Source organism: Megalops cyprinoides, chromosome 11, assembly GCF_013368585.1.
Source record: "Megalops cyprinoides isolate fMegCyp1 chromosome 11, fMegCyp1.pri, whole genome shotgun sequence".
NCBI classification, from domain to species: Eukaryota; Metazoa; Chordata; class Actinopteri; order Elopiformes; family Megalopidae; genus Megalops; species Megalops cyprinoides.
This window is the reverse complement of record NC_050593.1, coordinates 30,538,562-30,610,650: the sequence shown is the minus strand read 5'-3', so window position 1 is coordinate 30,610,650 and position 72,089 is coordinate 30,538,562. Positions and strand designations below refer to the sequence as shown.

General features: G+C 41.8%; 2 protein-coding genes across 2 annotated transcripts in view; both read left to right on the top strand.

The window, feature by feature from the left end:
* The window catches only part of galnt13 (UDP-N-acetyl-alpha-D-galactosamine:polypeptide N-acetylgalactosaminyltransferase 13), a 39,027-nt gene extending 23,663 nt beyond the window's left edge, over window positions 1-15,364 (top strand). The window contains exons 8-12 of the mRNA XM_036540267.1: window positions 1-48; window positions 4,802-4,941; window positions 6,121-6,219; window positions 6,339-6,473; window positions 14,078-15,364. The exon at window positions 1-48 is cut by the window's left edge and continues 133 nt beyond it. Coding sequence (XP_036396160.1) covers window positions 1-48; window positions 4,802-4,941; window positions 6,121-6,219; window positions 6,339-6,473; window positions 14,078-14,218 — 563 coding nt within the window. The 3' untranslated portion in view covers window positions 14,219-15,364. The remainder of the gene's footprint in view (window positions 49-4,801; window positions 4,942-6,120; window positions 6,220-6,338; window positions 6,474-14,077) is intronic.
* A 15,130-nt stretch (window positions 15,365-30,494) lies between these two features.
* kcnj3a (potassium inwardly rectifying channel subfamily J member 3a) lies at window positions 30,495-55,317 on the top strand. The gene is made up of 3 exons (XM_036541053.1): window positions 30,495-32,079; window positions 32,960-33,176; window positions 54,649-55,317. The coding sequence occupies exons 1-3, from the start codon at window positions 31,402-31,404 to the stop codon at window positions 55,248-55,250; spliced, it is 1,497 nt and encodes a 498-aa protein (XP_036396946.1). The 5' UTR covers window positions 30,495-31,401; the 3' UTR covers window positions 55,251-55,317.
* Window positions 55,318-72,089: the final 16,772 nt, after the last annotated feature.

Here is a 72,089-nt window from a genome sequence, read left to right as displayed (position 1 = left end):
AGGTCTGGATGGATGACTTCAAAGACTTCTTCTACATCATATCGCCAGGTACCGCTGAGCTACATATTACTGTGCACCGTGTTGCCACAGCACGCTCTGTGCACTGAGGCTGGCACACCAACCCTTGGAATGAGTAGGAGGCATGCTTGTATATAACGAAATATCAAGCTCAAACTGCCTATTTTTGTGTGTATGTGTGTGTGTGTGTGTGTGTGTGTGTGTGTGTGTGTGTGTGTGTACATACATACAAACATATATATACACATAGTATGTTATTTATGTATTTAAATGTTTTAAAAAGTTAAATTCAATATAAGCTGAATATATAAAGTTATATTCAAAATAAATTCTTAAATATTCATTCAATTTTTAACAATCACTGCCCAAAATACATGTATTTTTATGTATGTATTTCACAGTGTAGGTACTATTACAATTTTTCAGTATTCAAACATGTATGCATAAAATAACATCTATCACAGTGACAGTAGGTGAGTAGTTTAGTTGTATATGCAGTATATTTTGATATATTAAAATATCTATTCTGTATGTTTGAGAGTATAGTATGTACTCCTCATAAAGGCTTCCTTTTCTTCGAGTGACCTGGATCTTTTAGCTTTGAATGTTAAGTGCCCTTACTATAACCTGAATAAGGAGTGTGTCAGATGTCTTCCAGGCTGTGCCCTGACCAGCTCTGGAGAACACCTGCTGGGCAGCTTCTGTTGTCTGAAGCACGGACACATTTTTGCTTTATTTGTCACAGGGATCAGTATGCACGTTTTTGCCGTAAATAACAAGGCACTCGTGATGGCATTTTAACAAATATGCCGGTTACAGAAATTTTCTGCCAGTGTTATTATTTATTTTTTATCTTGCTTGAAATTGCTAATTTTGTACTCTGTAAGTTTTCTCTTAATTAGTATTTATTGCCTTGTATGCACCAACTGAATTAGACTTATAAATTGGTTCCTTTACGTAATCTGCTGTGATTTATGTCATATAAATTATTATTCTCGACATGGAGTAGTCATTCTGCCCGCTACAGAATTCTACAGAGCGGTAAAAAATTGGTTTTGCCTTGCAAGTCAAGTAAGCCGCATCAAAATAAAGCTGTATGTAGAGGAAAAAAATTCAGCAAGTGTGAAGTGCAGAAGGCCTCACTGGTTAAAGGGTGCTATGATGTTTCGGCAGTGCCTTTCTGACAGGCGGGACATTTTCCCTCACCATTGAAATATGCAAATGCAACATTATAAGCATGTGTGATGTGAACATCTGGTTATCAGGGTGGATAAGTTGTGCATTTGAGCGTAATGCTGGTGTTCTGTAAGAATAGCCCAGTTGGTTAAATTGCCTTCCCTTGCACACGTGAGGCATACAAATTCAAGTGTTTTAGGACATTTAACCAAGGGGACTCGCATATGGCAGTCATTTACCCTGTGAGTGGTAATGTTCAGTGTCTCAGGATGGTGCATAGAGGTCATAATTGTAAAGCGTGATTTATTCAAATAAGCCAGGGGACATTAATCTGAAGCCAGATTCTTTCTCCTTACACACACGCTGAACCAGGTACAATTCCTCAGCAGTAAATATCGTGATACCTCTAGATTTAAGCTTTGTGAATACGTTGCTTGTTCATTCACTCATTAATGCGTAAAGTGTCATTCATTGTTCATGAGAAATAGCCTCTTCTGTCCCTCTGATTATTTGCACATGTCTGAAGCAGAGGTGCACTAAGGAGGCAAACTGCCCCTGTGTTACTCTGAGCGTTTCTGCGCTTGTGATGTTTTATTCATGAAAATCATTGTACTGAGTGTATCTCAGGATGTTGGGATAATGCAGTGTCGCATGGCAGTTAAAGTATTCATGCAGGATATGACATGCATTTCAGATCAGGGAATCTCGGTTTTTACATTTTCCTCAACTTGTCAGCACTAGGACTAGGACTGATGATACTCCTGCCACCTACAGGCCAAACACTGTCATGACACCCACCAACATTTCTGCCTTATAAACATGGTGTGTTCAGCGCTGGAAGCATCTGATTGAGCCTCCACTTTAATTCACCCAGCGTGTTGTTAGTTGCACAAGTTCTTCCTGGAACCGTTGCAGCATCTCTCAAATCTACAGTGTTCTGTGTAGAAGGTGATCAGCAGTCCCCTACATGGGATGTTAAAACGTCTGTTTCCTTGGAGGGAGCGGGACAGTCCCACACCCATCTGGCCTGGTCCAGCACCACAAGTCACCCGAGTGACAGTAATGTGCTTTAAGTGGCTGGCCTGTGTGTGTTTTGGGGGGACTTGGGGGTTCCACTGTAGCCCCACCTCCTAAAATAAAGGCACCTCAACTTTTTGACTGTAATTTATGTCCCATCACTGGGCTGCTGGGGGACCTCATTACCTTACTGGCATTTAGCAGATGGTCTTATCCAGAGTCACTTACACAGGTTACAATTTTTGCATGTTATCCATTTATGCAGCTGGATATTTACTGAGGCAATTCTTGGATAAGTACCTTGCCCAAGAGTACAGCAGCAGTGCCCCAGTGGGGAATCAAACCAGCAACCTTTTGGTTATGAGTCCTGCTCCTTGCCACTATGCTACACTTCAGCCCCTAACCATCCTATGCAGGGAGAATCTCTTTACTCTCTCAAACTCTGGACCATTGTCCCACTGTTACCTCAAAGTCATAGAAGGTAGACTCACAGATTGCACTTTGTGTAGCTGGAGTTAAACATCAGACCGCAGACAGAAATCTCTGAAGGGCAAAGCATGTGACATTCAGATCTGACATTATGCGCGGCATCTTACTGAAAGCGCCAACCTCTGTCACACTGCCGAAGATGAATCGCTAACAAGCACATTTTTGTACAGTTCCTGGTGTTTTCAAAAGGTAACATGGATATTTTAAATATTGATGATGTTTTCTGCTATGAATAATTTGTGTCGAAGTATTCTGCAGAAGAAAGTGTTGTAGTGCTGCCACTTGACGACGAGCAAATCCGCAGAGCATGACAGATTTTCAGGCGGTTCCTTTGTCTCTAGGTGCCTGTGCCGGCAGTCAATAACGCTGCTCAGATGAGAACAGACAGCGACTGTAATCAAGCAAATAAGGCAAGAGGCAGTGTGCAACGCCAGGCCGCTGTCTTTGAGGAATTAACACAATCTGATTGCAATTAAACAAGCAGAATTGACCTTCTGTAACCTGCCACAGTTTCTGCTGGCGTTAGTGTCGAACAAAATTTACCCTAATGTCACTTACTCTAAGCTTGAATGGCGCACTTAGGTAAGTACATTACATTCATTTAACAGAAGCGCTTATCCAGAGCAACTTCCAGCACAGCACTCTTAAATTTAAAAAAAAAATGTTTCCATAATATTTTCCATAATACTTTCCATACAATGTTAACATTGTAGTAATTGCATTTCTTAGAGTTCGGACGGTTTAGATCTAACACCCCTTTGCAGGAATTTATGGTGGCTGCTGGTCATACTTTCTGACGTTTTAAAAATTACATCTGGCAATGGCATATGAAATATTTAATTTTCAGTTTTTTTAGATGTACAACACAAAGGGTTTTTTGTGGGGGTTGGGGGATTATTTGAAAAAAGTGAGCATAGACAATGGTATCTCCATTAAGAAACATCAAATGCAGAGTACTGTATGTGTTCATACAACTTAAGTCAGCAATCATAGGGTCTGGTCAGTAACAACGTGAATTGTAGTCTTGTGCGGTAGAGGGTCCCTCTGGTGTGCACTTATGGTACTGCGGTCTAGAACATGCAATATTTTTCAGTGCTTCTTCAGAGAATTCTGAATGCAATCTTTGAGCTGTTTGTGTTCGGTCTGCAGGGAGCACTGTAGTCAGACCCTCTGCAGTAGCAGCGCTGGTATCTATATCAATTACGAGAGAAGAGTCAAGGCGACGTGTGAGATGTGGGGCCAGCCATTCACTGTACGCTTTGGGTGTTTCACCCCCCACCCCACCCCGATTTCCTGTGCAGGCGGGTGGCTCTTGCGTGGCTCTTTAATAGCCTTTTTTGAAGTTTAGATGGGAGGCGGCACAATCCATTATTCATCTCCCAGCGCTGACTGTATATTTCCATTTTCTGCTTTCTCAGCATCCGCTGTGGTGTCAGGGAAGTGCCTGTGGGCTCACGCGCGTTTCTGTGCGACCCAGGCTACACCCTCTGCTCCTGCCTCCCGACACTCGGGCGCACACTCACAGTATGTGTAGCTCATTGGCTCTTCAAAAGCACATCCTCAGGCCTACGACACCTGACCTGCTTTGTGAAGCTGTTTGCATAAAGATTTGCAAAACATATCACCAAAAGTGGGTGGTTTTTGGATTGAGTGACTGTTTAACCCTTAGAAGCAGCTAACGCATTAAACATGAAATGATAAAATGATGACAAATAATGTATGTGCATTATGTGCATATGGTTAAAGGCACTGGACTTGTGAACCACGTTTGTACCACAGATTTAACCAGATTTTCCTAGTCCATTTCATTATATTACATTATTATCATTTAGTAGACGCTCTTATCCAGAGTGACTTACTTAGGTTACAGTTTTTACATGTTTTTCCATTTATACAGCTGGATTTTTACCGAGGCAATTATGGTTTAAGTACCTTGCCAAAGGATGTGCCAGCTGTGCCCACAGGGGAATCAAGCCAGCGACCTTTTGGTTATAAGCCCTGCTCCTTACCACTGCATCCATTTCATAGTCACTCCTGCCAAGCAAGCTACTGTTGTCAGGGACCATGGTGTTAAAAGGTCAGGATTCTCTCACCCCCGCAGGTGTGGTCAAGGTGGACTACGGAGACGTGTCGTCTCGGAAGGCCCTGCGAGAGGCGCTGCAGTGCAAACCCTTCTCCTGGTACCTGGAGAACATCTACCCCGACTCGCAGATCCCCCGGAGATACTACTCGCTTGGTGAAGTATGACGTCTTTTGCCTGCTTCTGTTCTGGAGTCCCGTGTCACACACAGGAATGTGTCTCACTCAGATTTATAGGGTAATCATGGAAGCATATTGAAAATTCTCAGGGACCCAGAAACGTCAACACCCTCATTCTACCCAGATAAAAGCGGTCATTTCACCCCTCAGATAGTTGTTGGTTTAACCTTAAAACCACCTCTTTGTGGCTGGTTGGGCTGAAAATTAGTGACTAACAGCTGGGGTGCATTTTTAATTATACCACTGTAAAGGTGCGAAGGTATTAGGTAGGTAAGCGCTGGAGTAAGTGAAGCAGGAGGCAGAAGCAGTGATGTGAGCCCGTACAGCGAAAAAAAAAGCCTGGGTAGCGAGTTGTGAGAAATGAGGTTGTAATCTCAGCCTTCATTCTGCTGAGCGGCCCGGATTTGCCCACCTCGAATGTACTGCGGTACAACCTGTCCATCACGCCGCGGCGCCTGTCGTCTCCTGCTCGGCCCGCTCTCCGAATGAGAGACTCGGCGGCGCGCTCCCGCTCGTTGCGGGACTCCATGCGTCCATGGAGACCGAGCGCCGCGTCCCGGCTTCGTCCGCCGCCTTTAAAAAACGCGCAGAGCCGAGCCCAAGCTCCCAGACGCATATTAGCTGGATATTAGATGACTCATTAATTTCAAAAATCAATAGGAATTTGCAAAACTCGCAGGAATCCTTCACAGAGCCGGAGTTCCTGATTTATGCAGTCATTTGCATTGCTAAACAATGTTTCCAATTAAGCGCGTTCCATCATTGGAACATCGCTGGAGAAACATTCGTCGTTAATTGCAGGAGCCGGTTCCATTGAATGGAGGATGCTGTTCTGTTATAATTTTACATCTTTGTTTATCGCTGTTTTTGTTGTAGGGGCTGAATGGTAAATGTTGAGGTTGTGTAGATGCTCTATGGATCGATGTAATGTTTTTCAGGCTGGTTTGCAAATACAGCAGACAAAAGACATCCCACCAGTTTCAATACCTAGAGTGCCTGTGGAAATATGAAGGAGGAGAGAAAGGGGATCGTGGGTTGTGCACTTGGTTACTTATGATCTGCACAGTACCATTTGCCATACTGCTAATTTTTACCGTCAGATAATCGTGTGCGTTCAGTTTGAATCCTCTGGTGTTCAGCTGTCTTCTCCGTTATCTGTAGATCAGAAATGTCGAAACCAACCAGTGCGTGGACAACATGGGGCGGAAGGAGAACGAGAAGGTCGGCTTCTTCAACTGTCACGGAATGGGCGGGAATCAGGTAGGGAGAGCGTCTCTGCGGAGCCGAGTGCTGCGTTGTCATTGTGACTGCGGCCGTTCATCGGCCGGTGTGAGATCATCAGTAAGACGCCCCTCGCTTCCTGCTTCCTGTGCACGCAGGTGTTTTCCTACACGGCGGATAAGGAGATCCGCACGGACGACCTCTGCCTGGACGTGTCTCGGCTCAATGGTCCCGTGGTCATGCTGAAGTGCCACCACATGAAGGGAAACCAGATGTTCGAGTACGATGCCGAGGTGTGAGGATCGCCGTTTCTTTCTCTTCCTGTCTGTGAACGTCGTGCAGTCTCAACATCTTCAGTCGGTAGATGATCTCTGTACAGGATACGACCAAGCTCTGTTCACCGACTCTTTAGGGACCGTGAGATGACTTTCGTCCACCAGAGGGAGCTGCAGAACATATATAGATTTTTAATCAGCAGCACAGTACACCAGGATTGCAAGAGGGGACCATGTGAAATGAGAAAACATTACCATCAAAATCAAATTGAAATGGCCTTGATAATTGTGTGAAGCCTGGATGTGAAGTCATGAAGCCTTTTGCACATTTATGCCACCAGGGCAGCACCAAATGGAGAGTAGTATGATAAAGTGAACATTAAGAAAGCAATAGATTGTTAAAATAAACAAGTATAAAATGGGAAATCCTCAGCTTAGGCGTGTGTATATCTGATTGTGTATGTTGCACGGAAAAAAAAACTTAATATTCAAATGTTTTCTTTATGTTTAGTATGTAGGAAAATGGGAATATGATTTTAAGGTAAGTTTCCTTCAGTACGTTAAGTGACTGAATATAGTTTCCTTTCTGATGTAGCCAGTGATTCCTGTGTTGGGAGTGTAGTCCGTAACACCCTATGTGTAGGTAGTGGTCCACAGAGTCCTCCTTTACATGATCAGTCTGTAAATTCCGTACCACGTGATTGATCAGTAGGTCTCGAGTCGTGTGGTGAACGGTCCACGGGTGATCTATTTATGTTCTGACCTAGTTTTCACCATCACGTCTTGTACCTTTTTTCATTCATGTAACATGAACAGTTTAATAATGGATAAAAAGTGGCTTTGACATGCAGCAATGGGCTGTCACAGCTGCCGACCGACGCAGCTATTTTTAGCAGTAACATTCCCTATGGGACTGGCATTATCCAAGTTTTTTTTTTCTTCTTCAAATCCTGCTCACATTTTCTATTGTCACCATTTAACATTATCTGGACATCATCTGAGATCTATCTGTGGCAGAGTTTTCCATACTCTTCTCTACATAGACACAGACATCCAAGTCACCCAGCCCCTTTGAAGTCTGTTCCTTTAGCAGATCGCACTCCCACCCGCTCCCCATGTCTTATAGTGGTTAGGGAGATGGCCTTGTGACCATAAGGTTGCAGGTTCAAATCCCACACAGGGCGCTGCCCATGAACATTTAAGTGAGGTAACCTGAATTGCTTCAGTAAATTATTCTGCCATCAAAATGAATAATAGGTACATTATAGGCTATTTAAAATTCCATGGAGAAGGTCATCCGCTAAGCAGACTAATTTAATCATTATCTCTGAAGATTACTCACAAAGCTCTCTGAAGAAACACTGAAATTCATACATGGCTGTTAGATAAGTCGTGCAAGGGGGTGGGAAAATTGCTGAGAATTTTGGAGAAGACAAGTTTTCAGAACTGAAAATGGCGAGGTCATTTTGTTGGATTCAGTTGGATTCAATTAAAGACTTTTTAACAGGTGAAACACATTTTTCAGTCACATTACTTAATAAGGTGAGGAATGTGGCCATTAAGGTCTTTCTCCTTGGCTGTGCTGTTCAACATGTTGCCTAAAATCAGCAATGCATTTGAATGCATCTTTACATATATTTGTCCATGGCATAAAGGTGAATGTATAGACGTGGGACATGCCGATAACGTTTTGCAACAGTTAGTTATCCGGGCAGTCACTTCAGAACAGTACTACATGTAAAAATACGTTTAACTGAGAGTGCATTTTTTGCATCTTCACTGTAGCACACTAATAAATGTACTGCCAGTTAATTATTGCTAAATTATCCGTGAGGACACTTTGATTTTTGTGGTTTGTTGCGTGCACATGAGGTGTTATTCCACTTCAGTCAGCTAGTGTCTGTGCAGCTGACTCACTGAGGCTGTCTGCCCTGATTTCCCAGTAAGCAGCAAGCATTTTCTGTTTAGCTGCGGTCAATGAATCATGTTTGCATAGTAAATAGTTATTAGTATCTAAAATTATAGGTGGTGGAATAACAAGCAAATATTTGGAAATGGAGATTCTCCGTTTGAATAGTACGCAAGTAATGTGTGGTTTAAAACTTACAGCTTAGTTATTCAGAAGTAGTGCCGAAAATGGTGGTGTTTGATTGAAAAATGATAAAAGGTCAATATTCACTATTTGAAGTTAAACTTCAATCAACATAAATAGCCGTGATACACACACATAAAGAGACAGGTACATAGATGACAAACAAATTGACTATGAAGATGATAACATATAACAGCAAATAAACATAACATACTTAATCAGTCACACACCTTACATCATATGATGCAATTATCAAAATCTGATTTAGTGCTTAATGAGTAACATTGCAAGTGGTAAATTTTCTTAAACATAAAAAAATCAAAAAATGGAAATGTATAAGACTTTGAAAATGGCATTATATTTACAACCTCAGCTATGAAGTAATTGGGCCCTACTTTGCAGAGAATCAGTATTTCACCCTTGTGTGTGGATACAGGAAGTATACATGACCAGCGCCCATGTGTTTGAGCAGCACCTTGTCTGTAGAATAGAGAGAACAGCTGTGTTGGAGTCACATCCCTCCCCTCCCTTACCAAACCCTCCCCCCTGTGGTCGTGAGGTCACTTTGTGGTCATTTTCTCACAGTTCTGTCCCCTCGTGTCCTCCGCACAGAAGCACACGTTCCTCCACATCATCACCCAGTCCTGTCTGACCATCAGCAGGCTGGAGGATGGTACCTACGGGCCCACCGTGGAGTACTGTGACAATAGCCCCCTCCAGACCTGGATCCTGAGGAACTACACCAGACAGGAGGTCTTTAGGAAGATCTTTTACAGCCCTACCGATTACTTTCTCTAGTGTCTCCTGCCCTCACAGGTCAGTACCCCTGGGGCAGCTGTGGCTATGCCGCGTAGCGACCTAGACATTAGCGGTTTCAGTGGTTAGCCTCCTAGTCAATGAGCTGAGTGGTGTGCAGTGTAGATGTGCAGTTTCAAAGGTTTGGGAGTTTTGTGTTTGTGTGTGTGAGTTTGAATTAAAAGAGGCATGTTTGGTGTGGAGATGGTGGGCCGGGGCTAAATCCGTCCAAACCCTGTGTTGTTGTGAGGGTCCGTGTTTTTCGGCTGTGGAGGAAAGCTCGGAGGCAGCGCTGTTTTTGACACCCTCAGCTGCTTACAGGTGACCTTTGGAAATGCGTTCGGCGGAGACAGGAGACACGCATATGCAGAGCAATAACAGACATCCCCGACAGTCCTACACGACGCCGTGTTCGTCACATCTGCGGGATCTTTACGCGGCCCCGCGCTTCAAATTAAATCTCCCCTGACATTTATTTTCTAACATAAATATTTTATTCTGATATGAAGTTGCAGAAAGCTCATCCCACGTATGGCGGTCTTAAGTGGAATGAGCCCTAGAGAGGTGGGTTTTATTTTTAGTAGGTTATTTATGCGGCCGGACTGAAATGTGTTTGCCTTTGTTTACAAGTCCTTTTGAAGTGTACCGTCATTGTGGGAAAAAAAAAAACAGGCTTTGATGGTCCTGGAGCCATGCAGAGCGAGAGCTGCTTTAGAAAATGTCCTCATGACCTTGGACAGCTGTGTTCCACTTCGGCAGGCTTTTTTATTCTCTGAGCTCTGAATTTCAATGACTGAGTTCCCTTTGTATTCGGACCGGCCTGCCTGTCCGTCAGCACCCGCCCACTTGTCTTGCATATGTATGTGTGTCTTTCTGCCTGTCAGTCCAACTGTCATTGTTTATCTTCCGCTCTGTGCCATCCCGTCTGTCTGTCTGTCTGTCTGTCTGTCTGTCTGCCCGCCTCGCCTCGTGTCTGCTTGTCTTTATCGCGTCGTCTGCCTGTCGCCTGCCTTGTTTTTCTGTCGCTTTGTCGGGCCGCCTCTCAATCTTTTTTCCCCCTCCGCCCCACGCTTGTCTACATTCTGCTCACAATGTGTGTGTCAGGGCTTCATGTTGCGCGTCGTAGCCTTGGGTCTGGGCATAGTAACACAGAAAGGCTCAGAGGTAATGTCGCCCCCTGCTGGAGAAGGTGAGTTGGGGCACAGCCGGCAGCCAAGTGTCCGCCACGGCCTCGCGCCGAGCCAGGGGCAGCCGAGATGCAGCAACGCCCGGCCAACAGGTTAACTGTCAGACTTGATCCTCCGGTTATACAGAGCATGGATACGCTGACACTGAAATACGCCGCTGATGTTTTAACAAGCAGATGTAGTGCCTGTCATAACTTTTACTTTTCTCCCAGTGTCTGTTGACGTTCAGTACACGGAAGGCAGGTTTCTGGACTGGTGCAGAAGTCAATGGAGATACTCCGTGCTGGGCCGCGTTGTCAATCTCTAAGCCACAGTGGGTGTTTAAATACACTGCATCCACCAAAAAAAAAAAGAAACGTAGTCATTAAAATGGAAAATTCCCTGTCAGCAGTTCTTCTGTGCTGCGTTGTGGAGAAATGGATGGATTTCCTTGCTGAGGGCCGACTGTTAGAAGTCATCTTCATTTAATTAGCAGGTCTCAGCTGTGCACACACACAGCGAATACCTCATAAGCCACTGGCTGTGACCGTGAGGCTGTAATGGGAGTTTTCACTGCCATTCAGGAGCCATGAAATAATAATGAACGAGGGAACGTGTTCCCGCATTTTTAACATTTTCATTAAATATGAATTGATTTTTCTTGTACTGCTGTATATGCATTGCTTGTACCCCTCCACTGAAGTGAAGTGAGATATCATGTCATGGTTTTTTTTTAAATTAGTTTTGAGTTTACAGCGCTCATATCATGGATTTTGTGCAGCTGGTGGATGTTTTCTTGTTCTGCCTACAAGTTCAAACTGGGCATTCCTTTATAGTTTGAATATGTTACAATAAGAAAGACTCAAAATTGTCTTATAAGGCATCACGGTGACTGCCTGTAATTTTCCGAAGAACCGGAAAATGTTGAATTGCTGAAGACATAATGTGACAACATTTCGTTTATTCATCAGTTTAAGAGTGATGCGCTCCCAAGCGGCTCAGTTGGCAAGGCACTCATCTCGAGTGCGTGCTGAGCCCAACGGTCCAAGCTCGAGTCCGGCTGTGTCATCTGCTGCCGTTGACTGGGAGCCCACAGTGGCGAAGCTGGCTGTGTTCCATTAGGGCAGGAGTGAATTTGTCACCGCTCCCACGCATCCTGTGAGCTGCTCAGATGACATCAGGGGAGCTGTACCTATCCCCTATCAGGGGCTCACTGCGCTCCAGTGCACTGTGGGATTTGTAGTGTGGAAAATAGCCCTTATAGCTGTTGGCTGCTGAAATTACCCATTGGCGTGTCTGGGGGCAAGGTGGACACAGGAGGCAGTTTATATCAAATTTTTTTTTTGTTGTTGTTCTTGTTGTTTTTTTTTTTAATTGACTCAGAGCGCAATGCATGAATGACTTGCAAGCTTAAGCAAAATCAGCACAGTGGGGTTTTGCATGCCATATGCAGCAACATCAGAACTGTGTTCTTTGTTAAAACCAAACAATGCAAGTCAGCATTCAAAGCTATTACTATGCTAGTAAGGCAAAGCTACAAAGATAAAACACAATATAAAGGTAGTATAAAAGGTTGAAAATTTGTGCCTTGTACTAATGTTGGTGGAATAGAAATCTTTTGTTAGTAAAAGTCAGGTGATCTAATGGCTCTGGAGCAGTGCACGGTATCTCTCCTGTCCCTATGAAACAGTAAGCTGTCATTGCATAGATTCCTTCATCACCTGTTAGCACTGGGCTAGTGTTTAGCACAAACTCAAATATGTTCCCTGCTTCTTGGTGGGCTCATTAAAGCTCACAATCCTCTGTAAACAAGTACAATACAATGATGTTTTAATTGAGGATTATATTACAGCCTGATATCAAACAGAACATATACATTACTTTTTTTGGCTCTCTCATAGTTTGTCTTCCAAACTAGTGTAAGGTTTCCGGGGAAGTCAACTTCGGTAGCCCCCGGATTGTCATTACGGCAAAATAAATATATTCTACAGTTCTTCATCTGAGCCATTTTGCATTTTTTTATTCCCTCTGCTCCTTCCTCGAGCATAAAATGTCTCACATACTCTGTTAATTACTACAAAAAAACTAATACAATTAATAATGATCCTTTCTCTTGAGGGTAATTGTACATATTATGTAATAGTGCCTGCGAAAGTTACATGCTAGGACTGCAAATGGAATGAGCTCTGAATACTGCGTTTTACCATTTTCTGGAGATGTGGAGGTATTATTGTCTGATGTATTTATTTCAAGCTTAAACAAGAAAACAGCCAGTTTTGTGTCAGGTAACTCATAATCTCACTTTCCTCACTGATAAGGCAGTTTTGTTTGCAGTACATTTAGCATCTGTGAGGGTTTGTATAGATCGGTAAACCCTCTCCTTGTTTTGTCTGACTAAGGTCATGCCGGGGTATTCCTAGACTCACAATTACTTTTGAGCTAAGTAAATAAGGAAGGCGCTAAGCAGCTAGCCATCACTGTGCCGGCATTCAAGCTCGGACAAAGCGTGTACCTGCAGCTTCCCACAAAAAACTCTGAAGAGAAAAATATCCCACAAGTCAAAGTAGGAACTTCAGTAATTTCACAAATCATTTCAAATGTGGCGCTACTTTGGCAAGAGCTGGCTCCCTCCCCCAGAGAATCTCATTTTCCTTCCTGTTTCTGATCAGCATGTTATGTCGCACACAGTCAGAGTGGCTTCACTGCCTAATTCATGCCGGCGAAGTGCCATGCTTGCGCGTTAAACTTTTCTCCAGCCCCATTACACTTAGACTGTCACACCTGCTGGACCGATTTGTTTGATGCTGGGCGCATATATCTCGGGGACTAGGTAATAAGTTTCATCAGATCCCCCTCTGGTAGAAAACATTACGCTTCCCGCTCATTTTAAAAAGCTTTTTTTGTGGCCTCTCCGTCCCGCCGCGGCTTCGTTACGGCGCTCCATCCTGTCTCAGACTCACTGTAACGAGGAGCAGAGCGAATCCTGATGCAGAAATGACTCAGGACACAAAAGGCTCGGCTCAAGGAAAATAATGTTTCCTTTACTGAAGACTTGAGAGAAAGCAAAACAGGCTTGGCGTAAGACTTTATACACAACAAACATGGCAACTCGAGACTGAGCAGATACATGTACAAAGGGCAGGGCTTAAATAACAGACAACACAGGTGAAACCAATAACTATTTAACATGGGCGGCAGTGTAGCGTAGTGGTACGGAGCAGGACTCATATCTGAAAGGTTGCCAGTTTGATTCCCTGTTGGGGCACTGCTGCTGTATCCTTGGGCATGGTACTTAACCCACAGTCGCCTCAGTAAATATCCAACTGTGTAAATGGATAGCATTGTAAAAAAAAAAACTGTAACTGATGTAAGTCGCTCTGGATAAGAGCATCTGCTAAATGCCAGTAATGTAATGTAACACAGGTGGAAGACATTAACAAAGTGAGACACATAATGCAGGAAGTTACGAGGCCATCTGGTGTCCGTCTCAGGGAAACGGCAGCCGAATCCCTGACACTGGCGGCAGGAAGTGTGACGAACCCCTTTGTGTTCCTGTCGCCCTCCCGCAGCGCCTGACCCTCCTGCACGTCAACAGCAACCAGTGCCTGGACATGCCGTCGGAGGAGGACAAGATGGTGCCCACACTGCGGGACTGCACGGGCAGCCGCTCCCAGCAGTGGCTGCTGAGGAACATGACCGTCAGCGTCTGAGAGGACCCGACCCGGTCCCCCCCCCCCCCGCCAGAGACCGTAGCCCAACCGCCGCCGCAGCCGTTTCGTTTTTAGCATGCAGCGCCCCGCCTCCTCCACCACCTTCCCCCGCCGGACCGCCGGGGGCCCCGCGGCCGTGTTCCTGTCCTTGGCCGCCTCGTCACGGACGCGGCGCGCCCGCTCTTCAAGGACGGTTGAGTGGTGCCACCACAGATGTTCCTCATAACCAGACGACACCTCTAGCGGCAGCCGCCAAGCCAGGCTCTCTGTGAGAGTTAGCTTCAGGTCTGAATGGGGGGTGGGGGGGATTTGGGGGGGTGGTGTTGCGCTCGGGATGAGTGTTAGCCCAGCAGCGTGCAGAGGGCACCGCAACGGTATCATGGGTGCGGGGATTTTGGCGGACTTCCCCAGCGCGCGCGGCCCCCCCCATGGGGGAGGTTAGAACAGTGCCGTTCCCCTGGTGTTGGGGGGTGTTTACCCAGGCTAGAGTCTGCGGCAGCATGAGGTTGTGAGGTCTGATTTAATAGCTGTAGGTCTCCAGGGACTCGCCAGGCTTGGCTCTGCACTGAGCACGCTCTGTTGTACAAGTGCAGTAACACTCTGATGTGGTAGCTTGAGTGAATTTAGAATGTTTTTGTGTTTGACCCATTGATTAATCTTTTTTCTTTTCAGAAGGGGGTGTCTTCAGAAGTAAAACAGCATATTTTAACTTTGCATAACAATAACTAAGTTGTGATACTGTTCATGGTGTGTATACTTGAAAAAGCTAAAAAAAATCTATGTACATACAGAATGTATATTATCAATTGCCAGTGCATACTCGTTGTCATTACACATTCTGATATAGGACTGTTATTACATATTGACAGTAACTCATTGGATTCATGTTTATATACACTGTCATCACTATCTGTCATGTTTGTCACGGAAGCAAACAATGTGAAAAACATATTTGCCTCAGAGAGAACAAGAAGAACATTAAAATTGTGAAATCAAAGGAATCAAAGGAAACAATGGCTACTGTTTAGCTGCTTTTTACATTAGTTTCATAAGTGTAATAACACAGAGGATTCAAATATCTGAATTTATAACATGCGTATTTTTCAAAAGATTTTTAGTGGCAAAAATAATGATGTGTTTACGTAGTACAGCATAAAATTGTTAGGGTTCCAAAGTGCATTTCTTCCCTTTTGTAGAATGCTACTGGATATAAATTATTAATAATTTTATTGTCATTTCATTTTAGAATTTAAAACATCCACATATTCATCCTCTCAAATGTGCATAAAATTTCATACATATTTTTTTCATTGTGCATGTTCATGTTTACCTTTGATTTAAAGTTGTTTCTTCTTACAGTTGTTTGAATAGTCAAGGTGAAATAATTATACAGATTAACTGAGCAAAAGTGTAATAATTGATTTATTTTCTTTCAAGCCAATTTAATTCATTCATTATCCTAGGAATGGAAGGTTAAATATCATATACTGCTCGTCTTTGCACTGCTTATATGTATGAATTTCTTTCATTGTAGTATACTATTAAAACTTTGATTCAAGGAAGCATGTAAACTGTGGTACATAACAAAATAATTTATACTGTATGTTCAGTGGATTGTAATTGCATCAAGGAGGTGAAGTCAAGATGTAATTATGGTCCACGAAACACAACAATTTTTGTCTGTAACAATGTAAATAATTACAGTGCTGTCTGACATGATCTAACGCTGCACATTTCTGTTAAATTCACTCACCTCACTGTAGTAATCAGACCAGCATTTCTTGTCAAAAACATTTTAGCCTTCGACACTTTCCAGAATCATTAACGCTATTGTGCTTCATTTTTTTCTACACATTATGGAACAGCTTACATATTGTAAATATTATTTACGGTAACATTTTGAACACCCTTGTATATACAAAGATATTTTTGTAAGAAATAGTAAAAATGAAAGCCCTATTAAAATTCTGCTTTTAAGTGAATTCTTCTGGTGTGTTCCACAGTTCTAGTGATCTACAGTATATAACGGAAGTTCCAAAGCATTTGGCATTTGTTGTCTGTGGTTTGCACAGGCTGACCCAGAGCCGTGAAGACAGAAAGGGCAAAACAGACTCATGTACTGCTCTGAACTACCTGTGGTTTGAAAAAAAAAAAAGCTTGAAAAAATGATTGCAATATCGTAGCAAATGCACTATCGTGGGTGCCATTATTTAAAAGCCTATCGCATCGGAAATTGTGGCATTTTGTTTTATCTCTAGCCAGCAACTTGCACGCTCATCATTGATGTGTACATATCGAATATTGACCTTGAAGATGGGCTAGAATGGGGCTTTTTTCCCAGCTGCTGCTAATGTCTGTGCATGGAGTTAGCAATGTAGTTTTACGTTTGTACTGGTCTCCAAGTGATGTTACCTGTTTGTACAATATTTTTTGTGAAGAATTAAGATGAATCTGGATTTGTGACAATGCTCTTGTTGATAATGAATGAAGCTGTGAACTACAATAAATCAGCCTGACACAGAATGTAAGAATCTCCTCAGGTGCTTTGGAATTCTCTTTTTCTCTTGACAGGTTATCCACAGCGCTGTGAAATACTCGCCATTATTTCCGTCACTGACATCCCTTGGCTGTGTGATCACGACTATGTGTGTAAAGCAGATCAAAACCAATTTTCAGCCAGGCTTGGAATGATGGAAGTAGATTAAAAAAGCCATTGATACATTTTGTATGTCATTTAAATGCTTCTGGCTTGTGAAATGTGTCTGTAAGTATAGTATTATCCACTCATTAGCTTTTTCTTACCTTATGCCATCCTTTCCTTGTGAAGAAACAGGACCTGAGGTGAGGTTGAAAGCTAAAGGTCAAAGCTCAGTAAATGGGTTAAAATATGTTCAATGTTTTAGACTTACAATTACACCTTAGAAGGTCACTGGAATGCTTTTTATGGGTTCATAAGTCAGGTTTGCAGTAACTGCAAGCACTTTTGAACATAGAATAAGACCATTTCTTGCCTACAGGGGGAAACATCACCCATTCACACAGTCATCTAGATCAAAGAGGATACAGATCAAGAGTCCCAGCTGAGGAATACTCATCTGGCCTCATGCAGAGAAAATCAGAGCAGGGTCAAGCAGAGAAAACACGGCTCTCTAGTATTGTGGTCAATATCAGCTAATATGAGATCTGTTCACGGTATGGCTATGGTCTATGATGTATGAGGGGTACGAGGCAGAAGGTATCCCAGTCATAACTGAGTGTGTTAAACTTGACAGTTGGTTAACTCTGCAAATAATTACATTTTTTTTAATCTAAGAAGACCTTATCTGCATGTACAGATATTAGCAACTGTCTGCAGTTTATTCATGAAAACAGCCTCACAGCTTGTGTCATAGGTCCATCTACACAAGCTTGGACAACTATTTCCATTGAAAACATGGTTACCTGGGGATCTTGTTGCCATAGAATCTTTGTCTAGACCCTTTTTTCATTCTCCAGCCAATCAGAACTGCAGTACACAGCCCACGATAATTATGAACAATTTCTCTACTCAAAAACAACTCAATGTTAGAGTGTTTATATGACATCAAAGCAGTATCAAATCCTTATACATCCTATTATCTTAGCCCTTGTTGAAAATGGGGTTTGTTCCACATTAATATGTACCTAACACACATGATAGCCAATAACGCTTATACTTTTGACCAGCTGCATCTGTTTTTAACAGGATATTGGAATAGGGTATGTTTCACAAAGTCACTAAGAGAAATCGTTTATTATACTTGATGGATGAACTAATAACTGAACAGGACCTTATTAATGTATAATAACTGGAAAGATAGGTTGTGGGGAAGTTCATCAATCACCCAAAGGTCACATTTCTTTGTTTTTTTTAAGATAAATGTCATTCCTTTTCTATACCTCAACATCATCATTCATATTTACACATCCTATCAACATCAAAATTTTTCTTTCCAAAGATTTCATCATTAATCGATACTCCCTTGAATGTGACTGTTTTGGTCATATAGCTCAAACTGACATCCGTAACATGAATGTAAAATAAACTATGAACACTGCATGAACTAGACTGTTACAACTACTACATGAAAATGATTATTATGGCCAAATTCGATTTTTGAATCATAAAAGTCTATCCACTAATCTCAGAGCACAGATATTCTTGTAAAAATTTGGTGTCAATGGCTGTTTTTGTCTCCATATTCAGTGTCAATGTCACATGTCTAAACTGCCCCAAAATGATCTAGCAACTAACCAGTCAGAAACTCTTAGATCGTCTGCCAAGTCAAACATTTGCAGCACACGGGTGAGTACAGTGAAAATGATCCTCATTTTGTAAATTCAAATGAATTCTGTGTACTCTGCAAATGCAGTACCTCCCAACCTAATCCTCTTCCTCAGCTGACCCCAGATCTCAAAGTGCCCTACAGTGAAGTGTGTGTGTGTGTGTGTGTGCGTGTGTGTGTGTGTGTGTGTGTGTGTGTGTGTGTGTGTGTGTGTTGGAGGTGGGGGTGACTCACCTCAGCCATCACTAATGCATAGCACTCACCTGGGTCAGGCACAGTGGCCATTTTGCATTTTTCATATCAGCCGAAGAGAGAGAGAGACTTATTTAGCCAATTACACTGGAGGATTTATAGAGGGTCAGACTGGAGGAGCCTGGTTTAAAATTTAGCTCGGTCACAGGGGAGCCAGTGCCAGGGGATCTTTAATGACTTGAGTCAGGACCTCAGTTTAATGTCTTTTCTGAATCACTATCTCCTACAGCACAGTGTCCCCATCAGTACACTGGGGTATTGGTCTCCTGTTGGGTCCAGAAGGAAGACTGCCCCCTATTAACTCAACAAAGCCACTTCCAGCAGCAACATGATTTTCCCTGGAGTCTGACAAGTAGTAACCAAGCCCAGCCCTGCTTGTTTTCAGTCATCAGGCAGCAGAGAGTTGCGAGTTGCGGATGGTATAGTGGCTAGCCTGAGGCATGACCTAGGGGGTTCAGACAGACAGAGCTGCCCCTTGCTAGCGTGTGTTTGACAAGAGGCAACTACTTGTACACACAGACACACACACACACACACACACACACACACACACACCAGGCTGTGCTTTTCCAGTCCTGTCATCATCATAACTCCAAAGCTCTATATGCTTTTGGAGAGGCAGTTCTAACTAACACTGTTAAATAACAGCTTTTTACACCTTTTTTCATCAGCCTATTTGTGTTTGGGAAGAGGAAACAGGCCCTGGCTTGACTTTTATTGTCTAGGGTGCCAATGAGCCAATGTTTCTGCTGTCCCATCCTCTTTCATCTATTGCTGTACCCCAGAGCCCTCTACAAGCTGTGTGCTTTCCTTGATTTTTTTCCTCCCGGTTCTACTAATAATACCCTAAGTATTTTTTTGGAATGAATTTTGGCTGTACACTGTCCAGCTGTACACAGTTTATCCCTGTACTTTATTAGAGATACACTGCACACAATGAAAAAAAAATATTTTAAAACTAAAAGAAACTCTGCGCTGCAACCCTGCACGCCCACAATGTTGAAATTTTAATAAGGCACATATTTGGTCCGCCGAAAAAAAAGTGTCCTGTCGGGACGTTTAGCCGGCAAGTCGTCGTTATCGCTCCCCGGAGTGCGATATACGGTGTGTGTGTCTCTTTTAATGAGACAAGATGAAATCTCGCCAGGTTGAATGAGCTCTCCAGTTCACGTTACGCCATACAGTAATTTGTGCTCGCATTGTGCGTGTGGCCTTCGACAAACGAGGAAGACGTGCTCTCGGTAAATATTTGTAAACCTCTCCTAGGCAACCACTCCAGGGTAATTAATAAGCCCTCGCAGGGCACGATCTCGCTCTGGCTGTGCTGCGTCTCCGTGGAGCAGGGGGGGACAGGGCCGGAGCAATGGGCCGGGTTTACACCTGCAATCGGCAAGCATTGGGCCGATACAGGCCGCTCGTGAGGATAAGATAGCCGCGCCGTGAGAGGGAAAGTGGCTCCATTATGGAGCGAGAGGATTTAAAATAACATCCTAATGGTGTTTTTATCGGCTGCCGTTAGCTGTGCTTCTGACAGCTGTTTTTTTTTTTTTTTTACCCCTCCTCCAGATTGGAAGTTAACCCTGATAACAAACTGCACTGTATTTTATTGTAGGGCATTTCCTGCACTGTAACTGTAATTTAGCCCCCCTAGTGCTGTTTCGTACTGTACTTTTCAGTGCCCTGTATGGCATTCTGAATCAGCAGAAGAAATAAAGTAGAAAAATAATCATCCAACAGTTTCCAGCTCAGGAGTGTTGTCTACAGACAGGTGGCACAGGACCTTACACTGACCTGTCTCGGAGTTTCATGTACTCTAAAATACACAGAGCAAGTACTCATGAATAAAAACATGGTGCCATCTGAAGGTAAATTGTTGGTTGCTATGGTGCCTGGTCTTTCTTTTTTTGCTTCCCCTTTATGCTGTACATGTTTGATCTTCTTTCTTGACTCAATCTTCAATGACTCAGGAGCTCTCAGATCTCCTTCCTCATCACATATTTGATGGAAATGGGTGTGTGCTATACAGTGGAAATGACCTTGATTTCATGAAACTGCATAAATGCGATGGAGAGTAAAGATGTGGTTTCCAGCCCAATCCTGCTCCCACTCAGCTAACCTCAGATAACTCCTAAATCGAGCTCCATTTTCCTTTGCAATGAGCTCAACGGCACCCCATACAGACAGGCATGATCAAGGACATCCTTAAGACACAGGCCACTACCAGAACGTACAGTTTTGCTTTTTTGCCCTCACAGCACAGTTTTTACTGTGAGATAATTATGCCCACAATGGGTTAATACGCTAAGTCACCTTTCCCAGGGGCTTCCCTCCCAACGGAGAGAGAGAGGGTGACTAAGCCAAAGCATACACTCACAGACAGATAATTAGAACATTTCGGAGAAGCTGGGGCACTCAGCCTTGGTGAGGGGCAGTCCATGCTGGCACCTGCTTACAACTTCGAAATAATTCAATTAACAATGCAATCTGTTTTAAATTAAAACAAATTAAGCTGGCGTTTCTGCAATGCCTTGCCTCCCTGTTAAATAACGAAGGCCCTGGTAGTCATGACTCCCTTGTCAAGCCCAAGACAAACAATCCACCGAGTTTGCCGGCTCTCTAGAAGTGGAAATATAGCTCACATGTTTGAGAGAAGATCCTATTTGTCACAGTAAGAAAACTCACAGAGAAATTAATAGTTACAAAGAAAGATTTGGAAGGAATATTTTCAGACAATCCCGATGCAGTAAACCAAACCTAGACAAACCGACCAGGTCTATGACTATAAAAATCCCACTTACCACATCTTTTCTGTGTCAGCTGTGCATGGCCTCCCTCTTCCACCCCATCCAACCCCCTTTCTTTTCCCTGTTTATGATGTCCACACAGGGGTTCAGCAACCTGAGCCCACAGCCAGGTGTGGTCCCTTCATTGAACTCCAAGCCAAATACAAGTACCACTGTAACAACATCACACACTTTCATTGTATGATTCATATCTGAATTATGTGAGTTCATTATAAGTACTGAATTATGTTTTTTTCTCTCAAATTCTCAAATATTCACACTGAAATGAAGTTCTGCTCTGTCTTTGCACTGCTCTGTCTTCTGTTCCTGTTGTTGGAACGCGGTTCATTTTGAGTTATGAGCACATGTGGATGGTTTTCGGTCTTCATTTCCAGGGCTGGTTCCTCTGAAGAGGAACATGCTGTACCAGTAGGTGCGAGGAGGAGTTCGTGGCCCAGGGAATTACAGCCATCGAGAAGAAGCTCCATTAAACAACTTTACAGCCTTCTGGCTGTTCTTTGCTGAGCTGGAGATGATGTACCTAAAGCAAGACCAGAAACCAGGATATTAAAAACTAAATTTACAATCTTGAAAGACTTGGGCTATATTTCCATTCATCGACCAGCAGAGGAACTCCGATTTTTGCACTGTGTGTTCACTCCTGTCAGGCAAATGTCTGTCTAATTTATTACAGTGTAATGGGTCAATTTCACTTGCTTCCATCGGTCACACCGTTACTCATCGCAGTATGATCGTATTTTTTTCAAAGGGCTGCTCGTTCAATGGAGGTGAACTGTTCATAGCTATTTTTTACCTCCTCTGTACTGCTTCAGAATCAGAAACAAAATCATAATCAGACTTGGTAAAGCATGCTTCTACATATACAACTAATTCGACTCCAATTCCAGTGTCTCTCATAGTGCTTGCATACAATGTCAAAATGGCAACAATAAATACCAAACAACAGTAGTACAAGGCACATACGTGGAGCAAGGATGGAATGAACAAGGTATATATGAACAGCTATTGCACAAATAAAATAGGTTAAAGTATACATAAGTGCAGGCTGTGGAGATACTATTAGTTATATAGGACTATCGCACTGCATTATATACTGCCATTGCACAATGGGCATGAGAGTGTACCTGAGTGCAGGCTATGGATATGTGTGCTTGGTAAAGAGTTAAGCTGATGATGGGTTTCTTATTAGATTTTCGCAGTTATACAGGGCATTTTCACTTCTATTCAGTGGAAATGATCAGTTCATTCACAACCATCTAGTTACTTTGCACACAGCTACCCTGGCACTGTTTCATTTTCACACATACAACATAATTTCTTAGTCCAATCCAGCTAGCATCACACCACACATTAACCGTTTTACTGCTATTCCGAAAGGGACAAACCGACTTGAATTTGTTAAACTTGAACATATTTCCCAGTTTGTAAAATGACGACCATAAGTACCATAAGGCCACATTTGTGTTTCTATGCATTTGCATGTATCCTAGACTATTATCTGTCTTCTGTCTCCAGAACATTCAAAGGTTTGCCTGAAATAAACTCACAGGGCAAATGTGTTTCCCTTTTTTTGCCATTTCTCTGCATGTGGAGCTCTGCTGAGAAAGAAAAAAAAAACCGAATTCTGTAATATCGACTCCTATCTCAATGTCTTTCTTTTCAGCTCTAATTTGTGCCTGATTGTGAATGGGTTTGGATCTCTGAACTTGATAGTTGCGATTCCATTTAGCCTGAACATTTCCAGCAGAGGACTGGAGGATAATCATTACCCTGAAAGACCCTTTCTACAGTATCTTGCACAGAAGGAGAGAAGGAATTCTGGGGCTTAATTGTGGAAGGGACCTGCGGCTAGACTGCAGCTGGAATGAAAAGCAGGTTTAATTAGTACTGATCAGAAGGGAGACTCTGCTGGAGACAGATACAGCACCACAGGAGAGGCACAGTGCAGGAACGCCCCACTACCTCACACACTCACACTCGCACTCATATAGTCACATCCACACGCCCATACGCACACGCACTCATATACTCACATCCACACGCCCATACGCACACGCACTCATATACTCACATCCACACGCCCATACGTACACGTACTCACACACACTCATATACTCACATCCACACACACACATACATACACACACGTACACACACTCTGAAATACTCACATCCACACGCACATACACACACTCACACACATGCACACATACGTACACACGCAGGCAAAATTATATACTGACATCCACATTCACACACACACACACACACACACACACACACACACACACACACACAATCTCATATACTCACATCCACATTTACACACACGCACACACACAGACACACACACACTTATACACTGACATCCACACTCACACACATACACACATGCACACACACACACTCTCACACAATCTCATATACTCACATCCACATTTACACACACACACCCACCCACACACACATTTTGTATAAATTCACATATGAAAATTATACAGAAATATGAAACTGAACAGATCCTTAACAGGCTCAACCAATGCAAAGAGCAGTGCAATGCTTTAATTTCTAATTCAATCTAATATTGGTGTATTGAAAGGAAGCAGTCCTCCTGGCTTTGTTGAATTCACAGAGAGACTAGAGTCTAGAGTGATTTGTAGTCAAGAACTGCTTTAGAAACTACATGGCTGTGTAATTCATACACTGACAACAACCGGATTTTTCCTGTAATGGACCTGAATTACATCGGCCATGTGGTTGTGCGAATTTATAGTAAAGAAAAATGTAAATGAACAAGGAATGATTATTATATCTGTGCGCCTTAAACGTGTAGGCATTTCTTTGCACCCCCCCTCCCTTCCCCCCACCCCCACCACCACTACCACCTCCAACATCATCCTTCCTCTCAAGAGCTCAGCGATCCCGGATTAGAAATATTCTCTCTGGGTTGTTATTTTAAAAAAATGTGCTCAACAACCTGAGAAAAATGAAAGCTGTCTGCAAAGTCTTTCTTCCGGGAACATTTCATTATTAAACTTCAAGCAAACCTAATTATCACTGCTTGACTGCAGCCTTTCCACCATTATTACTGTCTGCTTTTCATTGTCTTAACCCTTTGGAACTCACTGTAACATATGTAATAAACATTTCAAGGGTGCAGCAGTTCCAAATTGCCATTCTCTCTCCTAATCCCTATAGGGGCTTACACGTTTGAAACCTGATATGGAATTAACCTGCTTTGGTTCACATGTTACAGTGCGAACGCAATGTGCATTAGGTACACCCAGTACAGCTTGCTACAAAGCATTCTTTAGCAAGAAAACTAACACTCGCCCAGATCCACATAAACCACAATGTCCTTTGTCCTTAGGTCTTAATGCAATAATTTAGCAAGAGTTACTTTTATTCATAACAGACACAACAGGGGTGATTTCAGGGGTTGCTGAAATTAATGAAAAATGTGTGAGGAATGTGAAAGTGGCACCTGCTGAAAATTGTAGCCTGATGATAAAGTGATAAAATGAAAGTGATAAAAGGAAATATGTCCAAGGAGAAAGCTTTTAAGTTTTATTTTACCAGAACATTGCAGGATTTTGTTGCATGTCAAATACAATACATTTTCTTACAATAATCAAAATAAACCTTTGATTGTTGCTAGCTGCAATAATCAAAAAAAAAACTTTTTGATAATACAGGCATTGTTATGTTTAATTGGCACACCTTTAAATGAAAAGAATCACACTCTACTCTCACCATATTTGGAGAGAAAATCGAAGTCTTATTTTTGTGTTCTGTGTCATGACACATCTACCTCTTCTGGTTGCATTGACACTGTGACATCTCCCCTTTAGACTTGTCACAAAGCACAGCTCATTAAAGCACTTTTTTACGTTCCAAAAGATGTTGGGGCCATTTCATATGTGGTTATGGGTTACTCAAAATACAAAATTAAAGCTTCCTTTGCTCTGCGTGGCCTACACAATTTGAGCGTGTTGTCCAGTCTTGCATTAAATGCCAGCTATTACCCACAATAAAGCTTATGTACAGTTGTACAGTTCTTCGTCTGAAACTGCACACCAACTGCCTTATGAAGAGGACCTTCAACACGCTACCAATTTTTCCCATTATATATTCAGTAGGTTTCTCATGGAACAACACGGAGCAATACTTTGCTAAATTGCACAGCACAGCACCTAACTCAGATGTGAAACTAATCTCTGTGGGTAAGAACTGACTGTTTCACAAAGCAATGCGTATTTGCATTGTACATATTGTATAATATCAGAAACAAACCCCCCAGTCATGGTTGAAAGTACCTTTAAAACGGTGGGCAGATAGGCAAGAAATTGAGCACTGCAAGTTGAGTATAAAAAGCAGCAAACAAAAACAGATGCTCCGGTGTGCCGGAGTCTTCGGCTCGAGGACTTAGGAGTTCATGCTGTAACCCAGGTCTGGGTGATTAGCGAATGAGATGGACAATTAGAGCAGAGCTTTTGAAGTGATTGGCTGAGCGGTCTGAGGCCGCGCCACGAGGAGCATCTTGGTTGATATGAAGTGCGTGAAGAATGAAATTCCCTCAGGTCTGTCTGATTAGATTCATACATCAATTCAAGTTCCCCTATCTGATCATCTCCTGCCTATTTTTATTAAATAGATCACACGAGTACATAAAACCCCTTCCATCAGCGTTTAATGGGAAATGGGACAGGGGCTAAATTTTACGGATTTGCAGCAATGGCTGAAACATATATTAGGGGCTATTTCTCCATCGTGCTGATCTAATGTTTCTCTAACTGGAATGAACATCTTTTGAAACAGCCTTTTGAAATTGTACGTGACAGATAAGGCAGAGCAGCGATTGCTGCTTTTGAGAGAAGAGCCTCCGCGGCATCTCTGACACATTACAACGCTACGTGTAAAATCCTGCAGGAGAGCTTTAGAGATCCATGGATTATTCTAGTTTACTACTTGACACCGCACAGTTCTGGTCTGATATTTTGCCCTCAGGGGTAACTTCTGTATAATGAAAAGGATTTTAAAAATAAAAACAAAGAAGGAGAAGAAGAATTTTTCTGCCAAATGAGTTATTTTTATGCAATGTGAAACATGGAGATGAAAATTCTTAAACTGCTTGTCTGCCGGTATTAAGGATCAGACAATTAAAGCAATTGTTCTAACAGGGCGGTGAAAAGATCTCTTGTCAGTGGTCTTGCTGGGTGTACTTCATAAATAGCAAGTTTCATAATATCATATGGTATTGCTAACTGTATAATAGAGACATACTGTGACATACATTGACACACTGTAGTGGAGAAAGACAGAATTCATCCAGAAAGGAGCTTGCCTTTCTAGAATTATTATCATTAAAATAGCATTTCAGCTTCCAACTAGATCCACTTCAAGAGGGTGGGAAGCGACATTCCTAAACTGCACTTTATCCATCATTCTGTGATTTACTCAGAACAATTATCATTGCTTCTATTATTGTTTTTTTGCCATTCCTCTTAATGGATATTCCTGAGCCAGTTCACAAGATCATAAAAAAATTCAATGTTCAATGTGTTTGTGAACATGCCTTATTCCAGATTTGTGAAGTATCCTCTTACCTTTAGCTCCTGCAGCATAAACAAAAGGTCTCATGCTTCTTTAGCCACAGTTGATTCCCAGGTGTGACAATTAAAAAAAAAGAAAACACCGGCACAGAAAAGATGACATTTAACAAAGCTAAAACTGTGCACACAGAAACTCAGTGGTCTCTCCTCATTAAAGGGGATCAGGGCTCACGGTAACTGACCTGTGTCGACCCCATACTCATTATAAACCAATTTTTGCCCACAATATGTAATATGCCCTTTTCAGTTCTGTTTCCTCATTTTTTCCTGTTATCTTGCCACGATAGAGGGACAACAATATTTTTCCAACATATTTTCTATCTCGCCCCAATTCAGATTACTGAATTAATGTAATTAGGCATGCATCTGAGAACTCACTAAAGCACACAGACAGAAGACAGCATGACTGGAGATCTAATCATGTATTGATTTATATTCGGTTATTTTTGCCCGCGTAACGAAATGATCTGTGCTGCTTTCAAAATGTAGTAGATTGAAGGAATATGAGGACTTGAGGTGATATTAGAAAATGAATGAAGATGTGTTGCCATTTGAGACTTGTGGGACTTTTTTGTAATTGATATTCCTTTTTATAATGTCTGCAGTGCCAAATTATATGAAACTTTTACTCTCTGGCAGAAACAGCCTTCATCAAATTAGTATCAGGCCAAGATAGTACAGACAGAAACATTGGCATCTAATGTGTCCTCAGCTGACATGTTTATGGAGTCGCGTTATTGCATGTAGAAGCCAAAACACAACATCTTTCATTAATCCCACAAAAGAGTGGAATGACAATGAATTCTGAAAGTGCATACTATATTTCCGTGTAACTCAACTCTACCACCTTGTAATGGAACTAAACCAAGAATACCCTTTGCAGTTATCGTGTTACAGATATGTTTCTCAGAACTTTGACTGATCATTGATAATATGATCAGTCAAAGTTCTCAGTGAGATTGAAAAGAGCAGTGTAATACTTAACTTTACATAGGGTCCAATGAAGACAGCTTGTTAAAAGGACCAGCAGCAGCAGCAGCAGCAGCAGTGAGGGTTTCTTGGGCTTGGAATCGTGCACTGACAGAACAGCACAGAGTTAAAGCAGCACAGACCTGTACCCGTGGGGAGCCGAATGTGTGGAAACCTGTCTTTTTCCAGCGATCCGAGGGGGAAATCTATGTTCTGCACCATGGGTCTGTCAGAGTCCCTGGACCCTCAGAGAGAGAGAGAGAGAGAAGGGGGGGGGAGAGAAAGGGAGAGAGAGAGCGTGAGAGAGAGACAGAGTGAGAGAGAAAACAAGAGAGAAAGGGAGAGTGAGAAAGAGAAGCCACCGCCTGCAATCAATGTCAGGGGAGGTTTGGTGTTTCAGCAGAAGCCGTCCCTCTCCAAAGATTATGAAAGATATCTTCTTCTGCAACTGGGTAAAAAAGCAATCTAGGAACAAATCGGAGGGTGGAGGTGGGGGTGAAAACGCCTGCCAGTGGAACTGACCAGCACTAATAGAGAATAGAGAAGATATCCATCATTGTGTCCTTGAGCAGCTACACAGGAATTGCTTTCGGTCGCCACGTGTGACTTGGAAAGCTTTCAGTGCTTACAAGAAGCCCTGCCCTATGCTTAGCTTTGTTCAGCAAGTCCATTCAATGAAATATACATTTTTTCCTTTTACCTGCCGTGATCCTACATGCATTTTATGTCCCTACAATGCTCTGTAGCACACGGCTGTCTATCACAGCGGATGACTGATGAAATTCAGCATACCTCTTCGCTTGTCATTTGTACAGTCAGAGGGAAAAAGCAGGCATGATCAGAAACCTGAAATTTCCTTATCGTAGTTGCAAAACCATAAATTTTTCCCATATTTTTTCATGTGTCTCAGAATAGAGCACCAAAGTACTTGTGCAATGCACAACCTTGCTATAATGATGTAATAATTTAAGGAGCATGAGGGCAATCTGTGCCAAGACACAACAATGCTTATGTTGGCCAATTAACAGTGGATATTCAACAACTGTTTAAGGTCAAAAGAATACCATTACAACATAGAGTATAAGCAAAAAACCATCCTGACTGTCAAAGGACATCCACCATGGGTAAAGGTAATGGCTAGAAAAATATACTGGCATTTTCAAATACAAGTATATATATATGAATACAGATTTGAATGAGAGGCCCCATACAGGCTAGAGAGACAGGAAGGCAGGAATGTCAGTTATGTGGAGCTGAATGGCCCATTTGTTTGTAATGACCAAGACTCATCTCTCGACTGCACATTTATGAGTTTTTATGTCAGTCAGGTGTGACATTATGTTTGTTTAAAAAAAAAAAAACAGTCAAAATTGACTGAAAAGAGAGATTTCCACTTTCTTCTGGCCAGACTCAATCTTACTGTCAACGCAGGGGGCAAATTGCATTTAGTCCACAGGTGTAATGCTGGCGAGGCAGGTGATATTTGCCTTCCCTTTGATGTTGTATTAGACCTCTTTTGGCGATAAACAAAGAGGACCAAACTGATTAAATTGAGATTTCTTCATTGTGTCTGACAAGACCGGCTGTGTGTTTCTGTGAAACGTTTTTGAGTTTGTTATCAGAATTAGACCGCTGTGATAGTGCCTGAGAAATTCTCGTGGCAACAGCTTTCGAATTTTAGCCAGTTAAAACTGCAGTTACACAATGCAACCATACGTGGACAGCTATACATCAGTGCAGTAATTTTAAAAATTGCAGGACACCTCCATTTCTCACCATTTTCACCAATGTATTCACCTAATTATCTCTATTTTATAAAGGTAAGTTTGGCAGTAGGTATGTCATTTGTTGACAGCATTATGCTGTCATTACCTAATTTTTATGTTTGTGACATAACATGATATGACATGACAGGCTTTCCCCCTAGGTAGGTTCACGTAGGCGGAAGTGTGGTGTGATTGTTAAGACACTCTGCTTTCATCCTAAATGTGACAGGTGGAGTTCTGCGCCCTTTAGCGGGGTCCTTAACCTGATTTCTCTGTTACACAGCTGTGTAAACGGCGCCTTCTAAAGGAAGCAAATAACATACATACAACAAATGGATATGGGCTAAAACAGAAATAAACAACTGTAAATTAGCTATACAAAGTTTTTCTTTATTTTATTTGTGGAAATATGATTTAAAACACACCTCGGCACAGGAATACAAAATACAAAATTTATCCCTTATCACCCCACCGCCCCGCCCCGCCCCGCCTTTCGGTCTCCTCCACGCCCCAAAAGTACATGGCTCTCTGGTGCGACTGGGCTAAGCGCAGCCGTGCATGTCCGCAGGAGAAACGCGCAGTGCGCAGAAGCCGTGGAGCGGAAAAAGCAGAGTAAAAAACCAAGCAGCCTGCTTCTCTACATCTCCCTCACCTGACACCAGAGCCCAGCGTTGATTCCAACACAAGAGGACACAGACAGCGACCACGCGACGTCCGTTAGCAATACTGAAGAAGGAACCAAGGGAAGTAAGTGATACTGGACGGAAAAATCCAACCTCGACTCCAATCCTTAATGAACTTAATGTACGTCTTCTATGCGCACCCGGAGAAGAAAAAGCGGAGGGTTGGGAACCGACGCGTGTCCAACACCAACGCATAAACCCCATCACTGCAGAAACATGGAACCTTCTCGTCAAAGTATCCTATGGTGTTAACATTGTAATTTCTGTGTTTTATCTCTGTTGAAAGGGAAGCGTATTGCCTTATGAAACGCGCGCAACTTTAAACTCAAGGTGTGGATTTCCCGTTGAAACCATAACCAAAACTGCATCTCTCCTGTTTAGGAAGAGCGGATGACTAATCCGCAGCTCACCAAAGAATATCGGTTCAAACCTTAAACTGCGGCTGGTGCAGCCTTACGGCAGATCAAGTGACTGATATTTTTATATAAAACATTGGCCAGATGGAGAGATTTTTATTCTGATCCATGTCACGATATTTGTGTTTGCATTTTTTCTCTTTTTCTTTCCTCAGTTTGGAATTTGTGGCTGGAATCTGAGGAAAGACTGGATGTTCCACGGTGACAGTTTCTTCTCAGGCAGCTGACAATTAAACTACTTTTTTCCTTGCCTTATTGTGGATACAGTAAAAACGCACACAAAACTAGTACTGCGTCAAGTCGAATCAAGGTACCGAGGGGGGACAGACTGCAGATTGAAACGTAGAGATCATTTCTCTGACTCTTTTCATCGTATTATGTCTGCACTTCGAAAGAAATTTGGGGACGATTACCAGGTAGTGACCACTTCATCCAGTGGCTCTGGATTTAACCAGCCGGCGCCAGAGAAGAAGAAAAAGAGACAGCGCTTCGTGGACAAGAACGGGCGATGTAACGTCCAGCACGGAAACCTGGGCGGTGAAACCAGTAGATACCTTTCAGATTTGTTCACCACGCTAGTAGATCTGAAATGGCGCTGGAATTTGTTCATTTTCATCCTAACTTACACGGTGGCATGGCTCTTCATGGCGTCGATGTGGTGGGTCATTGCATACATTAGAGGAGATCTTAACAGAGCCCACGATGACAAGTACACGCCGTGTGTTGCCAATGTGTACAACTTTCCATCGGCGTTCTTATTTTTTATTGAGACAGAGGCTACCATAGGCTATGGCTATAGGTACATTACGGACAAATGTCCGGAAGGGATAATTCTGTTTCTTTTTCAGTCTATCCTGGGATCAATCGTAGATGCCTTTTTGATTGGTTGCATGTTCATAAAAATGTCTCAGCCCAAGAAAAGGGCAGAGACGTTGATGTTCAGTGAACATGCGGCTATTTCAATGCGAGATGGGAAACTGACTCTTATGTTTAGAGTTGGCAACCTGCGCAATAGCCATATGGTCTCGGCACAGATTCGCTGCAAATTGCTGAAAGTAAGTGCTGTTCTTCTCTGTCTGTCACACTTTCTATTTCGGGAAAGCATTCACACATAGGCTAATTTATATATTGTTATGTAAAGCGTATGCCAATTAATCATTTATCTCTGATGATGAACTGGGGATCATCCATTGTTCAGAACGTTAATGGTCATTATGATATGGTGTTGTCTAAATACTGCTTGTTTCATTTTCTCCAGTTTTCCGTGCAATGTACAGTAGGTAGCCTAATTGTGGGCAGACTTTAACTTGTATTTTAAGAACTGAAATTAATTAAGTTCATCAACAGCATCTCTGTTGTTACGGGATGATATTATATCTACAATGTCTAGAGCCCCATTGTATTTTTAATTGCTCGCATGTACCAGCCTATTATTTCATCACATAGTTTATTTGACCCCATGCAAATAGAAAGGTAAACACAAGAAAAGTATCAAGGAAAACTAAAAATGCTGCATTCATTTACAACAGATTACGTACTACATGATGGACATAATGATACGCCAATTTACGGGTAAACCGGGTGTCCTCTTGAACTTCAAGATGTCAGACAGAGCTGTGATACGTAATACCATTCCTTCATACTTCTTTGGCTCCTTGAAAAGTCATTTAACAGTTTGGCTCTACGCCTATCACCCCAAAAAGCCACACGTAACTCGAACCGGCAGGCATATTCGGTAAATGTCCTTGTTCGCAAAATGTGAGTTTTTAAATGCGTCTTTTATCAACTCAGCGCTTTAATTCCACACGCATTGCCTCCCAATTTCGAAATGATTGATCGCTTTGATTGCTGACAAAATGTGAACAGTTGTCAGTATAGCTCAGTGGGTTGCAGTGAATACGCTGATATTTCCCTTCTCTCTACACGCTTATTTAGTCGCGGCAGACGCCTGAAGGCGAGTTCCTGCCGCTGGATCAGCTAGAGTTGGACGTGGGCTTCAGCACCGGGGCGGACCAGCTCTTTCTCGTTTCACCGCTCACGATATGCCACGTGATCGACACCAAGAGCCCGTTCTACGAACTCTCTCAGCGATCCATGCAGACCGAGCAGTTCGAAATCGTCGTGATCCTGGAGGGAATTGTTGAAACCACAGGTAAGTGCGCCCAACAACGACGCTGCCATTTTATTTCCCGAGCAATCAACGCAATTAGGAATACATTCTGTTGTGTTCTGCAGACTGATATTGTACATGGCACTCGCTAACACTAACAGTTTTGAACACCACAGAGGTATAAAACTAGGACATCTCTGCGTGAGAAGTGAAGGCATTGCACTGGATTTCAACAAGGCATGCTATGTAGCCCGTGTAATCAGCTAAACAAAACGCATGCTTGGTGGGTGCTCATGCTGAATATGGGCCACGCAGGGCCAGACTGGGTGTCCCATTGACTGTGATGCAGAGTTAATTGTTGGTTGCTGTAAGGCTGGGAATTACATTCAAGATTGTGAGGATATTTCTAAATGCTAAGATTCCTCGTATTACATAGGTCTGAGCAGTCCTGTCACCTCCCGTGAGCAATACTGAGCTTTTGTGAAAATGGTGTCAACTGAAACTGTGCTTGGGAAATAGGGCCCCCAGTTTACTGTACAGTTCTTTATATCTACTTAAGGTCACAAGAGAATATATTCTTGCTGTTAGCGTTAATTATGTGTTCAGTGACAAATAGTGGATAGACTTGTCAGTCCTAATCCGGGATGAGACACTGATTCCTTTTGCAAGTTTAGTCTTAATTCTGCCGCCTAAAACTGAGGTGTGTGTGTAATTTGTCGTTTCTGTGCATTTCTGCAGGTCACCTTGACAGAGGCTGATGTTGAGCAAATAAATTATGTAATGCAATACTGTACTGAAGAAATAATTTGCGAATGAGGAAAATGATTGAAATTGAAGTGTTTCCTACTCTGCTGATTGTTACGCAATGGTGCAGAATGATCTAAATTAAGTGCTGTTCAGGTTAGCAGGATGTACAGATCATTCATCCTAAAATGGAAGGGACTGTCACTAAATTCATGTGGAATTTAGTTCAAAACTGTGGAGTCCCTTTCATGGATGAGCTAGTGCCTGTATGAGGTGAAAGCACAGGGAGACTTCTCATCTACTGTAGAAAGACGTGAATGCTCAGTGGCAACATTTCATTTTCATGCATAAAATGCATTACCATCAGAAACATTAAATTGAATGCAGTTTGGGGGAGCTGGTGTTGTTGCTGCACCTGCTTGTTGTCATGTTTTAAAGTTGTAATTCTATTGAAATGAGGCAATTTTTCTTGTTAGAAAGCCTGTTGAAATATTCACTTTAGTCTCCTATTTAAAGCCCTTGATGGCATGGAGATATCAAATGGTTTTGCTAAATTATGGAGAGGGGCTTTTTATCAAAGTTGACATGCCCGTTTATCTGTAAAAATGCCCTACTGAAATGATGCATTTCTTTGGTAAACAAATCTGTGACATCATTGGCAAATTTATTCTAAAACGACAGCCTCAGAAGTTGCAGGCTGAGCGTTGTTTTACTATTTCTCCATGAGCTACCTCTATTTTCTGTAAAATATAGTTATGTGTCTGTTTACAATATTAGTTCACTTTTCTTCAGGTTTGGACTGGAGTAGGTTTTAGCAGTGTTTTGAGGTGTATTATAACAAGGTCTGAAATGACATTTTAGAAGTTTTTTTGTAATTAAGATAGAATTATTGCTGCGTTTATAAATTTGTTTATTAAAGTTAAGCCTCCCTTGGAGACGGTTTGTGGCAACTGTGGTCTTGTAGAGAGCAGAAAATGAGAGAGATTATGAGATTATTATCGGCACAGCTATTGCTGCAATAAAATATTCTGGAGGAGGTTCTGTCCGTGAAAGGGTTGTTGCGTCGTCGGTGGTCGCTGTGCTGTGAAGCTGAGAAAACCATTATGTAAGATGCGAGAAACAAAGTGAATTCTTTTTTGAGTGTTAAAGCTCTTTTCCCCGTGAGTTCTGCCCCAGAATCAGGCTTCATGCCCATCACACGTCACATAACAGGTTTTCACCCACATGTCCACATAAAAGCTTTTTCACTTGGGCCTTCACATATTGTATAAGCTTTTTCACCTGCTTCCCCACGTAACCTCTTTTTCACCTGCAAATCCACATAGCATATCTTTCACCCACAAAGCCACATTACGGATTGTATGTCCACATAACAGTGACTGCATATCACCTGGTCCTCCACATACTGCACAACCTTTTTCACCTGCCTTGCCATGTAACAGCTTTTTCACCCTCTTGACTGCATGACAGTTTTTTCATTGGCCTATTCATGTAACTTTTTTCACCCGCCCACCCACATAGCAACTTTTTCAGCAGCCTGTCCACAGAACATCTTTCCCACCACTTCATCTACTGAAAACTTTTTTTTCACCAGGCCCTGATTGGCACATTATAGACTCTGAGTTGGCATAACATAATCTCTGAGATGAGATCTGAATGAGTTTTGTCCAGGAAATATGTAGCAATTTGTAGACAAATACCAAAGGCTTTTTGTAGGGCTCAACTGTAGTCAAATTCCAACCTATTGCATATTGTTATCGCTGTTTTGGTTCATTGTATACAGCACATGCTGTGTAATTGTGTACCTAAGTAGATCGTAGCATATCTTGTTACATATTTTTTGAAAGTCCAAAAGATAATTCATGTATATATATTTACACAATGACAATGACAAAGACATTTACCTCTTTCAATATATACTGGGAAGACCATACCTGTTACTGTTTTCAAAAATGAAACACAGAAGAAAGAAGGAGGCTATTGAGGATACAGACCCATTGTCCATTTCAGGCACTGCCAACCCAAGGAACTTACACTGCATTTTCACAGGCCATATTGATTTTAATGCTAGTCTCTTCTCTTTCTAGGAATTTTTTCCTGTTTCATGTGCAAAATCATTACTTATACCTCTACCAGTCTGCCCATACCTGACCTATAATCAATGTCTTAAAACGTACTTTTGATTTAAAAAACAACAGGAAGTGCAATGACTTTTTTCGAATCTCGACCAAAAATTCTAATAAATCTGGCAGCCGATATTAGTCTATGTGTTTCAGTGTTCACTCTAAAATGATACGATGGCAACATTGCACAGTTGCCATGGCCACTAGCACCATCATTAGGCAGTGTGTCACTAAGTAGAATTTTCAGTTTGAATCGAAGAAGGGGATCTTTTGTGATCACATCCACAAACACACAGTTTTGATTTTACAAGTTTTGTGAGTGGGCTTCATGGAGGTCTCCCTCATGCCCCCCCCCCCCAAAAAAAAGAAAAGAAAAAAATCACCCCCTTGTATGAAGACAGTATATGAATAAAAAATTTTGATGTACAGTCTTAGTCCCTAGACACTTTCAGTTCGGTCTATTGTAACTCTGTTTCCATAGTAACCAGGGCTTTTTGTGTCCTTGAACATTCAAAATCTCAGCACTGCACCTAAACTTACATTTTGTCTCTGTGGAATGGAGGTAAATGCTGAAACCTAAATCAGTATTAACTTAATGATTCTCATAGTGCTGTTGGTGCAATAGAGATGAACCGTATTGAACTCAGCAAGTTGCCTACGTTTTAACTGACTGGAATATTAGTTGGATGGATTTTAAAATGTCTAATAATGGGATGTATAACACTCTCAAATAAATCCTAACTGGATATGCATTTGTGTGATCCATTTATCTAGTGATAGAGCTGATATAATGTGCAGTACATTTAATGTAATGTCTGCTCTTTATTTCATATAGGAAAGACCAACAACAAAGTATTATCTCCAAGGAGAAGTAGATGATTATCTGCTAATGTGAATAGTTGTTCACACTTTGGTTTAGGAGAGAGTATGTTGTTATTTATTTATTTATTTTACTTTTTCAAAACTGGTTGCTCTTTCCAGCTCTCAGTTGTCCATATCTCTGCGTTGCCTGCTACACTCTGTGAGAGATATCTTGCCAATCGTGGTGAGAGTGCACAGCTGGGATCTTTCATAGTAGTGGGATTCCGCAATTAATATTCCAATCAGATAACCAATGACACACAGAAGTGTGGATTTCAAAGCCTGCATCCAGAAATATAGTGTAGAATAAACAACAATCATACTGTTTATGAGTCTCCGTCAGCAGCAGTGAAACCAAGGCCCAAGTCTTCTGTGCAGGGGAAGATTATTGAATCACAGATGGAAAATTGCAATCATTTTCTGGCCAACTTTACAGATGTTAAATTACTTGGACTGCAATTGCTTCACAATTCCCCCTGTTAAAATAGCGCACCAATTATGTTCAGCTACCATATAATTTCTTACTCAAGTTCTTGCTTTGTCTCCATTAAGTCAGGAGAGTTTCATTGAAGGTTTCACTGCGGATTTTCCTCTTTTAGCAGACTAAGGTGATCTGTACAGTGTGACAGACCAAAGTCTGAATTTTGTGGTCAGCAGGGTTCTCCCTCAATACAGAGAACATCCCAACCACCGTTCGCTTTGGCTTTGTACAATGTTTCAGATATGCTGTGACATTAAAAACGCGTTGCTGTCACTGTGGCAATTTCAGTCACGTCATCAAAACAGAAAATATTGCTTTCGATGTCTTTCAGAACTTCTTCAAAGCAACTCCATGTTTTGCATTTTGCCATGCTTCGGGTTACTTCAATAGAAGCCCAGAGGTTAGCATCCTGCTACCTCTTAACAGGAAAGTGCTTGGATACTGAATGTGTTCACTGGTCCTTGGAAACCCGTTCCACTGAGCGCAGAGTCGTAACAAGAGAATGATCAGCAGTGGGTAGAGCATTGTGACCCAGTTTGCCTCATCTGCACATTTGCATTGAAAAGGTCTTATAGGCTTTAGCGTCGATTCCTTTGCACACCCGAACACCCACATTCAACCTCCTAATATTTCTGTAGAGTGGAACTGAAATGTGCTGTCTCAGCATTCGGCTACTATGTAGAACAACAACCACTGGCTTCTTTTTTTTTTCTTTTTTTTTTTACAATTTATTCAGAGATTCTTTGAAGTTTCCTCTTGAGTTTCCTATCTTCGCCTTTTCAAGTGTCCACTGAGTCAGATGGATCTGTCTGCTTCTCTAGATAGCTTCCTTTGGAGCTTATTAGTGCACAGCTACTATTCAAATTGATCGTGCTTACTGTAAATGGAGCAGTTTTTTAGTGTTCTAATGTAAGTGATTAGTAATCAGAGGCTTTTAGTTAAAAAAACTTTGTTTTAAAAGTGTGATTCCATAACATTGATTTTTAACACTGTGTCACAGTTTGTCTTTCTGCAATGCATCATTTAATGTAACATCTATATTAATAGTATATTATCTCTGCTGAAAATATTTATCTCGTTGCATCATCAGTGCACATTAAGTTGCAAGCATCTACAGTTACTTATTGATCGTAGCAGAAAGGTAATCACTATAATTATTTAAAATTGTTGTCCAAGCAGGCAGCCTTTCTAGGGATGATTGTTTGCACTTGCAAATATTATGTATTCTCTTTTATTAATCTGTGTTTTTACTGATTTTGTTGAAAATGATCTTAAGGTTTCACTCACTGAATGGTCCAAAGGGGGGGGGGATAGCACAAAACAATTATAATGCATAAATTATATTTGTGATGTTTTTCATAAATCTTCATTTAGGGGCATGAGAAGGAGCAGACGTACTAGTCCATCTTCAGGAGACTTTAAGAATGAGTACCTGCATTTAAAGTATGTTCAGTGGTGATGTATGCATCAGTTAAATATTAATCATGAGAAGTGTTGTGCGGCTGCTATGTTGCTATATTTAGCGTCCTCTTTTCTGCTGTGCCGTTCGGCATGCACAGAGCACGAAGCTTTAGAGCACAAAATTGGTTCTTGATCCGATTTTATAGAAAGCAAAGATTTTTTTTTTTTTTTCCATTTATCATTATTTGTATTTGACCCTGAGAGGAAGACATGCTCTCAACTGTATACATTGTTAAGGTAACCAAAGTTGGCAGTGAAGCATTAAAGAAAAAAAAATCCAAAAGAAGAGGCTTAATTATTCACAAAACAGCAGGTGAAATGGAGAGACTGTACAGATGTACACTGTGAAACACTACAGGGTCTTCTCATGACCAGCACAGTAATCTATTGACAGACGCTTTGCTGGATGCATCTTGTACAGTCTTTGCCCCTCCATTTTAGCTGCAAGCCATTTTGTCATGATTCACTGGTGTTTGATGAAAAATAGAATCTTGCCGTTGTTGTGTTTGTGGCTATTTTATTGTGGCACATTGTGTGGGCGGCGTAGGAATGAGTTTTGTGCATTAGATCTGATTTCACAAGAGCTGTTATTTATGTATTACTGTGTACGTGTGAGTACGCATGAATCCTATTTATGCATGTACATATACATTAATCCCCCCCAAAGAAAAAGAGATACACAGTTCACTATTTCCTTGTAAATCTCACTGACTTAGGTTTTATCTTCGCATGTAACTCAAAACTGTACATAACAAAGCACATCTGTTCCTCTGTTGTTACTGTAATATTTATTTACAGTAATAAATGAAGTGAAAAACGCTTTTAATGACATTGTACAATGACACGTTTTTGCAAGCTGTCCTTATCCCTCTGATGGCTGCCTTTTTTATTCGTCACAGGTATATTAAATCCTCTCAGGATTTTTTGCAGTTTTTACTGTCATGCTATATATTGCACAGAAAGCGCAATGCCCTGCAACTAACCTTCTTTTGAGGGATTAATAACTGGCATGTTGGAAACTGGAAGGCAAATATGAATTTCAAATTTCAGTTAATTGAGATGGTAGCATTTGTATCCACACAAGCTCTCATATCTGAATGAGACTAATTAGAAATTCAATGCCGACTGAAAATACTGAACACAAAGCAACAACTGAAAGTGAGGCTTTTGGAATAATCAGTTGTTACAAAAATAAGATTGCATCTTTAATTGTGCTTAATTTTGGTTTCCAACATGCATTCCCATTTCTGTTTTTTTTTTTTTAATTTTGTTACATAGATAGGAGATTGAGTCTCGTGAACCTTATTTATTTATGTTTTTCTTTTGGAAAAGTGCAATTAGAGGCTATGCGGTACTGTAATCCTCCTCCTTTAAGAACATCATCTGGTGACACTGGAGCTGGTTAGAAGGAGTCTGAAATAAAACCACCCTCACGCCAAATTGCATTGTTTTGAAAAAGACTCTATCTCTCGAGTATTGTTTGAATAGACTTTTATGGCTGCAATTCAGACTGAAGGCAATGGAAATGCTGGCAGCAGATGTAATCTTTGTTGGTTTATCCACAATCAATTGCATGATTTAAGATGGTTTAATGTTGAAATTATAGTCACCGGTGGGAAAAAACAGCAATGAAACAAAAGTTTGCCGGACTCCCCCCCCCCCACCCCCTTGGTTTTTGTGGTGTTTTGCTGTAATTATTTCACTGAAATTGAAATTTTCCAGGAGAAAATGAATTATTCAAACGGCCAGCGTGACCTGTTATGGTCCGTGTGCTTGACTCATAATCACTCAAACTGTGATGGAAGGTAACGCTAAATGCTAAGCGCAGGCCATAGCGGAGCGAGGCGAATTAATCATTCAGGATCTGCACTCGTGCCAGGCTGGCAAAGCACAGGTAAACAGCAGCAGAATAGAGCCGCTGATAAGGAGGGACCGCCGAAGAACAGAGGGGTCTCGGGAGAGTGCGGCTGTAATTCACTGTGAGCAATTACACACACACACACACACACACACACACAGACACACACACACACACACACACACACACACACACACACACACACAGACACACACACAGACACACACACACACACACACACACACACATACACACACACACACACACACACACACATACACACAGACACACACACACACACACACACACACACACACACACACACACACACACACATACACACACACACACGCACACACACACACCATGTCTCCTTTGCTCTCCATTATGCGCGAGTCCCCTGTTTTGCCACAGTTCAAAGGGTTAATGCTGGTTCAGCAGGGAAGTCGGGCTTCTGCACAGGTGAAAGCAGGAGCCTCCAATTAAAGCTAATGTGGCCCGGATCAGTGTGGCGGAGAAGGCTGCTATTTCAGACGTCTGTCGTGCCTTCCCCCCGCTGAATACCCACCCTGCGCTGAAGGCCCCACGGCTAATCAACATTACACTGTATAAAAGCTGCTGTTGGGCCTGTCTGTGTCGGAGTGTCTGCAGGTCTGTAAACACTGCCCTTGTGCTGTCTTTTGTTCACCGTTCGTTAGCCGTCACAGGCTCGTACTGCAGCCCTTGCTTTCCAGATTCACATGACTTGCTGTGCTTGTGGCCCGTGACCTAATGCGGTGTCAGTACTGTGCATCACACGGTTCGGCAACTTGCGGGGCACCGGGGACCAGAGTTCAGTGTCCAATCACAGGAGGAAGGTATACTGAACCTGACACAAGGTGTGTTAATTCTTTGTTCTGACCTAAGTGGAACAAGGACGGGCTGTTTTAGCCTTTTCATGGGTGCCAGCAGTAGTTTCTCACTGAGCCCGGTTAGAGTTTTCAAGTGCAGATCGGCTCATTTGGTAGTTGCAGTGATTGGGACCATGGAGAATGCAGCCTCAGAGTATGGCTGGAATATACAGGAGTGTAATCTCACAGTTAACAAACCTCTGCTGAGAATTAAATTAAGTTCAGCTGCACAGCTTTTGGGTTCTGATTAAAAGTTTCTCATACCAGCGGGTGACTCTGATTGTTGCTTAAGCGCTAAGTCACGGATTCAATCAACATTTGTCTTGAACTTTGACTATCAAAAAAAGCAAGTTTTTTTTTCCCTCAATAAAAACAATTCATTTAATTAAATTTGGTGATTGCTGAACTCATCAAACTGTTGATGAAAAATACAATTATGATTAAGTGATAATTTTAGGTGAAACTGGTGGCTGAATCTGGCCCTAAATGACCTCATTAGACAGAGAGACAATGCAGCACAGGTGATGAGGTCGTTTATCATGTTTGAAAGCCAACTCCAGCGGGGATCAGGAAAGAGAATCACAGAAAGCCGTTGAGTACGCAATGAGCAGCGCCGCGGTTCCATAGGCACGTCAGAAGCCACGCTAAGTCTGCTCCCCATTGCTTGACATCTAGGGCGTTCGCAGCCAAGCAATTTCCAAGCTGGCAAGACATTAAAACCTCCGAACAGTCAGCCGGTGATAGCGAGTGTCACACAACCGGTCACAGCACCTCACCAAGTTCAAGACATCATCGTGTTTTGCTTCTTTGCGATCCTTTTCACACTGCCAACTCCCCGGCTGACTGAAACTCAGGGTCGTGTCACCTTGTGCATCGTCGCTCTGACTGTGAGGAGGAGACCACATGGTTATTACCTGCGGGTCAGGAAGCCACACAGGTGGCTGGTGCTGCCCAGACTGTTTTGACAACAGAACAGGGCTTGTAATCGAAAGGTTGCTGGTTCGATTCCCCACTGAAGCACTGCTGCTGTACCCTCGGGCAGTGTGTCTGTCCCACAACCGCATCAGTAAATATCCAGCTGTATAAATGGATAACATGTAAAAATTGCAACATTTGTAAGTTGCTCTGGATAACAGTGTCTGCTAAATGACAATAGTTTAATTGAAGCAGGGGTTTTGTATGTGGATGTCTGCAATTGTATTACAAACACGTAAAACAATACACTACTGATGGTGGTCTCCGACAGACCACTTGGAGGGCAGTAAGACTGTAGGTTTGATACTGGTGTTGTACACTTGAACAGGTTACATAACCTCCATTTATTCAGTAAATATCAAGATGTACAGTGGATATTATGTAAAATGTGAGTTGTGCAATAAGGTTTCCTGAAAGGAAGCGTACAGTAAAGATACCTGGGCACTCTGTCACAGGGAAACATTCTGGGAGCCCGACGATTCATGAGTCCTGCACTGCAGTTTTACCTGGAAACAATCCTACATAATATACACCATGTGGGACTAGCTATGACATCAAGGATGCATTACGCCCTCTAGATGAACTGTTTGTCATTCCCAAGGGTAAACGTGGTAATTGGATCTTTAGGGATTTGTCAGGTCCCTGGGGGAGGGTCATAAATCATTGCTGGACTGGGCACAGGGACCTAGTATGAACCCATTTCAGTGATTGGTGTGCCACTGGTGACATCATAAAGGCTTGTCTAGCTTGCAGACTGGTCGTAATACCGGGAGGCTTGGTTCCGTAGCTAACAGGCACACTGATACAACCGATGTTTATCTGTCTTTAAGCTCAATCCTGAAGCGAGCAAGATATCATCAGCACCAGACCTTTTGTCCCATGATAGAGGTACGCGGCCACAAGTTAAGTGGCTGTGAAAATATTTCTTGGGTTTTTTGGAGGGGTTGTTGTTTATTTTTGGCTTGTTTTTTTTTAAGCTAAGCATTTTCCTGTTCAAAACAAAGTGGTGTACTGTGTCGGAGACAGATTGGATTTTATGTGCATGTAATTTCTTTGTAATCGTGCGCCCGTGCTGAAGAGGAAAAAAAATCCATTAAGAGGTATAAACAACTGTTTAATTTATGGAGAACACGATGAGCCGCGTGACCTAATGGCAGCAGTTGTTTGATGTCACGTCCCGAGATCACAGGGCGACAGAGGGGGGGCACTGCCCTCGGACCAGGGGAGAGGGCAAAGGAGCGCTGAATTAATAACGCATAATTGGCCCAGGTGCTGGAAGGGGTGGCGTGACCACAGGCAGGCGCTCAGGGGGCCACAGCCTGTCCATAAAAGGAGACAGCGGGGACTGGGAGAGTCGGGAACTGGGCAGGCGGCTCTGGAACATTACTGGATTCTCCCCTCCAGACCTGGAGCTGGTAGGAATGTAAAACACTGAAATTTACAACTCTGTGATAACGAGAGACCCTCTGCCTCGGAGGACCTGCAGAGTGGCTGTGGCTGTGGCTGTGGCTGCTGGGGGGGGGGGGGGGGGGGCTGGCTTGTGTTGATGCTGTATAATTTGGAGGAAAAGAAACAGAGATGATTTAATATTGTTTTGTGCATTACCATTGCGGCACATCCTCGAGATGACAAAGATGGCCCGTTGCTTGTGGACCGTTCCCAGAAAAAAGAAAACTACGCTTGTTTTTGGTCCGGTGTCCTTACAAAATAAGTACTCGCAGCAAAGGAACAGCTGAACACTTCTTACCAGTGAAGGATGTTCACAATATTATAACACAATGAAATGGTATGATTTCAATCATTATAAAGGCAAAAGGACTGACGTATTGATTAAGGTCGTGATTGAGCTTTGCTATGCTGTGCTTGTTCGTGCACTGAAAGCTGGGAACTGCTATCTCGGATAATTATTCACCTCTCAGCTGTCTTCACAGCACGGAAGCGCTCTCCAATCACAGCCTAGTGAATGCAGTCAGTCACTTCACGCTTCTTAATTGACACAATATGCCCTAATAAAACTTTAGTGTTGATATACTGTACTGTAGAGAATCCAGCCAAGATAGAACTGAGTCCTAAAAAACATATTGTGATGTGATAACCTATAAAATTATGTGAAAAGAACACAGATGACTAATATCTGCTTCAGTGGCATCCCCTGAATATTTCAGTGGTGAGAGGTAGGCTACTGTCGACATTAAAAGGTTTAATAATTAGGCCCGGCAAGCTAGCGCCTTGTATAGAATTTGAGTTGAATTCATTTGCACTCTGAGGGAACAGTGAACCCGGTGCTTTGGACAGAAGTGGGATGTCATTTTCAGAGTTTTCGTTTTGGTGTCAGCAATTCTTTTTTTAAATTCAAGTGAAGTGTTTTTCTGCTCCCAACAAGGTACCATGTTATCCCAATTTTCGAGAAATGTTGATCTAAATTAGTAATTAAATGATATATATGAGTGTAAATTGGTTACGCTTATGAATTCATTATGACATCACTAGCTGCTGCATGTGTTGAAGTAACATAAGCACTCCATGTCCAAAGACAAATCAAATTAAAAACTGTATTTTTTATTGCCGGTCTGAACCATGGTTTTCATGTTTTTTATTGCGGAGTAGTTGAAACAACTGAAAAAGACAAAATTTTTTCCCCCAAATTGTAATTGGTTTCAGTTGAACCGCATGTCATTAAAATGCCATATAATATTCACATTACTCAAAAAATGTAGCCAGATTGCTGTGACATGTTGCTATAAGCATATCCTTGTACTCACTGGCTTTACCTCCCCTGAAATGCCTCATCTATCTGGACATCCAGCGACGTTAACGTCAAAGAAATAAATACACTTTGACATTTTTTTAATGCATTTCTCAAATGATGCATCATTGACAAATGACCGCGAGACAGACCTGGTTCTGTGTTGCATAAAAGACACCCACAGCTTTTTTTTTTGCAGTGATTGGTCAAAACTGACTGCAAGAGTTGGTAGCTTTTGTGTATCTGTCCATAATCCCCAAGTGATAAAGGTTGCACTCCGCTTTTAGTGTTCAGGTCAGCGGCGGTATTGATTGATGCTGTCTAAATGCCCCTGAAATCCACATTAATCGATTTGGGACAAAGCGCACTGGCACTTGAATACTTTATTCTACTGAGTAATTTCTTCTTTAATGATTCTCTCTGATGCCTTCTATTTTAGTCGCGTTTTACTGCCATTGGTTTATACGGGAACCGTCACGGGGCAATATTTGCTTTACTGTTTGCACACAGCTTTTTGTAATACGTGGAAATGGCAAGGATGCTGTCATCGATTGGTGGTTATTTGATTTGAATGGCAGCAATCTGATTAATTTAAAATGAGATCTGAGCTGTGAGAATCTTGATTGAGTCTGTTTCTTTCTTTTTTTTTTTTTTTTTTAATTGCACTGTTAAGTCATGCGGTACAAATCTAGCGGTGATTTTTTGGACCTTTATTCCTGACCCGAACTGCAAAGTTGTCATTGGTGCAACCTCTCCTCAGCCTGCGTCCACGGTTGTGTTATTGCCTATGTGTTCTGGCTCACCCCACTTTCCAACCCCCACAGCAGAGCATTTGTGCATAATTTCTCTCCAGCAATATATTTCCTGCCTGTTTTTTTTCTCCCCCGTCACATCGCCTCCTGCGTGTTGCTCTTCCTCAAACTGTCTCCGCTAAAGCCCCTGGACATAACCTTTGCAAATTCAGCCAGGGCTAAAAAAAAAAAAAAACATTTATAGTGCGCGGAGCTTTATGTGTCTGTGGAGAATAATTCTGAAAAGGAGGTCACTAAGGCCAATACATAATTTTTTTTCCTCTGTGCTTAAAACCTTAACACTTGATGATGGTCACCATAGAAACAGATTATCTCTCATTCAGGTAAAAAAAAAAAAAAAAAACTCACCCGTAATGGTCAAATTTATTTTAAAGTGAGTAATCACTTCTCTTCTACTATACATACTTCTAAAGCTATGTAAAGAAATAATGGAATATCCCATTAAATAAGTAGGAGATGTGGATTTTGCTTGCCTCCTTGCATTATGGAGGAGTTTCGCCTCTCTCTCTCTCTCTCTCTCTCTCTCTCTCTCTCTCTCTCTCTCTCACTCTCTCTATCTCTTTATCTCTCTCTCTCTCTCTCTCTCTCTCTCTCTCTCTCTCTCTTCTGCACTGTGTCGATCCAGTTCACCGGCACTGTTTAATATTTTATTCTGCTGAAGCAGAATTTTGTCAAGCAGGGATGTTTCTGCTTTCAGAGGAGAAAAAAACTGTGATAAATTCTTTTTTTGGAAAGGCAGAAACCAAAGCTCAAAATAAATACAGTTCATATTACAAAATTTTGAAAACGAATTAAGACATCCATATAGAAGTATACTGGCAATATCAAATTGCTGTCTTTACGCTACCTCCTGCTACCAATTAATGCCTCAGAGGCAAATGTAATTATCTTTTTGAATAGGTGTTTTTTGTTTATAATGATTAGTTTTACTAAATTTTCGTCATGGAGGTGTGATTTTTAATTATTATTAAATCGACACCAGACCAACTAGTTCTGTCCCTGGTATCTCTCTCCGGCATTGGCTTTCCTGTATGTAATGAGTTATCCTGTGTAAAAATGTGGTTAATCAGCCTTGTGCTCTCAATAACAAACATATATTCCTGGTCCTGGAGGGCTGCTATCCAGCAGCATTTCCAGTTCATTTGAAATAAATAAACATATGTGGTAGGACTGGTCCAGTTAAGGTGGTAATTAAATGTAGCCATGTAGAAACAAGATTGGGCACCCATAAAATGTACAGTATGTTATGTTAGTACCTTTTTCCCAGTGACAAGTTATACTCAGGTAAAACAAGCAAGCACAGCATGAAAATGTGGAGTGTGTTAAGGAATGGTCACATCCCTAAGCTGACATGCCGTAACGTGTCGGTTTACCCACAGTGCCTCTTCTAGCAAGGCTCAGAAGTGTGTTTTTTTATAGTCAGAATTATTATTCAGATTGACCATACAACACGGTGAACTTTTCATCAGTGCATGTTAGAAGGGAAGCATTACCATGATAATTTTTGCAGTTTGCCTTCATACTGTTTTTTTTTTTCCTTTAAAGAAAACGGCTACAAAGTATGAAAAGCCAGTGTTGTGGTTTTTTTTTTTCCAGCACTGTATGTGCTCTGACCCATAACATTTTTCTCCCGGGTCACCTCACTGGCACCGCGGTCACAGTGGACAGCCCCAGGATCAAGGCACACTTTGCAGGTTTCATGATCCTCAGTGTGTTGTTGTGAGAGCTCTGCAGTCACTGTCTAGATTCAGATGTATCTCTTCACTTCAGGTTTTTTTTTCCCTCCCTAAACCCGTGGTGCCTCTTGTCAGAGCACTGTCAGCTGTTCAGCTGTAGTCTGTGTGTGTGTGTGTGTGCTCACGAGCATGCGTGTTTGCGCGCGCGCGTGTGTGTGTGTTGACATCTGCAGATCCTTGTCTATGAAACAGAGAGGTCAGGAGGGATCTTAACACCCACTGATCTCCCAATGGCTGTCACTGTAGGAGTCTTGAGTGCAAATTATGGAAAAGCGAATGTTGCAAAATCCTCTGTAGGGATGCTGCATAAAGGATGTCAGATTCACTTCAATTTGCATCTCGTTTCATTTCAAAGAAGACATAGTGATGCCTTCTCAGAGGTCTCTGAATTTGTCTTTTTTTGGGGTTTTTGGTTTTGTGAGCATGTATTTATGTATGCAGGTGCAGGAATATTTATGCATGTATGGGTGGAGAGAGGCTGAAGCACTGGTGCAGACGCAGTAGCCACAAACATGTCTTTGGCTGCAACATGAAGGAAACAGCTGATCCTCACCTCCATTGTGGCTCTATCTTGGCAAGACTAAATCCAGGCTTACTTCTCCTCAAACGCCAGTAAGCTCACGCTGCCAACACTCAGAAATGATGGAAAGCTCCTTCTGGGTCTCTTTGCTTTTCCTCTCGCTGTGGTTTTCCCTATTTCTGTGAGCAGGTTTATTTTTGCCGCTTTTCAGGCCTCGGATCGAATCTCTTTGTTTACGCATCGCTACAGTAACGTCTACGGGCTCATTCCTCCTGTTGTTATCAAATGTAGAGACTGGCTTAGGGTCATCCACCTACAGAATGTGTGCATTGCATTTATTGAGATTCCACTTGCAGAGGCTTTGAGATGGAAGCCTGTAGAAACCAAGCCCCACAAACTCTTGCTTTTTCATACATGGAAATATATGTCTGCTACAACCCTTCTCAAGAATCAATGCATGCACGATTTTTTTTTAAAACAAGCAAAGGTTTTATACAATTGTAACAGTTTTCACAGAATCATAAGGAGATGTGGCTATTCACCCATTGTAATGGTAAACTGTGAAGGTTTGGACAATGCGCCGTGAGTATTCTGCTGGTGCAAGATGGTAAAATTAGAGTAGCACTTTTTATGGGAACTGCTATATGACATAAAATTAATATGATTACAGAATGTTTGAAGCAGCCTTCAGGGAAATATTAGCTGTGAGACATTTTCCATTTGGTTTAGCTGGGGCTGTATGTATTTGTAAGATTCAGTACTTGTGGATCTGACTTCCTGCTTGATGTTCAAGAGGTCATGCCAAAAGCAGATTGAGACGTACACTGTATGTGTACTTGGAGCTACTATTTTTGGTTGGGAATCAAATCTCTCCCCAAAGTGATGTGTTCCTTAAGATGGACATTGAGAAATTCTTCTCTCTAACCCAGTGATGAGCCTCAATTTTAAGAGTTCATCACATGGAAAAGATAGTGTCATTTCACAAGCTATTATTTATTATTTCTATACTATTTCTCTATTCTGTGTGTATAATAATGGAAGTTATTTTTTATTTGTGTTGTAGCATATGAATAGAGCTGAATATTTTATCAGGGTTTGAGGTTTATTTGTTTATTAATCTGTTGACTCAAGCATGTGTTCATGTTTGCTAAACTGCGGACTGCTGGTATTGTGTAAATTGTGGTTGAGATCACGGATCTCAGTAATCATGAATAATGAGATCATTATTGCAGTGTCGTGTCTGAATTTCTTGTGCATGCCGGATCGTTAGTGCCTTTCCACGTCTCTCATTTAGTGAGAAAGCATATGCTGATCATTCTGCATTACTTGCCTAAGACAGAGCTAATTTCTGATTGTGCATACTCATAAACTGGAATATAAAACAAATTACGATTCAGGCCTGTTTTCTCTGGACCAACAATTGGTTTCTGTTTTTCTTATACAAATAACTCTTCATGTTTTTCATGTCAGCCTTGAAAAATGCATTTTGTGCTTCCCATTCTTCTTCATTTATTGCACTGTTAAGATACATGCCAAGTCCCTTTTTATCACTTCTGTACCTTTGCAGTTTTTATATTCACCTGTATGTTCGTTCTTGCAAGTTTTCTTAACTTGCCTTAACCAAAGTATGTTAAGGTATGCTGTATATTTAAAAACAACAATGCACAGATCCATAAAGGTGATGGCAAATAGCATGATCGTCTTCTTTAGTACAACAGGCAATCTCTACACTTGAGCCCACCCTTGGCAATCATTTCCTAGGCTTGAGATGTGTCCAAGGTGCAAGGAGTATGCTGGATATTCAGTTCTCATGCTTGGGAGATGTCCGGCACTGTACATGGTAGCAAGGCAGCACCAGAAGCAAACTGAGTCCAATTAAGGAAGGTCCAAAATGTTCTGATTAGATGTTCTAAATGACTGTTTATAACGCGGGCTTGGACGGCTATCGCTGGCAAAATTGCAACTCTTAATATTGCCAATAAAAATTTCCATAATGGCGGAACTCATCTGCATTACAAGGCCAGGGGTAAAATGGGTCCTCGGCAAAATGTTGTGAGCGCTAAATGCGTGTTGATTTGTCTTCCCTGGGCTGAGCGGTCACTCTGGTCGTTTGGACAGGGGTGCTGCTCGTTTGAGATTGGTTGGAAATCGAGGGGCTAACTTCTGCCACAGCTGCGTGCGCTGGTGTTTGCCTTGAGCTGCATTCAAAAGTGAGATCCGAACAGCCTTGATGTGATAGGCTTATATTCATGCTGGTAGGGGCCGGTTTCCATAGAAACGCACAGTCCTAGTCAGGTATGATTTTTTTGTGATTATATAATGCAGTGAAAACACCTACACTATGCCATATTTTCAGTTTTTTTTTTTAAATTTTATTGTGAAACATTGGTTTCCTGGTCTAGCAGTAGTCTGCTGCAGTGGTTGTAAATTTAACTGCTGAAAAGCGCTCACATGCTTTTTCATCATTATGTGCACATGCCATCATGTTTACAGATGCTTGATTCTTTTTAATAGCAAAGACGATGGTTTTGAAATGAAAAAATCTATGATGTCATGATCATACGGAATTTTGAATTTTAACACTCAATATGACACAAAAAGACCATTTTGCTGCACTTGTGAAACCATTTGCTTGTCTACGTAGATAGAGAGTTCCCAGCACTGGAAAGGAAGATCAGGCAGGTGCAAATTCAGTAAAACATCAGATGGGATACAATAAGGGTATTCGAGTGAGCTGGGTCAGAATTTGCACACTGAAAAAGCACTTCTATGTTTGGTTGTATGTTTTCTCAAAATGGCTGGATTATCATACTGAATATGTACTAACTGCACTAATCAGAGGATGGACCATTTGGCAGAACAGAGAATCACCTTTCAAGTTCTGTGTTTCATTCCCAGCTGAGACTCTGTTGTCCTGTATCACAGTAAATTGTGATAACGAATTTTTCTATTTGTGTTGAATTGATCCAGTCATGTTAAAAAAAAAATACAGAACAAACAACTGTACATAGTCATTTATAATTTATTGTAGTGTCTTTAATGTCAAAATCCTTTCAAATGTTGTTGTAGAAATCAACAATATCATACAGTTTGTTTAATTCAGATAAATATTATTTATTTTTAATATACCCTATTTATCACTATTGACTGACTGTCAAATATTTTGTTTTGTGTTTATATATGAATTGTCATGTCATTGGAGTGGTACATTTGATTAAGCAAAAGTACTTGTGTGTCAGCTGGTGAACAATGTCTACATTTGTTTGGCCAGTTGTATGTTTTGTACTTTTTCTCCTGATTTTTTCTGCCTTTTGGTAATGCCAATAGTTCTACATTAAGCTCATTGTCTGCATCACCCCGACACATCCCCTATACTTGTGTCAGTTGTGTGACAAAGGAATTCCGCCGACATCTCCGATTGGAAGATAAGTGCTTCTCTGCTGATGTCACCCAAGTGACTCAGAGGCCAATGAAACTCGCCCTACTCCGGCGGAATGAAGAAGCCAGTTGTGTTCCGCAGCTACGGATATCCAGCCATTGTTGGAAAGCGTCACAGTTCACACTCAAACCCTAGTCTTTGCCAATGAGCTCATCCTATACCAGCTGAGCCAGTCATGAGCCCACATGGTGTAATGAACAAATAGGCTGGACTTTTGTGTGTCTCTTCTGTGAGTCTGTGAGTCTCCTATAGTTTTGGTTTCTTTCAGTTTATGGTATATATGGTATGGGAGTCTGTGGTATTACTGGCAAGATTCTTTTCATGAAACCATGAATCATACCAGGACTCCAAATCATATCAGTAACATAGCATTGGAATCCTCAACATTCTTTCTGAAACTAGGCATGTGTGGTGCAGTATCATTTATCAAAGTTGTTTATTTTCTACAGAATACTTTCAGAGCTTAGGTCAAGTAAGAAGAAGGTACTCTCTTCACTACTTGGAATTGTAACATTTATTTGCAGTGAATTTTTCCCATTCTGGGCAAATGCTTCTCAAAATGTGAGTGTTTATCATTTAACAGTCTGATTTGGTCATCCTCATCTTCACGCCTTGCAGTTGCTCTCTTATTTCAAGATATGGACTGCATTTCTAAAGGGTTTCTAACAAAGGGTTGCCTTGCTGCAAAGACAGCCATTACAAATTTCAACTCTTTCAAATCATATGAACTTGATAAAGCCAGTTTGAAAGATCCACTTTCTCCCTGTCAGTAGGTGAAGGAAGTCAAATTCTGGCTTCTAGAAACACCATGCTGAAGCCATCTTCAGACTCCCCAACCAGAAACGCACCGTTAATGACAGACGTTTTTCTCATGGTCTGCGCCTGCTGAAGAACGAGGAATTGTGTCTGCGCGTGTGATGAAATCACACTAAATGTGCGAGATGAATGCATTCCATAAATAAGACGGTTGCTTATTTTCAATTAGCTTCAAAAAATACACTCGTTCGTATTCATTCCACTTGCCTACACTTTGTGAATCATCCAAGGCGTTTGAGATTACAGAGTAAATAGTGACGTTCCTCGCTTTAAGAAAACGCTGTCAGTCATGCCACGCAGGCCATGAATACATTGTCAGTATGTTTAACCTTTTCCGTACATTTACAATGAGCCATTAGGCAGATGCTCTTACCCTAGCCAACTTACTGCTCAAGGTACATTAGTAACTGTGTAAAGTAAATTAGTGGAGAATTTCTGCTGTAAGCGGGAATAGACAGTACAATGATGGAAGATCTGAGATGAAACATTCTGGACACTATGTATGGGGTCGTTCTATACGTAAAGGCACATTGTGTGCATGTGATTAACAGGATCACCTATTTTTGAAGGAGAAAACCGATTCAGTGAGAAGCCTGTGATACTGGCCCTGTTCTGTTACAATGGATATTACTTACGCAAATGGAGTTAGGCTGGTAACATGAGCACAGTGGTGCACTTTGCAGTGTACCGGTGGAGTACTCAGTACTTGGATGGAGACACCCCTGAGTATACTGCTCCATTCTGTATGGTGCTGCATAAATGGGTAATGATGAGAAAAGCTTTCTGAAGAAAAAGTAATGGAACGTGGAGGCAAGTATATCCTTGACTCAGAATGTTATTATCAAAGAACATTTTAGTTTTAAATTTATATCTATATGCATGTAACAATAAACATTAAAACGTCAATCTTAATCAATCTTGGACTGTGTTCCTGACAAATCAAGGGTGGGGAGGGACTAGGTCTCAGGTCTGTGTCTCTGTTGGGCTGTAAAGGTTCTGTTCAATGCTGTTGATGACGCTGTGTCTCCAAAGCTTTTCTTTTCTGTCACAAGCACAGAAAGCATTGATTATGTTCGCGTTTTCTCATCACAGCTCTCATGCTAAAATCTAGTCATTAGAGGTCGAACGCTGCTGAATATTTGGCACTTGATTTTAATTTTAAATGATTTGCTTATTGTCAGTCTTGATTGATTTTAAAATGAATTACGGAATGAATGCCTCTTTTATGCAGTCATTTCGGGGGTCTTTATGCACAATGTGGTTCTTTCTGTGATTTTCTTTCTTTTTGTAAGGAGCATTGCATTGTTGGGTCATGTGGTGCGGTGAGGTTTTAATTGGACCGATTGGACCGCAGCTTGGCGTTGATTCTGAAGTGCCTTGATGAGATGTTGTGATACTTATTTGTATGAATGTTAAAAATATCACGCTTTGGGAAGAGAATAGACAAATGTTCATCATTTTTGCAATTAATCCCTCATCATCTGCTGAAGAGAAAGACATTACAAGCAAAAGCAACATTTCAATTTCGAAATTTTGTGCATGAATAAAAAGGGACCGTGTTGTAATATTATACCGTGTTAAGATAAATTTGTTTTGATGTATGCAAATAATACTTCCAACTAGTTTTGTTTTGCTTGAGGGAAATGTGTTGTTTGTGCAAATGAGGAAGCTCGCTCATTGGCCTGTGTAATCCTAGAGAGATCTAGTGAATTTACTCATGATCAGTTCCCCGGCAAACAATGCAGACAAATAGCCCAGCATTTTTTTTTAATCTTTATATTTCTGTGCTTATTTTCAGGTTGAAATTAACTATTGGGCAAAACTGACTGTATGATTCCAATTAATTCCAAATAATTCCAATAAAGAAATACATGGTCTCTGTATTAGCTGTGATTACGTTGATTAGTGCTGAGTAATGACTTGCAATAATTTTGAGTGTAAACATGTAGTCAGGCTGAAACTGAACAGAAACCGTGTGCCTTTCTCCACAGAGCTGAGGCTTGCAGAGCGCATCTCACTGGTGTTTTGCCTGCCCTCCTTTCCTTTCTGCAGGGATGACCTGCCAAGCACGGACTTCTTACACCGAGGACGAAGTCCTGTGGGGACACCGTTTCTTCCCTGTCATCTCCCTGGAGGAGGGCTTCTTCAAGGTGGACTACTCCCAGTTCCACGCCACCTTCGAGGTCCCAACGCCTCCCTACAGCGTCAAGGAGCAGGAGGAGGCGCTGCTGATCTCCTCGCCCCTGATGGCGCCCTCCCTGTGCAACAGCGGGGAGAGGAACAGCTCTCTGGACGGGCTGGAGACGCTGGAGGACATGGAGACCACCACCAAGCTGCCCTCCAAGCTGCAGAAGATAACGGGGCGCGACGGGCTGCCGCGGAAGCTGCTGCGGATGAGCTCCACGGCCTCGGAGATGACCTACAGCCTGGGCGACCTGCCCATGAAGCTGCAGCGTATCAGCTCCGTGCCCGGCGTGTCCGAGGAGAAGCAGCTGGTCGCCAAGACCGCCAAGATCACCACCGAGCCCATCAGCCAGTCGGTGGCGGACTTGCCCCCGAAGCTGCAGAAGCTGGCTGGCGGAGGGACGGGGGGTCGCATGGATGGACACCTGCCCCCCAAACTCAGAAAGATGAATTCGGACCGGTTTACATAAAAAAGGACCCCCCCCCACACACACACACACATACTCACTCTCTCTCTCTCTCTCTCACACACACACAAACACACACACACACACACACACATACACACACATAAACACACAAAAACACACAAACATACATGCGCACACACACACACACACACACACACACACACACACACACACACCTACACTGACACAATTTCTAATTTGCTAAGAAGGACAAGATTCTTATATTCAAGAACATTTTAAAAAAATACACACGTATATATGTATATGTGTGTGTATATATACACATATATATGTATATGTATATATACTCTATAAAATGTAGGGTAATGGAATTCAGCACTATATGTGTTCTTGGGTGTAAGTATACATGCTTTGATAAGAGACCTCAGATTTTTCAGGTGGTTGCAAAATTAGCACAAACTGGCATGCACGTCTCACTAAGCGCATGGAATACAGTATATGTATATTTTTTTCTGGCATGGCATTTATAGACACGATGATGATTTTACAGAAGGTGAACAATGAACAAACAAACTTGAAGCTAGGGAGCTGTGTCAGACTCAAAAGGAAAGCTTTTACAGGTCGGTAAGGGCGTGTTTTGCGGAGAAGGCTCAAACAATTCATTTGATTCGATTACTTTGTTCATTTAATGTGGAATTTGTGTTTTTTGAATTGTTATTTTGAATGCATGTTATTGCTTATTGAATTAGCTAGGCAGAGGCACTGAATTCAGATGCTTAGTCTATATTACATTGGTTTATTTCAGTCTTATTTCACAGCTGTATTTTTGCTACTGTATTTAATATATAGGAGCTACTATTTTATTGTGAATGAAATATACTGCATTTGTTAGGGTTGGGCAAAAAATGTATGGCTGGATGACACATTTAGTATTGAAGTTGCATAATTTGCACCAAAGCCAATGTCATGAAACTAGGCAGACTCGCACACGGTGTCACTTCAAATTGGCTCGTACCCTCCATCTAGCTAATGAGATGTAGTCTCAGACGTGTACGAAAGCATTTGTAATCTAACCACAATTATCAATTTTTAGTCCATATTTTCCAAACATTCTATCATGGAAACGGAAGCAATATCGACATAACGACGCCGATCCACCTGACGCACATTAGCCCTGTATCTTTGTATCAGGAAATCAGGGATTGAGATTTAGGCATGGGCTTTTACCTCCTCAGTGACTGTGTTAACATGCTTTTACAGGGCTAGAAGAGTCTTCACTCGGCTGGTTGCTTATATATAGGTCAGCACTGGTCACTGGATTAATCCGTCACATGAATGAACTGAAGATTTGGCCTGTGACTATTCTGTTTTGAAGTGAAGGAAAATGAATCAAGTAAAAAAAAAAAAATACATTAATTGAATATTACCAAAATGCTGAATGCGGATATGTAATTATGCATAAGCAAATTAATTTTATGACCTTTTACTTGTTTGTTTTTCGTACTAGCCCTTTTTAATTACTACTCTGTGGCTTATTGTACTGGACTAAATATAACTGTTATATGTCCTTTTCCCCCTTGGCATAGGTCAGTAAATAATTGTCTATAGCTTCTTTTACACTCAAGCACTGTTCAGAAGTAGTTTGTTTGTGGTCTGATCAACGAATGTGCTGTGGATGTAAGTGTGTCAATCATATGATACATTCACTAAGAGAATAAAACATTTCCATTTCTTACGTTGCGACTCATATGGCTTGGAAAAGAAACCATATTCAGCGTTACGCCAAGGCGGCAGTCAAAGAATAGTCTACTTGAGATAAGGTAATTTTTATCCCTCTATTCAAGAGGTAAAACTGCACAGAATCTCTAAGACCAGTCACTGAGACGAAGCAGTGCATTAGAGTTCACTGATCTCTTCATCCTCTGTAGTTTTAAAGTTTTAAAGTCCAAATCCTGATAAGACACCAGGGATGGAAGTTCCCCCTCCCTCTCCTCCCCCACCCCCCGCCCCAGCAGAAATAGAACCACTCTCTCTTCATCACCAAGGTGATGTTTCTGCGTGAAGCCATTTGTGATTGCCTTCTACCATGAGGGCGAGGGCATTGTCCAATAGGGGCTTGATGTCTTATTCTCCACAGAACCACATCGTGTGCACTTTCAGATGACTGTCGAAAAGAAACAGAGCCATAATACTTGAACCCGGGGGTTGTGGGGCGGGAATGATAAATGTGCATACACCAAATCCCTCACCGAATGCAGTATTTCCACACCTTTCTTATTTGTGTCAAAGCTCCAGATAATGTCTCCTGATGACCAGCCTTTTTAGCCCAGCCTATTCTTTCTGTTTTTTTGGGTTTGTCGAAATGTTTTTTCAAGCTGATTACACAGCAGGTCTGTGTTTGCTAATGGCACTGTAAAAGTCGAGGCTAAAAAATGCTGTACTGTATGTTGCAAATAGAAATGTCTACCAAACACAACTAGATATCCAGGCATGACAATATATTTATTGTACAAATACACAGGTTTTAAATGGACTTGTATGTATTAGTACTGTATAAATTAATCCTATATTAAACTATGGCAATTTGGCTGGGTTTAGGTTTTTTGCCAACTCACATTTTGCTACTTGTATATGTACAGTATGGTGTCTTTTTTTCTGACGGTGCTCTGATGTGCTAGATGATTTTTGTTGCGGTACTACTACTGATAATGAATCTGTTCAAGCAATGTTTAAAAATGCACACACAGTGAAACTATAATTTGGCATTTGCTGAATGTTTTCCTTGAAGACCTAATGTTTCACATTAGGTTACCTCAAAACAGATCACCCCAAGGTTAAAAGTTTGTGCATGTGCATGTGCGTGTGTGTGTGTGTGTGTGTGTGTGTGTGTGTGAGAGAGAGAGAGAGAGAGAGAGAGAGAGAGAGAGAGAGAGAGAGAGAGAGAGAGAGAGAGAGATTTTTGCATTCAGAATTAGATTTTTGTTGTACATTCAAAAAATGTATATTGCACATTCAATTAGTAACACAATTATATAATCAACACACAGGGAGACATAAATGACAGAATTTGGCACGGAACAAAACAGCAAACAGATGAAATGGAGGAACAGTCTGTGGATGATAATGCACGTTTGTAATAATAATGGGGATGGGACTATCTTTGGTGTGTCTTTGTACACTCCGCTCCTGGAGTACAGGATAAGGCCGCATTCTTGGGGAGAAACCGAGGCAGGCACGTAAAGATTCCATCTGTTTAGGCTGAGCCGAGAATAATTGAATGTCAAAGCTCATTTGTCTTACGGTATACTTTCCCTCTGTTGGTGTTAACTTGCAAGGAATTACACGTCCCTGTAAGTTGACATGCCCCACAGATGGGGGGAGAGTCCGTGCAGGGGTTCATTTGGGTTCTTACAGAGGACTGGTGCCGGGTGTCATTACCGGTGCTGAGAATGTCAGGAAGGGTATTTCCCCCTGCGTGACCTCTCGCCCTCTCTTTGGGTTTCGTTCTTGTAGGTTTCACAGTGATGTTGTAGCCCTGTCTTTACCTCACTGCAGCTTGCAAAAAGACATGGTAATTAAGAGTGTTAGAAGTTCCTACTAATTGGTTAGTAATTACTAATGGCTGTCTGACTAGTCAACAAATAGAACAAATAAACAAATAATATACTTTTTAGAATATGTGTAAAAAATATTACATATTTATATATAAACAATATATATTTTATATTTCCAGGTTTCACTAGCTAATCAGATCAATGCCATGAGTGACCCTCCATGGACCCTCCATGGTTTCCCTGTAGGAGTCAGTGTTTTCTTCTGACACACAAAAATGAGAGGAACAAAACTGACATCAAATGATATTTCTGGAACTTTCTGTACTACCAGAACACTAAGTAGTAGCAAACATGCAGTTCCTAAGTATGGCCCATTGTGAAGTCATGCGCCTGTTCCAGACATTGGGCCCGCCCCTCTCATGGCAGACTGTATTTAGTTTGCGTCCATGAAATTAGCTACCTTTTGTAATCTGATTTGCGAGACTGATCATCCCACTGGCTTGCTGTTTACTTGAGGGGTATCATTTTCATTGGGGCAGTCCTTGCTGCCTTCACTTGGCGGAGGAGGGCCGAGCCTTGCTATAGTATAGACATGCTCAGTGGGAGAGGAAGCTACTTTCTCCTTTCTGCATTGAGTCGTGATGTGGTCCGGGTCAACAGTAACTTCTAGCTGTCAGGAGAGGGGAAATAACAAATGCTTTGGAGCGAGAAAGCTAATTTTCTTCTTCTCTTCCTTCGCTCTTAGTGTTGAGATGATTAAGTGCTTGTTTTAGAGGCATATTTCGTCTCCTTATTTCATTTACATGAGCAGCGGTAGTCCAGACTCCAGGCGGTTTCCCACGAGAGTACTGTATAAAACACACTCTGCGCTCTGCATTTTTTACGTCTTTCGCACAAGCCATTAAAGCAGGGTCCTGACTCGCAGTGGTCATTAGAGTTCCCATGGCGCTTATTGCGGAGAGTGAGGTGTTCCCGAGTGGCCCGGCCTTATTCCCGGTCTGGATGTGTCATTCTGGCCATCCAGTCATGCCCTGTTCTAATTGGCTAAATAAATCCTCGCCTCTCCACCTCAACTGATGAGCGGTGACCATTCTGGCACAAAATGGCTGCCGCCCACCTTTTCCGACACCACACGTTGAGTTTTCTGTAATTGTTGTGGTCATTTACCTACCCTCTTCACTGTAGAAGAATTAGAAGTCATTCAAAGCAGATATATATATATATATATATATATATATATATATATATATATATATATATATATATATATATATATATATATATATATAGAATGTAATTCACCATCATTCATTCTTAATTGTGAATGGATGACTCTTTGATTTATGCATGGTTTGAGAGGAACCTACCTCTTGCATTTCTTACCATAGCCAGTGGAGGCAAGTGGAGGGTGAGAACACCCAACATTGCTGGTAAATGTTTTTCCCTGGCCTGTCAATAGAGCAGGGGGACGTCACATTCAATAAGATTTATCCGTTATTGCTGCCTGCCCTCCATCCAGAGCACAAGCCAGCGAGGACTGGGTAAACCGGCTTTGGTTGGTTTTAAATAAAACATTTCCCTCAACTCGCTTGGAGCTGAAACAGCTGGAGCAGGCATTTGCGTATTACCGGGTGCCATATTAAATAAATTGTGCCTGAAAAGAGGTTCCTAATGGGGATAATTTGAGTCGGGAGAATCAAGGCACATGCCTTATACTGTTTTCATAACCGCGTGTTAATTAATTAAATTAATTTGATTAGTAGAAGGGCACAGTAAGTAACATGTAGCTGAAGCACATACTGATTACCAACATCACTTGACATGAGATGCAGCAATTTTAAATTTTATGTTTGCATTACTCACCAACCCCCGAGAATACAAATGTTCTCCCTTCATGGCTGTGGTGAATATCAGGAATATATTTACAGTAAGTCGGTTTAATTCATTATTCCACACTTTCTGATCGCATCACAGCCATGGCAAAGAAAATGTAATGGTCTGCTAAATTTGGACCATCCCCTGTTGAATTGTGTGTAACTGGTTTATGTGTGACACAATTTCCGTCGGTGCGTGTGACATTCTACCAGACATTTTGTGAACGCTAAATATACACTACTGAACCAATTATTTTGTCCTAAAAAACATTTTTAGAGTTCAATATGACAGTTTATTTCTGATCATCCTTGAACTGAATGACAGGGAAGAGGCTGACCCAATTATCAACTTCCAAAAGGATTGAAAAAAAAAATGCTTACAACACATAGTAAACAAAATGAAAGTTACAAAAATGCTGAAGACAATTATATTTTGAGCATCAAAAGAACTTAGTAACTCTGTGTGTATGTTTTTAGCCAAAAAACATAAGAATTTTGGTTATTCAGCTTATAACACAAATATAATAACCAAATATCTTATGCTTTTTATCAAAAACATACACAAAATTGTATGTATATGTTTTAGGCAAAAAGCATAAGAAATTTGGTTATTATATTTGTGTTACACGCTGGTCTGTAAGATACCATATTATCATGGTATCTTATGAAATGAAATGAAATGAAATGAAATTGACTCTGGCACGAGCATTACATTGCCTCGTGAGTCAGACAGACGATTGGGCACAGGTTATGAGGTGGTTTAACCTGTTGAATGCTGAATGCTGCGTTTCCTTTTTATTTTTCATCTAGAAAGGCAAACGGAAAGGAACCAGTAGGCCCGGTTTAAAGAGAAAACAACACCTGCTTGCAAGCATTAAGCCCAGCAGCAATAGGCTGTGATCTGGGGGATATCCTGTAACGGCACCTTGCCAAGATGGTGATGACATCATCATGCTCCTTATGATCATTTTCGCACAGGTAGTGCTAATGTTGTCTCTTAATGTTGTATCTTAATACTGTACAGTGGGACTGGGTGGTGGCTTCCTACTTTGTCCAGATGGTCCTAGATTGTATGCTATGGTACAGAGCATGTGGGGATTGTCCACAGTCAAGCCATGGCATGGGTTCCACTTTATATAAAGTGCCTGTAATGTCCCTATACACACCCATACACACAGTTACATAGTTCATGCAGTTTTTCCTCATACAGAATGCTGCTGCTCAGCTTGTCCACAGTCTTTCCAATTATCCTCACGTCTCGCACCTGGTGATCTCCCTCCACTGGCCCCCTCTGGTAATGGCTCACATCCGATTCAAACCGCTGCTGTTAGCCTACCGAGCAGCAAGGGAAACGGAACCCCCTCCCCCCAGGTGCATACCAGCCAGGTCGCTCTGCTCTACAATGTCATGACACCTGCACTCCCCCCCCATCCCATCCCAGAGCTGCATGCCTGCCATCCTTTGTCTGCTCTGTCGTGGTGGAACGAGCTTCCTATAGCTGTCGGGACGGCGGAGTTGTCGGCCATCTTCCGTCGCAGATTGAAGACCCACCTCTTCCGACTGCACCTTGGCTCCCTTACTCACAGATGACTCACTCTCCTCTTCTGTATGTAGAGTTATTGCAGGGCGTGTTGTGTTGCACTTACGTATGGCACTTGTGTGCTTATTAAAAGATACACTGTATAGAATAGCTGTTACTGCACTGTATAAAGGGCTGGCACCTGTTCAATAATAAGTTAAGTTGTGTCCCATCTGTCTAATCTGTCTTTCATGCAACTTTATTAGATGTGTTTTGTAATTGGTCTTTGTAAGTTGCTCAGGATTAGGGAGCCTGCCAGTGACATAATGTTATGCAGTGTCATTGTTAAATCTGTGGCCCATGACATTACACTGATGTAACAAGCACAATGTGCATGAACAAAGTACTCTCAACCTGTGCAGGTACAGTGTACATAAACAGGCACTAGGACCACTTAATGTGAAGTAGCACTAAAAAACACACCTATCGTCTCTTGGCTTGATAGTCAGCATTACAGAGAAGACTTGGGGTAATGGCCTGGTTTAAGATTGATGTCCTGTCCGCACTTGGCTGTCAGGCTCCCTCACACCATGTAAATTGGTTTAAGTTCCCATCCTGTGAGTCATCCAAACTTGAGCATGGCTCCATCTCAACTGACAACAGCCCAAAACAGTGGCAAGAAGTCTACTAAACTTACCACAGTTTAAATACTCATTAAATTCCTCCATGCAGGGTTGTTGTCAGTGCTGGGGACACAGACAGACAGGCAATCTCGTATATTTTCTCCCCTGCGATTGCCTCCCTCTTTCTTACACGTATACCTAAAAGCCCCACACATCTCCTCAATCCCTTCTCCCCCCCCACATACATACGCTTACATACACACACACACACACACACACACACACACACACTATGGATACACTACTCCATAAACAGCTACAGTGCATACACTGCAGCTGTGTTGGTTCCAGCAGGTTATTCACCATATTTACATACATGCAGAATCTCGTGAAGAAGCAGAATAAGCTGACAGGCTAACATGCGCTGACACCAAGATGAATTATACTGTTCATTTAAATTACATCTGTATACATTACATACATTCACAACCTCCCACTGTAAAGCCTGGCATTATTTAAAGTAGTAACCGCGTTACTGACTTAAGTTTTCAAAGCCATGTATTATACTTCGCTGTGTAGTGTCATCCTCTGCCCGTGCAGCTATTTTACATAAGGTGTACAATAATGCAACTGGCTTTAGGCCTGAATGAGATAACACACCCATTCAAACAGCTAAACAGAATCGCCCAAGCAGGAAAATACATAAATGGATGTCTGCGAAACAAAGACCATCAAAGACATGCAATTTACTTTGTCTATTTGACATTAAGAACCTGCCAGAACGGTTTTTTTAAAGATGGGAATCTGGCTGAATGGATGATCTTAATATAGATACTGATGACCTGTCTGCAAATGACAGCAGTGAGAGATTACTCATAACGCACAGATTTCTTCCGAAGAATTCAACAATTTCCCCTCTTAGTATCATTTCTCAGGGTCATCTGGGCAAAGCATAACTACAGGTTGCATGTAGGAAATGGCATATTAGTTCTAAAGTATATTAGTTCTGTACAGTACAGCTTGTTATTAGTGTGCATCTGGGTGGGGGGTGCTATCAGTGAGAAGGAAAAGAAGCTTCTGGAATGATTTACAACCTTCCTCCAGGTAGTCAGTATCATTTAATATATTGATGAGGTACACCAATACATTATATATTTAATGGAAAACATTCTTTACATTAATGAGTGATTTTTTTTCAGTTATGATTGAAACTTGACTCGGACTGCATTCATGTATTCACAAAGGAATTAAACTAAATCATTAAAATTGGTGTAGCTATTTATATACATCTTATAATGTATATTTAATGTATATGTTACAGCATACAGAACGCATACTTTAGAAATTACATTTATGAAGTGGAAATGTAATCAAAATGTGGGGGGGGGGGCTGGTTTGTTAGGAATCATTTGATGTCAGAAGTATGTGAGAACATACCCTGGGGACATAAGGCTGTTTAGAATCAATATATATAAAAACACATGCATTACAATATAATACAATATATATCAAGCTGTAAATGGCCATATGAGGGAAAACCCTGTTCTCTGTTGTAGTATTTGCTTTAAAATTCTATGTTTACATAGTTTTCAAAGCAAAACTGTGATAACTGCATTTGTGTTTTGTGTTTTGAATGTACAATTCATGGCTAATTGCATTCACGGTGTGTTGCCTGAGGGAAGCAAACAGGGAGAGCAGAGGTGTAGGGTGTTTTCTGTGACCCTCCGCATGAGAGCGCTGGTTCTCATCTCCACATGCTAACTGACTGCATAAATTATATAACTGGACTTCTTGGAAATTTGAGTTCAAAGGCAGAAAATGTGTCGTTTTCTTGTCCGTGCTCACCAGTTGCTACCACTCTCTCTGTAGCCCCAGAGCACAGCATATCAGAACCAATTCACATGACCTCAGTTTTCATTCTTTCGGATCCCCCCTGGATCACGCACAGCATTTCACCTACAGTACTTATCCGACAAAAAATGAAGTGAATGAAGACATGGCCACTTTTACTGCCTGGACAGCAATCTGAAGCATAAAGGGCCAGTAAAAAAATGTTAGAACCAATAAGAAAGAAATGTCAAAGGTTTTTGCTCTAGGAGATTATAATGAATAGCCTAAGAAAGCACAGCTCACAGTCAGCAGTGCCACTGAACCCCAGCATGTGGTAGGGCATTGTGCCGGTTACAGAGAAAAGAATGCCTTCCTTTGGAGTATAGTGGAACAATTTCAGAGGAACTGCTGTCATCTGATGATGTTATAAACTTGTTCAAAAACTCAACTTTCAGGCTTTCATTTTGGCCAGTTTAGTGAAACAATCATCTTTAAATTCGAAAAAAAAAAACAGTTTTGTTTACAAAGCCATAATGGTTAGGTGAATACAGATGAAGAGGCGAACCAAAATGATTGCAGGGTAAGTTATGTTTATCTCACAGTCCTGCACTGTGACTGTGATACTATTTCAGCGATCAAACCTGAGTCAGTAAGGCAGTGAATCACCTGAAATGCCAGACTAATGTTAGCAGATGGAGAGAGAGAGAGAGAGAGAGGGAGAGAGAGAGAGAGGGAGGGAGAGAGAGAGCGAGAGCAAGAGAGAGAGAGAGAGGGAGAGACAGAGAGAGGGAGGGAGAGAGGGAGAGAGAGAGCGAGAGCGAGAGCAAATCTAGGAGCAGGGTTACTTCTGTTACTCATCTGCATATCTCAGTTGCACTGCACTGGCCCTTGTGTTCTCTGATCCCTTCTTCTTTATCTCTGTGGCTTTAGTCAGCATGTGACACAGTGTACACGTCCGCGTGTTATCTCAAAGACACTACCCTGACACAGGAGAATTTCGAGGAAGATAAAATTACGTGAGGCGGCCCTCCGCGCCCTCAGTTTGGTGCAGTCAGCTTTAGAGCCGCTGTGTCACCTTTAGTTTCGTGTACAACCATGAAAGTATTGTCAGAGAGAAAACAAATGATTCCACACATAGGCGCGCACACACACACACACACACACAGACTCAGACACACACAGATATGCCATGTGAGAGGAAGGTTCAGTTGGACAGGCCTGCAAAGCCTTACTGAAGTGTTTCCCACGTGATGTAATCTTTGCGGGATCTTAGCGGCGTAGGAGTCCCACAGACACAACTCTACCCACCGAGCCCCTCTCGGCTTATTTCTCCAAAAAAAAAAAAACACCAACCGGGGCCACTCTCACAGGAATACTCAGCCATTTCCGCCGCCGTTCCCTTTTGTGTACATTCTGCCCCCCCCCCCCCATGGTATTCGTTAAGTCCCTGCCAATCTCCAGGGATTTAGCTCCACACCTCCCAGTATGATTGCGCGGTATTACCGTGAACACTGCACTGCTCCAGTTCCCCCACAGTGACGGGAAGGAGCATCACAAGGCAGCGGGGGGGTGGGGGGGGGGCGCGAGCCCACGCTGAAGATGAGCCTAAGAGAAATGTGCATTCCGAGTGCATTAATCAGTACACGTATACGTATATGGAGCAATTTATGCAATTTTTCCACCTCACGCTCAATTTGTTATCCTTCACATGAACCATGGTATATATACTCTGTTCATGGTTGCGTTCATGATGCTGTTTTTTTTTTTTTTTGCCTTTGTATTTATAAACCAGGAAAGCTCACTCCTGCAAAGGCAGCTTATGCATCCTTGGAGATCCTTGAAGTGTAAGGAACCAAACAGCTCTTGGTGCATTTTGTTGGAATTCAATTGTCATTCATTTGGGCCAAAAAAAACGAACAAAAAAAAAAATAGCTAAGAAGTGTCATTTATTGACTCTGAACTCTGCAAAATAATTTATGTCAGAACAGTTCGCACACTGAAAGCAAGGTAAAATTTAAACAGAAATGCCATGACATGAAACTGAAAAAGAGCGATGATAAAATTACAAAGTGAATGATGGTGTTCAAAACAATGAGATACATAATATATCAGAGCTACATCTATCTGTAAACAAAAAGGTATCCGGATGTAATACCTCACCATAATACAGAAAAACCAAGAGAACCAGAAAAACCCAGCTCCCAAGAGTGAATGAGTTTATCAAGACAAAAAGAAGAAAAGACTTCACCTCTGATACCCCCTCCCTCTCAAAAGTATCCAATATTAAAGTCAAACAGCGCAATGAGCACAATGAGTGCACAATGAGTGCCTTTTAGAAGAAGGAGACCACAATTCGTCACTGAATAATTGTCTGTGTTGCTATAGTTAGCTGAGGCCTGTGCAGTCAGAGGTATTCTGCTCATCTGTTGTCTCCTATGCCTCTCACACTAGCATGCCAGCTGACGGCGCATCAGTTCGGTTGGTGAAACGTTATCACAGAAACGCACAACAAATGTATTCTGTGTCAGCTGCGGACTGCGCTGTTCGCAGTCTCGGCCGGCACAATTCTTTCTGACATTAAACGACATTGTGTTACGAAATGTAAAATAAGGACACGTCCACGTTAGACTGCCACTGTCGTGAGAGGGGTGTTATGTGGCGTCAAGTACAGAGATAACGACACACCCAGCCTCTGGATTTCAGCTGGGGGGGGGGGGGGGGGATATGAACTCTCTGCATAGGAGCAAATGATTGGTGTGCTTGAAACAGAGCCTCTGGGATCAAAATAAAAGAAAGTGTTCAGATAACCCATGCCTGCTAAAAATAGCGCTCTTGGGAGAGGGGGAGGGGCTACTCCCTGGGTTTGAAGCAGTCGAGGGATTCTGAGCTCTCACTTCAGTTTTCGCCAAGCGCAAACCTAGCTCATGTCTGAACTTCCTTTCAAATGTGGGAAATGCGTCGCGTTTGAAACTACTGCGCGTGCTAAAATAACACATTTATTCACATATTCCTTTGGGCCAATTTAAGATTCCGTGCTCATTCTGAAAAAAAATATGTTGTGCAGAATATTCTCCAACAGCTATTTTTGAATTTCACATATTTTACAATAGGCTTTTGAGGTGTAGTAAGATTCTTTTATGTCCTATCCATTCGCAGAAAATAAAGGAAATAAATGCAACCAAGTTTATGTAATATACCTACAGAAGCCCAAGTCACTTTTGTGCCGAGAAAAAAACACAATATGATCCAGCAGCAAAATGAAACACTCAAAAAAAGTGTTTTAAAGATCAACAGAATGTAAATGTTTTATGCTTAAATTTAACTACGTAAAGGATTTCTTTAAAAGAACCATGACTTAGTGTGATAATTAGTAATTAATGATGCATTTTAAATACTTCATGATGAGGGTTTTTCCCTCTCTCGTTGCTTAGCAACAGCGAGCTGCCACCGAATCAAATTATGTTCTCAATATAATGAAGGGACACTGACATATATGGCTTATTTTGAGTCTAACAGAAAAGACTTTTAAAAATGAAAGTATTAAAGTATTTCAGTGCCATACTGTGAAATATTTGCTTCCAAACATTATTGACATAAAATCATGTAAATGAATTTACCTACCATTACACTCTATTCATCTCAGTTAAGGTGCACTGTCTGAAGCACAGTTTGGCCAGATGTTGATATATACGCATTGAGGTTTTTACAGCTGAAATACTTCATTATCATGTAGTCAGATTGTTAGGTCCAATATGTTTTGACTTGAAGGCCATTTTTTTCCTTGCCTCTCGGATCTTTACCTTGCATGAATGTTGCTCCCAGCAATGTCCTGGTTATGCAAAATTTTTGGCAACAGTTCCTCATTTCGACGTATGATTCATGCTTGAAGAGAGTCCCCCAGTCTGTGGTGTTTGCTCTGTTCCTTTTGAATGGCGGGGGTATTGTGTTTGTACAGCAGACTGTGTCCTTCTCCTGAGATGCAGCTCCAGATCGCCACAGAGCTTGGCCCCCTCCTTTGGTCACCCTTGTGTGTGCCCCCCCCCCCCCCCCCCCCCCCCATCTCTTCAGAAAATGAGAAATACATGGGAAAAATGTCTAAAGAGAAGCAGGGGGAGTGGGCATCACAGCAATGTTCTGTCCAAATCTCAGATGTCAGATATACACAGTGTTCTTTCCTGAATTGAACTTTCCAATGTAGCACTTATAAAATTAGATCCATCTCACTTTTTTTTCATGTTACATGAAATTCAAGCAAAACAGGTTTCAACGTTTTGCTTTAGGAGTCTGTGCCTGACACCAGCATCAGTTTTCAAATTACAGTAATCATACTGTCGTTGTACAAACTTGGCGAGGCATTACAAGCGTGTCTCTGGAAGGGCTCAGATGTAATGTTGCGTGCAAGCCTGGCACTGTGCACAAGCCCTGGTGCAGTTGCCAGTCAGCACTGGACTTCTCAGCGCACATACCCACTATTATTATTTTATCACACATACTGTAAGATGCGCTTGCCCGCGGTGATTTACGATGCTGGAGACGTGACAGCATCAATTAAAGATTAAAACTTCAGCCACTGCTTTCATAATCACACAGACTGTATTTTCATTTAAACATTGCCCAGGTTACCATGACAACGGCAGAATTCTCGCAGGAGACGGTTCCAGCGTAGACATCCCACAAACACTGCAGTCTGTTACCGGGTCACTTTAACGGTGCTCTCGGCATAGATCTGTGTGTGGAGGAGGGCTACGACAAATGACCCCGCATAGCCCCACTACTTTTAAGGGACTAGAGTGTGATGTCACTCAAGGGTACGGAGAGGCATCATAATAAAGTTAAGCTGTGCGCTGTAGTATCTGTGTAACTGACATCACTACTGAGGGAGAAGTGGCTCAACCTGTGTTTTCCTTGAGTGTCCAAACCTTCAACCACTGCTTATACAGCTTACTTTGCCATACGACAAGGATTGCACACATTTAATTCATCATTTATTCTGTGGACCTGCTCACTGGGAAAAAGGGATCCTGTAGCATTGTATGTCCACAATAAATTTCCCTTCAATGACTATAAGACTTATCTTATCTGTGCACTCTGTATACTACAGTAACTTTAAATGCAATGTTACGGTAGTTAAGTATAACTGCTGCCCATCATTTTCATGCAATCAGCCTAAGGAGTCTGGTGATTTAGAATAAAGTACTCCCCCTCTCTATTGGGAGGGTTATTTGTACAACATCATTCTCTCCTGGCATGGTTATTTAATATGGGCTTGTATTTGTTTCAAAGATTTTCATCATTTTAAGCAAATAATTCATTCCTCTGGCATTCCTATTAGGACAGTTTACCACACTGCATGGGTGCCATGCATTCTGTGACGCCAGACCAAGTGGCTTTCAGTAGAAAATCTGGCCAAACTGCCATGCTGGGTTTAAAAGTGACCTTCAAACATTCCCTTTTCTCCGTCCTATTTTTTTTATATTTAGAGAGCTATTTTTATAAGTGTGGCAGAGCTGTAGTGGCTTAGAGAAATGGTTTTAATTGGAGCTGAAATGGGAGAAGGGGATACTGTGGTGGGAACTAGGTGGAGACACCTTGAATTTAAACGATCAATAATTGAGAAAGTGCTGTTTAATTTCAGGCAGCACGTCAGATTGAATAGCTTCTTTAGAAGCCAAATGAATGGGTGACAATTTTATGTTTTCAAAAGGAATTCACTTTGAAATTTACACCTGAATTCAGTCATCTATCCTTAACTTTGACTTAAAAATAAATGTTTTTCAAATGCAAGCATATTTTTAAATTATGCTGGTTATCACATCAAGTAGAATAGCTATATTTATGAAGAAAAAAGTTACACTTTATTGTGTATTCTTATAAGTGAAGGAAAAATGACGTTTGTATCCATGACTGTTAGTCATGCACAGTCTAATGGAGTAAAATTCCTCCAGTTTCAATCACAAATGCTAAACTTGTGTGAGGGATTTTTTTTTTCCCTCATTGATTTACAATTCACTGTCACAAACTGCATGGACAGGACGGACTGATATCAGCAGGAAACACTGAAGGCACTGTCCCCAGCGCACGGCCATCGTTCATGTTTACTCAACGGACCATCTGTTTATCGATACAAGGGCAACATCAATATCATCTCGCGCCATTAATATCACTGCCCTCGCGCTCACAGTTGGGACGCTCTCCGCCAGCCTCCCAAACTGTGGAGGTGTGAGAATGAACTCCCGGGGAAACTGCGGAGGTCAAGCGCCTCAACACAACTCCATGAGTCAAACGTTGAGTCAATGTTTCCACACCAGCAGGCTTCACAACAGGAGGGTGCGAACAGCACCAAGACGAGGGTGAGGACCGCGCTCGGAGAGGCGCGAGTGACCCGATTAGGACTTGGCGGTACAGTGTCATGTGCGGTGGGAATGAGGCGAGCATGCAATCCAACAACTGTGGCACCTTCTTATTAACTCCCCGCCACAAACGCAGGTGACGTTCTCCGTTTTTCCGATCCTATCAAAAAAAATTTCCCATGATTCAAGTGACCACCAATGACTCTCTCTTGATGATGCGAGAAGTAGTACATTACATTACATTACTGTCATTTAGCAGATGCCCTTATCCAGAGTGACCTACATAGGTTACAGTTTTTCCATGTTATCCATTTATACAGCTGGATATTCACTGAGGCAATTCTGGGATAGGCACCTTGCCACACCAGCTACACCAGCAGAGCCCCCATGGTGACTCGTACCAGCAACCTTTCGGTTACGAGCCCAGCTCCTTAGAATGATGCTAAATGCCACCCAGTAGTGAAAAAATGGATCTGACTGTTGAATGAAATTAAAGCCCAGGTGCTAGGGGAATTCGTTTGGTGATCACTGTTGTACTGATTACCCAACATAACTGTATCTATCCAGCAATTAATAAATTAATAATGTTGAACGGGTTATGTGTCACGAAGGTTGCTCTGGATAAAGAGGCCTGCTAAGACCTCATACCACAAAAGTATGGTGTCATTGAAGGACAAAATCCATCCATTTTTCTGCTGTTAATTTCAGCTCTTGAATACTAAGAAGAAGCTTCAAGAAAGAGTATGCAGAAGCATATATGGAAGAACTGCTGCATTCAGATTACATATTCATTCCTTTTTTATCACTCCCATAACGAGCACAAGTTTTCCAGCACATGCATTATGGTAAGTGAAGCTACTACTATTACTTTTACTGCTGCTGCTACTACCACTAATAATAATAATAATAACAGCCTATCATCAGGAGCTTTGTATTCTGGTCTTTCTGTATCAGCTGGATAGTAAGCATCAATTATAACTGCTCAGTCAAAATAGCTAAGAATACATTTGGGCTTTATTTGTTGTTGTTTTTTTTTTACTCATTCCAGATGGTTTCTACCTCCAGGTTTTTACCAGCCTTAATCCGTAAATGCCTTCATTGCACAACATTGTAGTATTTCATACCACT

Bases quoted from the DNA above. Each gene is read 5' to 3' on its own strand.
- kcnj3a (XM_036541053.1), top strand. From the start codon at position 31,402: ATGTCTGCACTTCGAAAGAAATTTGGGGACGATTACCAGGTAGTGACC. The intron at 32,080-32,959 runs GTAAGTGCTGTT...ACGCTTATTTAG, and splicing joins TTCGCTGCAAATTGCTGAAA to TCGCGGCAGACGCCTGAAGG. The intron at 33,177-54,648 runs GTAAGTGCGCCC...TCCTTTCTGCAG, and splicing joins GGGAATTGTTGAAACCACAG to GGATGACCTGCCAAGCACGG.